At 39.6% G+C, this 72,089-nt stretch overlaps 3 protein-coding genes and 1 long non-coding RNA gene across 7 annotated transcripts in view; 2 read left to right on the top strand and 2 right to left on the bottom strand.

Annotated features, from left to right (window-relative positions):
- The window catches only part of LOC146482756 (ATP-binding cassette sub-family C member 4-like), a 20,280-nt gene extending 7,226 nt beyond the window's left edge, over window positions 1–13,054 (bottom strand). The window contains exons 1-2 of the mRNA XM_085106816.1: window positions 12,383–13,054; window positions 11,318–11,697 (exon numbers count right to left, since the gene is read on the bottom strand). Of these exons, the coding sequence (XP_084962942.1) occupies window positions 11,318–11,697; window positions 12,383–12,943 (941 nt within the window). The 5' untranslated portion in view covers window positions 12,944–13,054. The remainder of the gene's footprint in view (window positions 1–11,317; window positions 11,698–12,382) is intronic.
- Window positions 13,055–22,047: 8,993 nt separating this feature from the next.
- On the bottom strand, window positions 22,048–37,904 carry LOC146482755 (ATP-binding cassette sub-family C member 4-like). The gene is made up of 7 exons (XM_085106814.1): window positions 37,737–37,904; window positions 33,773–34,340; window positions 32,652–33,031; window positions 30,421–31,829; window positions 28,087–28,657; window positions 27,245–27,381; window positions 22,048–25,699 (listed from the first exon to the last, which is right to left on the bottom strand). The coding sequence occupies exons 2-7, from the start codon at window positions 34,331–34,333 to the stop codon at window positions 24,786–24,788; spliced, it is 3,972 nt and encodes a 1,323-aa protein (XP_084962940.1). The 5' UTR covers window positions 34,334–34,340; window positions 37,737–37,904; the 3' UTR covers window positions 22,048–24,785.
- A 99-nt stretch (window positions 37,905–38,003) lies between these two features.
- On the top strand, window positions 38,004–54,272 carry LOC146482754 (ATP-binding cassette sub-family C member 4-like). 2 transcript variants are annotated; one of them, XM_085106819.1, is made up of 7 exons: window positions 38,004–38,050; window positions 43,075–43,633; window positions 45,563–45,942; window positions 46,619–47,952; window positions 48,355–48,925; window positions 50,002–50,138; window positions 51,919–54,272. In XM_085106819.1, exons 2-7 carry the CDS (start codon window positions 43,079–43,081, stop codon window positions 52,830–52,832), a joined length of 3,891 nt encoding a protein of 1,296 aa, XP_084962945.1. In that variant the 5' UTR covers window positions 38,004–38,050; window positions 43,075–43,078; the 3' UTR covers window positions 52,833–54,272. The 2 variants fall into 2 exon arrangements, with proteins under 2 accessions (XP_084962945.1, XP_084962944.1); XM_085106818.1 differs by lacking the exon at window positions 38,004–38,050 and adding an exon at window positions 39,981–40,118.
- A 2,088-nt stretch (window positions 54,273–56,360) lies between these two features.
- Window positions 56,361–66,243, top strand: LOC146482753 (uncharacterized). Of its 3 annotated transcripts, XR_014864054.1 has the most exons (6): window positions 56,361–56,447; window positions 62,596–62,670; window positions 64,200–64,241; window positions 65,275–65,331; window positions 65,420–65,498; window positions 66,106–66,243. It is a non-coding gene; the product is annotated as an uncharacterized LOC146482753 (long non-coding RNA). The 3 variants fall into 3 exon arrangements; XR_014864056.1 differs by lacking the exons at window positions 56,361–56,447; window positions 64,200–64,241; window positions 65,275–65,331 and adding an exon at window positions 61,423–61,990; XR_014864055.1 differs by lacking the exons at window positions 56,361–56,447; window positions 64,200–64,241; window positions 65,275–65,331 and having other exon boundaries at window positions 61,423–62,670.
- Window positions 66,244–72,089: the final 5,846 nt, after the last annotated feature.

Genomic DNA, 72,089 nt, shown 5'->3' with positions numbered 1-72,089 from the left:
AGGATTGTGAAGTTACTTGTCAGGTCGCCAATTGTGTCGACTTGGTGATTATTCTTTAGGTGTTTCCCGATGGCCGAGAACCGATGTTCATCAATGCGTTGGTGAAGGTGACGGCTGGTATAGCCGACGTAATCTGCATCACACAGATCACATACAAAGTGATACACAACACACTGTTGATTGATCAAGGGTGGCTTAGGCTCCTGCACTTTAAGATCGTCACCAAGTTTACGGCTACTGAAAACTGGCTGAAGAATGTGGTCAATTTTGTTGCTTAAGTCAGAAAGATGTTTCTTTACTATGTCAGCGGACCTCTGGTCTTCCATTTCCTTCACCATGGATATCGCGACTAATGGTAAGCTGCCATTTGTCGGCATTGAAATTCTGTCGTTCCATTTTTTCGCTCATTTTTATAGTTAATTGTATTTCTAAATTTAATCTTATTAGAGTTCTTGAAAATGTTTGGAAAACGTACTGTGCTCCGATAAATTTGCTTCAAAACTAACTTCAAATCGCTTGCAAATCGCCTCGCGGCGGAAATTATACGCTTTCGCTTCTTATACCTATAACAAGACCTATCTGAATAAATTTTTTATTTAGGAAAGCTTTTTGTCTGTTTTTCTCTTTTTATTGATGAAGCGTGACAACTTGGCATAATCTTGTCTAAACAAATACATGCCCTCTCAACTAGCGGATGAAATTCGCCCAGACAGAAGCCGCAATAAAATTCATTCGGGGTCCAGTGTGAGCGATAACATCGATTCAACAGAACAAATGTAGACACTGAAAATTTAATTTTGCATAGCGACAATCATCGCAACACTTGATGTATTTCTATATTTACATTCACTTGGATAAAACCAAAACAGCAACTTTAGCAAGATTGAAAGCTTCTTCCGATGTTTTAAAACGAGGCCCTGGAGTATTTGCCCAGCTATTTCTGTTGGGTTTCTGTTGGGTTTACTAGGACAATGTTTACGACAATTATCTAAAAACGTGATTATAAAGTGAACGCTGTGTTTTTGATTGCCATGCCCTCATTAGTTTGAATTAATGAGTTTTAAAATGAATTCAGACATTCACAGTTCTCAGTTTTCTCCATTGCTCTCACAAGGAATAAAATAAAACATGCTAATGTGGCATTGGCAGCTACAGGTAACTCAAACTAAATCAAATAGGACCATTTGACAACAGAGGTATTTCGACAGTATCCTTTACAGTGCCAAACACTTGTGCTGAGTCTATCGGTCCTTACACTACTAGAAAATGAGACTTACCATAGGACTTTGGTAATTCGTTAGAAAACTTGAAAATTAAGATAAGTACTTAAGATAAATACCTAAAAGCAACTTTTTATTAATTTATACTTGCAAAATTTGAAAATTGTTATAAGAGTAATAATATTAAAAACAAATTCAGTTGACCTAAGAAGTGTCTAAAAAGCATCAATTAAAATACTTAAGGACAGAGCCAACTGAAATTAATAACCGACTAAAACTGAAACCGCGGGGAATTCTAGGAACGAGAGTGCTCACCTTCTAATTTCTTCAACTTTTTCACGGTAGTTTTCCTCCCACGCATGCGTCTTTAGAGCGCGAATGCCAGTCACCAGCTCGTTCATTAGCGAAATACGTCGGTCCGCCACTTCAGCGGTTTCCTGTCGCAGTCGAGCACAAACAGACGATATTTCGATGACACAAGGTATTAACGCCATTAGAAAGCCAACTCCTATTAATGCCTGCCAACCGATGAGGTACAACAGTAAGCATATCGCAGCCACGAACTCGAAACCAGACAAGGACGAAGAAAATATTACTCTGGGGGCCAGTTCCATTCTTTGGACGTCGTTTGATATTAGGGATATGATGTTCCCTTCTGTTGTTACCTGAATGCTTTGCTGACTGATCAGAGGAATCTGCGGACAAATGCAAAGATACAACAAAACCTGTTTAAGGTGCAAGTGATGCTTGCGATCATGAAGAACGTTCACAAAAGCAAAATATGTAATTAGAAGAATATATACAAGGTGAAATTGGCCTAATATTGTACTTTGAGTCAAATTTCTACGTGTAGACACCATGTGGTCATATATTCGATCATCCGCTAGCTCAGTCAGTCAGTTAACAAGCCAGAGTGCCAGTCACGCTTATCAATCAATTAGCCAGACAGCGTATTCGATAAGTGGTCTGTCAGTCAGTCAGCCACGGCCAGTCACTAGGTCAGACAGGCACTCTCTCACTCACTTTAGTTAGTCAGTCAGTCAGTCGGTTAGCGAGTCACACGGGGATCAGTCATTTAGTTAGTAAGTCACCGGTCAGTCAGTCAGACAGATCATTGCAAAGCCAACCGGACAGTTAGTCATTCTGTCGATGGGTTACTTTATTGATCTGCGTTCGGTCAGTCAGACACCACGCTAGTCGTTTATTCTGTCAATCAGTCCCGTAGCTATCCACTTCTCTACATTTCTTTGTCGACGTTGAGAGTAATTAAGATTTCAGCCAAGACCTGAAGAACGGTTGCTCGTTATAAAATGAAGTTTACAATGAAAATACCTGGCGCGTTCCTTGTGTTACTTCAAGAATAATATCCAATAATCACAAACGAATCGCGTTTTCCGTTTCAAACTTTCAAACATTCAACCGCAGCCTTATTTTAATAAATGTTGAATGTCGATAATGTCGACAATAATGTTGAATGTCGATAATGTCGTCAATAGAGCCTATTAAATGTGGAAGTGGAAACGTTCGACAGTGATGGCTGCCAGAACCAGGTAAAGCGTTTCTATCACTGTAAGAGAAGAGATTATAATTTACATAATTAAGGTTTCCAAACAAGTGAAATATCGCTTGAAATATCATGTTGAAAAAGGCAGACGAAGGGAAAGTTGCTGAACCAAAATTGCGACAACGAAACTTCCCACGTGAAGACCGCGTGAATTGAAACTTTCAAATGAGGCTACGGTTAAAAGGCTACAATAATCAATTCAACGTTGCAAGTTTCAAGCGAGTAATGCATTTTGTTCGAGACTTTTTAAAATTATTCTTGGATAAAAACGCAGAACGCACCAGGTATTTTCGCTGTAATACAAACTCTTGCCTTGAGATAAATGATTCCCCTTAGGGCACTACTCAGCCTCATACCAAGCAACTCAAATTTGTAAGCGGAGTAATGTACGCAGGCAGAGGACAATCCAGCCAATGCTAACAGCAAACAGCAAGTATATGTTAGTGTGCGATTCATCTCGGTTGCACTTAACAAACGGAGGAGCAAACCAAGAACAAGTGGCTGTGAAACTCGGCAGATGGATTCTATGAACCAAAAGCTCATAAGGTATAAAATCTCCTTCCAGTAAATCGTTCTGAGAACACATTTCCAAAGTTTGGGTTGTTTTCCCGCGGTGCTGTTACATTCTTGTACATGGTTGTTCCATTCTTTTTGAAGCCGCTCTGTCAGGTCGCGTGTTCTGTCGTCGTCATGAAGCGGAAGAAAATCTGATTGGTTCAATGGCCGCTTGTTTCCTATTTTGAAGATACCGTTCATCCAGTAGAAGGTCAGACGGGAGAGAAAATTTGCCGAAGACATTGGATGAGAGGACTTCTCTTGACGCGTTTCATCGTTTTCATCGTTTGCTAGGATCTCGTAGTCTTTGGATGGCATCGTGCTGTTAAATACGTTAACATTTAGATCAAAACACCATACAGATTGATAGATGTATTATTTCATTTAGTGACACAAGCATACTCGCGAAACTCTGAAATAAAATGCATCTATCATTTATTTACCAGGCTTACAACAGGGGAACAGGGTTGGCGCAGTGGTAGAGCATTCGCCTTCCACCAATGTGGCCCGGGTTCGATTCCCGGACTCGGCGTCATAAGTGGGCTGAGTTTGTTGGTTCTCTATTCTGCTCCGAGAGGTTTTTCTCCGGGTACTCCGGTTTTCCCCTCTCCTCAAAAACTAACATTTGAGTTGATTTCAATTGCTTTGATTTAAAAGGGGATACCCTCGATAGGGATAACCTCTGATATCTCCTGTTCATAGTACCGATGTTTACATTGATCAGATTGAATAAAGCCTTATCATTATTATTATTATTATTATTATTATTATTATTATTATTATTATTATTATTATTATTATTATTACTATTATAACATCACATTTCTTTCACACCATACAGATTGTAAAATTGACTGCGGGATACACGAAGATTCCTCCTTTATACACCGTCAGGCGGTGTGCGTCACCACCCACAAAGGGTGCTGGGTAAAAGTATGGAAATGGTTCATTTGCCTCTGGTCACGACCCGAACGTAAGACTTAGGTCGACTTACTGTCGCACTGAAACTGGGCATCCAAACTTTGCTTCCTTTTCCAAAAACTATCACTAAAGAAAGCAATTTGACAAATTTTTACGTCTAGTGGCAGCCGTAGATGCTTCTTGTTGGATACACAAGGCGATTTTGTTGCCGAGTTATTCCCGGCTCGAGAATAGCCAGCGTAGCAGTCGTTTCCGTTTCCTTTGAGCCAAGTGGGGCAAGCACGAAAGACGCCCCGCTTGGGTCAAAGGAAACGAAAACAACTGCTACGCAGGTTAGTTCGAAGACAATCAAAGGCGAGAATTTTTTATGCTGATTCCTAAACTAGTATTATGTGCCGTCACGTCTGCTTATAGACGCTTGTTATACATTTCTTTAGACCGCTAGCGGTCGAGCGGTCTCTTTCTCCTAAGTCATTCTGTAGCGCGCGATTTTGTGTAATTTGCATAATTTTACTGTCACCTCGCACGCGTGATCCAAGGAAAAAGTACGACTGCTCGCAGTCTATTTTTCATTGCTTTCGCTCATTTTTAGTTTGCTGTTTTACCTCAGGGTGGACGAGATCTACATTTCCTTCTTGGATTTCTTGGAGAGAAATAGCATTTGCCCGTTGGCTTTTCCGGTCGGTTTCCCGGGAGTTGGGCTACTTGGTTCACACGATCTCTTCATAGATTCTTTATTGGTTCAACGGCTTCCAACGGAAAAACCATCAGGGGTAGACCCGAGTAGACCCCAAAAATTCCAAAGTAGAAAGGATAAGCTAGCTTAACGTGAAAAAGTATTGGCCAAACCCGGCAAGAGTAAGAAATGCAGTAAATAAACGACCAAAGTAACATGGCGGCAGGTGCAAGGTCTTCACCTTTGAAATGGCTACAAACCCGAACAAATGCTTCAGCTTAAATGGTAACCTAACCAGCATTAAGTCAATTTGTTCCTCTGACTTTGAAACGAATTTCGACGGGGATAAAATGTCACAGACTTTGTTAATGGCGAGATTTTCAACAGGCTGACCTCTCCAGACTGATGTTCTTGGGCGCAAAGACTACTGATCAAATAACGCATTCTGGTTGGTCGAATTTCGTGACGCACACCGCTTCACAAATGGTGGGTGCGCGGGAAAAAAACTGGCACTAGGTATCAAAACGAGGCGTTTTGGGATGAACGAAAAGGAATTTTCCTGCGAGTGCAAGCTCACATGTACAGAGAGACTGTTCAGCGTATAAGCTCTTTAATAGCAAGTTTTCCGGATCGCTGGTTTTATTCCAAACGAGCGATCTCTAGTTTTTCTTGGTTTGTTTCTCTTAGCAATCTCAAATACAAAGTAAACACTCGCGGAAACAAATCGTTTAGATTTTTTGTTTCTGGAGGATTCAACCTTCGAGCGCAATGGCTACAGAATGTACGAATGGATGCAGATACTACAAAGGTTTGTTTGGTATGCTAAATGAGTTTGCGGAATGGCCTGTGGCATGGCGTGCGGAATGGCATAATTATACGAAATACGATTTACGCGGGGAATAAATTAACCGAAGAGCGCGTCATGTTTTCGCTCCAATCTTATAAGAGCAGCAGCTTTTTTGATGCTGCAGACTCTCGCCGAATATTTCGTATAATTATGCCATTCGGCATGCCATGCCACAGGCCATTCCGCAAACTCATTCCTTCTTTTACCCTCCCCGCAGCGAGGATTCGATAATATGAAACTCCCATGAAGATTTGTATACCTGATTAAATTATTTCGGCCAGCTCAATTTCAGCCTGTGGAATGCCTTGGTTTGGTACTCCCGTTTAATAGAATATTCATATTCATTCATGCTAAACAGCGGGTGTTGATGTATCAAGAAAGAACCCAAAATTTGCAAAGATTTAGTATCGCGATGAATCGATTTTGCAAAGTTTGCGATATTAGTGTAGCTGGGATGCAAAACCATACAAACATCCTCGTAAAATCAGTAAGATTACCAAATTCCCCTTCAAGCATTGCCGGACCATTTCTGCATGTTTCTGGTTATTTCTTGTTAGCGGTGCGTTCATTCAACCATGCCATGAATAAAGGCCTGCTTCACACTGGGGACATAATGACATATAACATCATGGCAAACAGAAAACTTCAGTTTTTTGTGGTTATGTCGTTACTGCTGATGTCATTATTTTTCTGCTTATTTTGTGTCCGACACACTTGTGGCATAAAACATGCATTGAGAAGGCGAAGTGAATTTCGGCGTTTGTCACTAGTGTAAACCATGATTAACGTTAGAAAACAATGCCAAGTTACAAAATTGTTGACATTTATTTTTTACGAATTCAGTAGTGAATATTGCTACTTCTGAACATGTGCTTGTTGTTTGAATAGACAGGGGGATACTATATAGCGAGTGTCTATACTTTCTTGTTCTTTAACGTTAAAAGGCGCCACTTGCGTGATCATTAATATGCTGAAACGATTCATGAGATTCTTCACGTGGAACGTCAATGTTGAAGTCAATGCCTTTCTCATTTTAACGCAAGAAAACGTATCTGTAATGTACATCTGTTCAAAATGGTCTTCTAACCCTTCGTCAATTTACAGCTTCGAGACTCATGTTTGCAACCTGAAATCATGTTTAAGTTGTAGTTGATGCTCGTCAGTGAGCAGGATTACTGGAAGTAGTTCGGTTGCGTGATCACTTTTAGAGGTCCGTTCATTGTTCAGGTTGCTGGGATTAATGATCATTATTATTAAGTCCCCAACACCTTAACGATTCTCATTCATAACACAAAAGCAAGAAAGCTCCTTACCTTTGGGACGGATCTCGGCACGAAAAGCAAATTATTGCGAACTGATCTAGATGGGCGATCTCCCTTCGTTCAATTTACTAAGAGAAATTTGCATTTAACAGTGTCAAAACAGATAACTAGAACAATAGCGTCAAGTTAAGTAAAGCAACCCACGGAATTTAAATTAACTATTAACTGAGACCACTTCACCACAAAACCTGTAGTTGCAGTTCATCGATCTTTTCTTAAGAAACTCAGCTGAGTACTTCACCCACCAGACCGCTGTCGAGCGGGTGAGAAGACTTGACTGATTTTTAACTAATTTAGACTTCAACTTCGTAAACAATACCTCTACAAATATTACGGTGCGTTTCCCCAGAACAAAAGGTCTTCATTTAAACGATGGAGAACTTACTTAATGGTGTAGTTTACTCGCCTGCCTTTGTAAAAAACGTCAACTGTGTTAGAACGTTTCTCGTCTAACCAAGGGGGTTACTAGCTCAGTGTACTCCTGTTGTTGGCTAAGTTCAATAGGCACACACAATTGTTGTTCAAGGCTTGTCTGTATTCTTACAAGTTCTCTTTACAGCTTCAATACAACATTCTCTAGTGAAGAACTTCTCGCGTTGCTTTTATGTTGGTTGGAGTATGATTGACAACCTACTGTCAAAAACTCATCAACTACTAACATAGGCTTACGTAAGCCCTTCTATGATTGGTTAGTCATGGAATTGGAAATGGGTACCTTCCCTTTACTTACTGTGAAAAATGTACCGTTCTTTCAAGATTTTCACTAGGTTCTTCGATATGTCCAACCAAAATAAAGCAACGGGAGAAATATAAAAATTACAATGAATATTTGTATCGATAAAAAACTACACATTCACAATCATGAGTTTGTAATATACTCGGATGAAGTTTCAAGCAGTGTTCAGTGTTCTTGTTGTAAAACAGCAACTTTCCAAGAAGAAAGGCGGTACTACAAGTCCACGCCTATTTCCATAAATTAAGGTGTACGTGTTAACAACTTTCAGCTACATTATTAAAAATACAGTGTTGACACTGACAGTCACCTTCAAATGAAAAGATCTAAAGATTATTGTTATTTAAAATAAATACAGTAAAACTAACTTAAATAACAAGATATCGGCTGGTATAGATTCGGTAAGAAACACTGAATATCTTTACTAGAAAACGATCAAAAACAAGAAGGATGGCCATTTCCAGGCAAATGCCAGCGAAAGGTTAACTTAAGGTCAGATACAATAAATTACGGCTTGATCTTATGTAAACAATGTGTATTGTTATTGAGGAAAAACTTATTTTAAACATATTTGGTAGAAGGATCAATTTCCTGGGAAACAATCCGAAACAGAACACCTGCTTATACCAAATCTATACCAGGAGAAAACAACATTTGATCAGAGCTAGATCAGCATTATACTAAAACATAAATAGAAGGACAAACCATTGAACTTTTTTAAATTTTTTTATCCCTTTGATTCGAATATTCCCGTCGTAATAGAAGTTAGCTATTGGCAAAACGCACTAAAATTTGGGTGTGACTCACTAAATGTGGAATCACTGAAAATATCCTCCAAAGTGTTTAAGTGCGCTGGTTTTTTAAATACCGATTTGTAAAAAATTACAGACCAAACTTTTGTCGAATAAATAAACAGTTTACTAATATTAATCTATTATACTAATATTATCACAATAAATAGTTGCTTCCAGGAGAGGGCACCGACCCCCATTGCAAACCTACTCAAAGTAATAGACACAAAATATAACTTAAGGGGCGCAAACATGCTCTCGTTGCCCCAAGTAAGAAGTACCAAGCATGGTCTTAGGTCTTTTTGGTACTTCGCTGCAAAGACATGGAATGCGCTGCCGGACTCGATTCGCACCATGGCCGGCACAAGGGAATTTTTAAGAACTACTCGTCATGCAGCATTTTAAAATTGTAGTTATACATGTATTGATTCCTGAATGATTAGATTTCCTAGATATTTTAGATTTTTAAATTTTTAGATTGTAGATTGTTAGCTAATTTTTATCTTTCTTTTTGTTTTTGTAATGTTTTTTGTTTATTGGTGGGCTTCCTGTAAAATGTAATTTCTGGCGATTGAGTCGCTTCGAATTAGCCTGAAATTAAATATTTCTGCGGCACGGGAGCAGCAAGCCGGGGGCCTGGGTCCTTTTAGTGTAGTTGCATCATGGTTTATGGCGTGTGAGTATTTAAGCTTGAGATTGCACGTGGGCAATCATTATAGGCCGACACCACTCACTATAATTTCTTATTTTTGTTAATCGCCTCGTAAGATGGGCTGCAGAGCTTGGGCCTGGTTCCCACTCAGATTTCCTGTCATATTTTTTTCCTACGGGGTTTATTTTCGGCAGGTTTTTTACTGGCCCCTGTCTAACCACAGTGTCTTGTTAGTGGTTGCCAGCTCTCATTATTTTCCTAGCAGCTATTGGAGGGATTTAGTGTTAGTTTTCCATGGTTTTTTTGTATTAGATTACTTATTGTACTCTGGTGCTCGGCCAAAACACGCAAAATAAACGTATAGGTTCATTATGTGCTCTGTCTGTTGCGTAGTGAAGCTGAAATGTACCTTTTAGCTAAGTGGAGTGCTACGTAAAATAAAGTTCCAAGTTCCAAGTTCCAAAAAGTTTACTATTTAATACTTACGTCCAAAAATTTTGGACAAGATTGAGAGATGAGGACGCCCTTCTGTCACCGTCCAGATTTGTCAAAGTTCAATTGCCAGCGATTAAAATGTTGGAGGACGTTTGCAGTTAACTCCATTGCAGTCGAATGATAAGTGTTTAGGCTTTGGGGGTTCTCACCTGTGGGTGAGAGAAAAGTAAGTTGGGGTAAACCCACCATGTATTATCATTCTCCCCGCATGGGTAATTAGTATTATTAAATTCCCAGCCTCGGATTGCATTTCTAGCGCTCTGATTGGTTCACTAAATCCCGGTTATCAGCTCATATACCGTAGTTTGACCTTATATGGAAAACGATTGCCCGAGGTGTCGCTAAGCTAAAAACTTTTTTCGGCGGGAAGCGAAAGTTTCTTCGGAAAATGGAGAAAAATAAAAGAAAAGAAAAGAAATACCAGACAATGACAACAATAAAAGCTACAAAGTTCGGCATGACACTATTTAATGGTACGTATCTCTTAAGTTTCTTTTAAAATCAGAAAAAATGCACGATTTTACGATTACATAACAACAAAAACAAAAACAACCGGTTACCTTCAAAAATTTCAGGATGGCTTGCAAATCCTGGCGGTAAGAGGTTAAAACCGATCGAAGAAATTTCTCAAGAAGAGCTTAATGCCTGCCTTTCCGTTTCTACGCATTTACGAGGACTCCAGTTACAAAAGTTCATCCATGAAATCCGTGCGAGCGGCGGCCATAATGTTCGTTTCCGTCGCTCGGCACCACTCAGCAAAACATTTGCACAAATGTGCACAGCTCTTACGCTTCTCGATAAGCTTGAAGTTTAAAAACTTGCAGTAAATGCTTGTCTCAGTGAGGTTGTACCTCGTACACTTGGACTCGGCTTCCCTTAAGTGTTTTAAAACGTCTGCGAGGAATTCAGTTCAGCATAAAAAAAGCCGTCCTTGATCCCTTCCTTCGCTCGGCACCACACAGCAAAACATTTACTCAAATGTGCTCAACTATTACGCTTCTCGATTAGCTGGAACTTCAAAGGCACTTAAATGCTTGTCTCAGAAAGGTTGTTACTTGTACACTTGAACGTATCTTGAATTTGAGATGTCCGGCTTTGTCCGATCCTGACTTCGCTTTCGATTTTTCATTCAACTCCGTTCGCAATGAGCTGCGCGTGTCATGTGATCATTAAGTTTCGCGCGCTTTGGTCGGAAGTTGTCTCAACAAGTCAACATCCGGTAGTTTAATTTAAAAGAAATTTTTACTTAAAATTAAATTCTTAAAACTTCAACATCAATATCCAAACGGGGAGAATTTAATAAAACAATTATTCCATTCGCGCTTGTTGGATATGAGATTGGTTATAGCCAACTCGGCGCTTCGCGCCTCGTTGGCTATTTACCATCTCATATCCAACGCGCGCTCAAAGAATAATTGTTAAACACTACTGTACAAACTGGAGCGGATATGGCCACCTGCCTCACAGCTGTTATTTAGGTTGCGAGACAAACTTGACCATCTGCCTGCATATCACGCATCATTAAACTTCTTTCAGCTCACCTTCTAACTTCTTCAACTTTTTCACGGTAGTTTTCCTCCCACGCATGCGTCTTCAGTGCGCGAATGCCAGTCACCAGCTCGTTCATTAGCGAAATACGTCGGTCCGTCACCTCAGCGGTTTGTTGTCGAAGTCGAGCACAAACAGACGATATTTCGATGACACAAGGTATTAACGCCATTAGAAAGCCAACTCCTATTAGTGCTTGCCAACCGATGAGGTACAACAGTAAGCATATTACAGCCACGAGCTCGAAAACCGCGTAGAGCGAACTAAATATCCATCTGGGGGCCAGCTCAATTCTTTGGACGTCGTTTGATATTAGGGATATGATGTTCCCTTCTGTTGTTTCCCGAATGCTTTGTTGACCGATGAGAGGAATCTGCAGACAAATTCAAAGATACAACAAAACCTGTTCAAGGTACAAGTGATGTTTTTGATCATGCAATTAAAAAGATCACTCAGACTTGTGATAACTTTTGTAATTTTTCCCTCATTCAGGACTATCCAAACACAAGAGGGGGAGGGTGGGGAGGCAGATGAGTGTTAGTTACTTTAACGGTCATCCATTCATTCAGTCAGTCAGTCAATCAGTCAACAGCCAGCAGGCCAGTCAGTAAACGTATCAATTAATTGATTTGCCAGACAGACTATTCGGCACGTCAGTCTTAATCAGTTTTATTAGTTAGTTAGTCAGCCAGCCAGTCAGTCAGTCGGTAAGTCAGTCAGTTAGTTCGCCAATCCTTCAATCAGTCACCCGGTCAGTCAATTAAACCCTCGCTCACTTTAGTGAGTAGGACAAGCAGCCGGCCAGTCAGTAAGTTACACGTCGATCGGTTATTCAGTCAGTTAGTAAATTGTCAGCCAGTGAGGCAAACCGATAGATCCAAAGCCAGCTGGCCAGCCAGTCAATCAGTCGATCGCCAGTCATGAGATACCATTCAACCAGTCCCAGATCTGTCCATGCACTTCCCTGTATTTCTTTGTGGCTGTTGAAAGTCACTAAGAATACAGCCAAGGACTGATTAAAGGAGATCTTCCTTTGGTAAATTAATACAAGCTGTTACCTTGGGATTAATGATTCCCCTGAGGGCACTACTCAACCTCATACCAAGCAACTCAAATCTGTAAGCGGAGTAATGTGTGCAGGCAGTGGACAATCCACCCAATGCTAACAGCAAACAGCACGTGTATGTCAGTGTGCGATCCATCTCAGTGGAACTTAACAAACGGAGGAGCAAACCAAGAATAAGTGGCTGTGAAACTCGGCAGATGGATTCTGTAAACCAAAAGGTCATAAGGTATAAAATTTCCTTCAAGGAGATAGTTCTCAGAACACATTTCCAAAGTTTGGGTTGTTTTCTCGCGGTGCTGTTATATTCTTGCACATGGTTGTTCCATTCTTTTTGAAGCTGCTCAGTCAGTTCACGTGTTCTGTCGTCGTCATGAAGCGGAAGAAAATCTGATTGGTTCAATGGCCGCTTGTTTCCTATTTTGAAGATGCCGTTCATCCAGCTTAAGGTCAGAAGGGAAAGAAAATTTGCCGAAGACATTGGATGAGAGTACTTCTCTTGACGCGTTTCATCGTTTTTATCGTTTGCTAGGATCTCGTAGTCTTTGGACGGCATCGCGCTGTTAAATACGTTAACATTTAGATCAAAACACCATACAGATTGATAAATGTATTATTTCATTTAGTGACACAAGCATACTCTCAAAACTCTGAAAACATCAATCATTTATTTACTAGGATTACAACATAACATCAATTTTCTTTCACACCATACAGATTGTTTCTTAAAAATGCAAAATTGCCTCCTTAAAACAGTAAGCACATTATAGTTCAGTAGCGTCTCCCGTTAACCCATACCGGTGGAGTGTTGTAGCGTTTTATAATGATTTTACACAAATAATCAGATAGATACGTATCACATTATAGTAGAGTTTGGCGACAGCATTATTTTCGCGTAAGTTTTCGGGATTTGTCATAAGCCGCGTGGTAATTTGATGTCGCGAACAAAAAGTAGCTTATTTATTGGGTTAAAGGGATCTTCTCGATATATCAACAGCAAAATGACAGACAACAAGACATCGTTATTTTTTCCATTCTTATCTTGTATTCTCCTTTTGTTAACGTTTTCTTAGAGACTAGAATTATTTCTTTAGGGCAGAGTTCACTGCTGGATTTTAATCCTTTGTTAAGTGATATGGTGATTGGCTTTTGACTGTGGAAGGCCTCTTTATATAATAGCAGATTCAAATTCCCGTCGGAATCTAACACCGTGGTGTTATTCTGAACTACATTGATTGCATATTTGTTGTTGCCGGTAATAGTTGGTGTAGTGATGTTATTTAAAGTATCCGGATAATTAAATAAATTATGGATAAGGATTAAAACTCTGCCTGTTCTCTTGAGTATACCTTGTGCAACCATTTAAGCTCCTAATTTTGTATGCATTTTAAGTCCGATGATGGTATAGTTTATACCGAAATATAACTGTCACTTGAGATCTTGGTTTTCTTCATTTGTTGTCAAAATTGAAAGACAAGATGAATCTACTCGGTCTACGTTTATCTTATATGTCCTTAAATTTCCCACATCACGAAAGTTCGAGGTGAAAATTCCCTTTAGAAAATTGTAGGGGATTAAGGGCCTTCCGAACAGATAATTTACCGAAACGATCCCTTGGGTGCCCGTGACTTTTAGAGGCCCCTTTTATCGTTCATCATGCTAGGATCTATGATCAATATTACTAAGTAAGTCCCCAAAACCTTAACGATTTTCATTTATAACACAAAAGCAGCAAAACTCCTTACCTTTGGGACTGATCTCGGCAAGAAAAGCAAATTATTGCGAACAGATCTAGATGGGCGATCTTCCTCCCTTCAATTTACTGAGGGAAATTTGCATGTAACAGTATCAGAACATATCCCGCCCTTTAGTTCTATTTATGAATAATCAATGACCTTCGTAGCACTTGGGTCAAGTTACCAAAACAACCCACGGAATCCGATTTAAGTTTTAACTGAGACTTCTTCACCACAAAACCTGTAGCTGCAGTTCTTCGATCTTTTCTTTAGTAACTCAAGTACTTCGCCCGCCAACCCACGGAATTTAATTTAACTATTAACTGAGACCACTTCACCACAAAACCTGTAGTTGCACTTCCTCGATCTACTCAACTGAGTACCTCACCCACTAGGCTGCTGTCGAGCGGGTGAGGAAGACTTGCCTGATTTTTAACTAATTAAGACATCAAGTTCGTAAATAATACCTCTACAAAATATTGCCGTGCGTTTCTCCAGAACAAAAGGTCTTCCTTTAAACAATGGAGAACTGACTTAATGATGTAGTTTACTCGCCCTACTTTGTAAAAGAAAACGTCAACTGTCTCTGTCAAGGGCGGCGCATTCGACATGCACCAGAAACAACTGTACCATGAATGACACTGGTCAGATAAAACCTCCTCCTTATTAGTATGCAGTGTTTAATCTTTTTCTCGTATCCTAATTTCCAACGTTCACAAAAGTATCATTGTTATGAACTCACTTGACACACGCTTTTCCAGGAATGTTTTTGAAGCCGTTCAAAAAGCTCGCAGCACGTGTTTAATCGGGTCTAAAACCCGATAAAAATCCCGATAAAACACTGCTGCTCGTGTTTAAACATGACATCGTTATTTTTTTCCATTCTTACGTTAATTTCTGCTTTTGTATTTGAACGTTTTATCAGCGGTAGCCATCGGGAGATCTTTTAAATTCGATCCGTTCATAGTATTGGCTAAAATGATTCCCTGACATCAAGAAAGACATTTACAGTTAATATTTAAGTAGTCTTGAAAGAAAATTTCCTCTCCTTAGAGCTAGCTACCTATAACAAAGACTTACGCCGGGTAGTTACCTGCTATGGAAAGTTTTGCTAAACCAATTTACTAGCCAGGAAATATATTAAAATCATTTTTTTTTTCAACGCCGTCCTCTTTTGGAGCCAGGGGATTACTCAACTTTTCATTTGTAGAACGAACACCGGAGACATATTAACCTAAATATCAGGCCCTCCGTTACTTTTTGTGTTCGTTGTTTTAGCTCTTTGTATGGTTCGTTCACTGTAACGCAAATTGGTGTCTGTTACCAAGACTGTTTTTATTCCTTATACATGAATAATTATAGTTAATGTTAAGTATAGTTTTTGTGAATCGTATTTGTAAAATTCAGTTGGTTTAATAAAATGTTGTTTATACAAAAAAAAATTAAAAAGTTCGCACCTGCAAACCACAATCTACCAGTACACCATTACTTACAATTTCGTAAGTTCCAGACAGCTCTTGAGATAGAAACTTCTACAGATTTTTATAAGTCTGGCTTGTTATGTATTAATATTAGGCCAGACACCTCAGACCAAGATGGCGGAAACCGCTGGCCAAAGAGCCTGAGGACTCTGAGTACGACATTGGTTCAATACCATAAAAGGTCATTAAGTGATAACAATACATACAGGAGACCCAAGGAAAATTTAACATGCCTAATGTGCGAACCAGCGAGCCTTGAGAGTTAGGAAGAACAATCCATGATACAGGCAAAGAAAACGCTGTTCAACGCTGGTGGTTCTGAACGTCTGCGAAAAAGTAAGTGGGCGACTTTACATTAGGTACTAAGTTAACTTGAGGAAAGGTCAAGTTATTAAGTAATATTCTTATTGCTAACTTAGCCAATCAGATGAAGACATGCGCTGAAATCGACATGACAAAGCAACGTCGGCAATTCAAGTAAGACGAAAACAACCTAACACCAGCCGTGGGTTGGACAAAAGTCTCCCAAGCAATTAACTGAACGCTTTGGTTACATATATTACTGTGAAAATTTTGCAAAAGGCGGAAAATTAGGATTGAGACCAGCGACAGAAAACTAAGTGAATCTTTTGTAACGTAAATTGCTGATGAGAGAATTGAATACAAAAATGCTGAATAGCTGCAGGTGATAGATTTCGTCGTGATGTAGCAAGGAGCAAAGACAAAATAAAACTACTTTATTCTTTCAACCTGGAAACCGGAAAATATTACAGCGTCAAAATTGTTAAGTGTTTATGTAGGCAGTTTTATAGCAAAACGATTGTCAGAAATGTTTAAACGTTTACCATTCACCTTGTGTAGTACATCAGTGGAATCGAAATTTGGCGTTTGGAAGAGGAGAACTTGAGTTATATTTAGCTTTGGCAGTCAAAAAAATGAAGCATATACCTCTTTATTAGTGTTCTTTTGTGCAAAATTTTTCACAAAATGCCCAGTTCTTTCTTGTTCTAAGTAAAGTTCTAGGTATTGTAATCATATTTCTGTTTTCTAAGGACATTCATATTATGTACAATGACATACGTTCGAGCATTTTCGCGGAACATTCTTAAAGTGCCTATGAAGCGAAAATTGTCTTTAGGTAGTTATAAAATTTACCCTTTCAAACACGGGATTTCAAAGTTTGAGATTGCTGGGGTAAAAATTGCCGATTTGTGAGCGTCCAAAGTTGGGCTATTTTGCCTTTACAAATGGTATTCGAATCGCGCGGCCAAAATGCCAGGTGACAATTACCGCTGACGTCACGTTGGTGCCAAGAATTGCAATAGGCCATTTTACAGTAGTGTGCTTAGGGACCTGGTCTTGGATTGGAAGCGAGGCTGGGGGTGACCTTGTTTTGATACAGACCTCAGTGCTTTTCATATGTAAATGCAAACTAGTTAGCATAAGAACTGCATGATCTACATATGAAAAGCAGTGAGGTTTGTATCAAAACAAGGTCACCCTCAGCCTCGCTTCCAATCCAAGGCCAGGTCACTAAGCACACAACTGTAAAATGGCCTATCCATCATGGCGGAAGAGAAGAAAGATAAGCGACAGCGAGGGCGATATTGCGTTGCTGGCGTTCGTAACAAAGAGAGTTGCTAGAATTGATCGTTCACAGAATCGCTAGACATGCTTTTCTCTTTCTACAATCCTTTTCGGCGGCAAGAACGGAATGAAAGTAAACAAACTTTTGGCACCAACATGACGTCACAACTTGAAATTCAGCATAAAACTCGACCCAGTCCTCTCACCATTTTTGAAAGCAAAATAGCCCAACTTTGAGCGTTTGTAAAATCTACAAGCTCTACCCCAGTACTCTAAAACTTCGGAATCGTATATGTTAAAGTGCAAATTTTATAACTACACAAAAACAATTTTTGCTTCATTGGCACTTTAACAACGAATCGAAACAATAAGTACCTACCAACAGCGATAGCAGAAATGTTTCGAGATGGATTTCATGAACGGATTAATTTTAGGAGCAACTATCAACGTCCAAGGAAGGAAATATCGTTTCAAAGTACTGAACGCTCGTGTTCAGTGGGCAAAGGAAATGGTTCGACCTGTTTTGCCTCTTAAAGTTGACAGCATAACAAAAATAACAAAGCACACAATATTTAACTATTCATAAATATTTAACGATTCATAAAGCGTGAAGTGATGTTTTATCCACTGAGTGCAGTTTGTCACGCAAATCAGAAGTTTTGATTTTTGTCCAGCCAGAAAGTGACGTATAAGTATCACAAATCCCAGCGAGGACGGTGAGCGTAAAAGGAAGAACTTTAAGTACTTTCTAACAGCGAGAGCAGAAATGTTCCGTGATGGATTTCATGAACAGATAAATTTCAGGAGCAATTTTTAACGCCCATCCACTCAATGAACTAACTGGAAATATCGGTTCAAAGTACTGAACGCTCGTGTTCAGCGCGCAAAGGAAATTGTTCGACCTGTTTTGCCGCTTAAATTAAAATTGATAGCATAACAAAAGATAACAAATACTTAACTATTCATAAAGCATGAAGTGATATTTTATCCAAGTGCAGTTTGTCACGCAAACCAGAAGTCTTGATTTATGTCCAGCCAGAAAATGACGTAATATATATATTTACCCAAGCCTAAAAGCGGAGCTCCACAATAGAAGTCTGCTTATTGTATGAACGTAATAACCTTATGAGTCTCTCATCAATTCTGCAGTTATATAGTACATTTTTAATGCATATGCAGCTAACTGGTCATCAACAATAACAATATAAAACAGAGAGCAAAATTACTGAATGCTGATTTGTTGTAACAGAGGGCAGTTTTTCGTAATTTTCTTTTCACCGAGGGCAAAATTACTTACTCCTGATTGGTCGAGCGGCGAAAATAGTCGCTCCTGATTGGCTGAGCACGACAGTTTTACATTTTGGTGTTCAACGGAGACTTAAGTCTAAGACTTAAGACTTAAGTTTTACATTTGGTTGGTTTTGTGTCCAAAAAAACAAGTTCTTTGAGGTTCTTTCGAAGTTCGACTCTTTAAGCCGGGTTCTCTGTACCAAAACTTCATGGAAATCAAGTGCTGTAGCTAGGAAGGAAATTCCTAAAGGTTAATTTTGGTGTCTCTCTCATGAAACAGCAAAAGATTATTTGTGTCAAAAGCTAAAGACTTGGATCGGATTGATTTTATTTTGTTTGGTTGAGAAACTGAAATCAGTCATGGCGTCCAAGTGCTTTCATCGAACGATAACCGAGCATGAAAGTGTCCTTTTGATGGGAGGAAGGAGCAAGAAGAAATTACTCCGCAAGTTCCTTCTTTGGATCCATCGTTTGCTATTTTCATCGATCTATGTTCGTGTGATTTCCAAGCGGTAGGAAGCTTCACAGCGCAGGTGAACAATTAATTGATGCCTAACATTTGATTTATCGTCGTTAGTTTGCTCCTGAATTAAACGTGTATTCACATATGTATAATGTGAACTGTTCTCGTCGGTTTTGTTTTGTTTTGTTTTTTTTTGTACGCTACGAAAAAATTAAATAATTTGTTGGTTTGCTTGCGCCTTCGATGAATGTTTTACTGACTGTTTTACGAAGTTCCTTGATAGTTTTAGGAACATTTTACCCTCTGTGTTAAAAAAGCGGAATTTAAATGGACTCAAAATGATATTTTCTGTTTTTATTATTCTTTTTAGTTTTTAAGACGATCGAGGCAAACCGGTTTGTGGACAGCCAACGCGCGCTAACAGCACTGTCACTGTCTAGTAAATTTTGCTTATCAAGAAGGCCGTACGCTATAAACCTTAGAGAAAATGGATGCACTAACCAAAAAACACACTTCAAATATATCTTTTGAGTAATAAATGAATAAAAGCACTGTGATAATTCATAGCAATAAGTACATAAATAAACTAAACAACGATCTTTGAAAAATTCACAAAAAACAAGCGAATGAATGTTTTGCGTAAACTTTGTTTTGATGAAAATGAAATCACACTTTAATTTTACATTTGCTTTTAACGTTCTTTGAAGAGACTCTCAGTGAAAATTACTCACACATCTTAATCTTTGCGGTAATACCCTACTGTTTTAAGTACTTTTGTTTGTTCTCTGTCAAGATTGTCAGAAGTAAATGCTAAAATTAGAAATATATGCGAGAAAAACTTGTCAGTAGTTTATGCCAACGATACAATGTTGGGAGACATTTGTTTGACCGACTATTTTAGCTCAGAATCAAATTTTTTAAATGAAGCAAAATGAGATGAGATTAGAAAATAAAACTCCAAGGGAAATAACGAACATGGACCGAAAAATGAGCTCAAAAGGCTGCTCTGAGGTTAAACAAGTTGCAGTGTCAACACTACAAGAAAAAAATATCTTGCAAAAACAGCAAAGTTTTGTCAACAAAATCACATGAATATACTCGCCTCTTTGGAGAATAACCAGTCCTTTTATTCGATTGCTGATTTTTTCGTTCGTTTACAACGTTAAGTTTCACTTCAAGAGGAAAAGTCCATCGCATCTTAATCTCATTTCATCGCGCCGGATTAGAGTAAAATAATTTCTCTTCAAGGTTCGGCCGCTGTTTATGAAGTGCCGCCTCTAAAAGCTGCTAAAAGAATCGATTTGTTTCTCCCGCCGCGATCCGCCTTGGTCTTTCTCCCGCTGTTTGACGGCAAAATTGGACGAGATCAGAAAATAAAACTCCAAGGGAAATAATCAACATGGACCGAAAAAATGAGCTCAAAATACTCTTCTGAAGTTAGCAGTATTAGCTTAAGCTTAAGTTAAACGGCGTATCAAAACTGCAAGAAAACAATATCTTGCAAACCAGCAAACTAGCAAAGTTTTGCATGAATGTACTCGCCTCTTCTGAGAATAACCAGTCCCTTTATTCCATTGCTGATTTTTCCGTTCGTTTTACAACGTTAAGTGAGCGAAACGTTTCACTTCAAGAGGAAAAATCCAACGTTTCGTGGCGCCGGATCGGAGTAGAATGATTTCACTTCCAGATTCTGATGATGTGCCAGTCGATTTGTTTCTCCCGCCGCTAGTTGCCTTGCTCTTTCTCCTGCTGTTGGTCACATATAAAAATTGACTTTGTATCTTGTCGTCTTCAAATTTTTTGTTTTTGTTTTGTATTTTTCTCAAACGCAGTTGGCGATGCAACTTCCCGCCAAACAAACGCGGCCGGCAGCGCAGTTGGCGATGCATTTTCCCGCCGAAAAACAACCCGGGTTACAGCACATACGCTCATTTATGTAAGCCAATGTGAAATGAGACACTCAAACCCTGTGCCGCAACACGGGGTTTTTTTCGGCACCCTCTCCTATTCTTTCTCTCTTTGTTCGTCACTCATGTTTCGCCTGTTTGCTACCGCTCTCAATCGCTCTCTTTGACGTCGAACTTTGCTTCGTCGTCGCCTGTTTTCTCGGTCTTTTTCTATCTCCCTTTGTTTGCTTTACATGTTTGTAGACTTATTCATAACTTGAGTTTGTGTTTTGTCGCACACGTCGTCTTCAAAATTTTTTTTTTTTTCTCAAACGCAGTTGGCGATGCAATTTCCCGCCAAACAAACGTGGCCGGCAGCGCAGTTGGCCATGCATTTTCCCACCGAAAAATACCTGATTTACAGCACAAGGTTTGAGTGTCTCATTTCATGTTGGCTTACATGGAGTAGCGTACGCACGGGCGGTCGGTCGGGCGGTCGGTCGGACGGAAGTCACGTCATAACCAAACCAAAATTTCTCGCACTGATGGGTTTACCAAAATCTCTTAGCTATGGGGCTACGGCGCGCGCGAGCTCCGATATAAGTAGCACAAATACCAGCGAGGATTCGAAAATAATGAAACTCCCATGAAGATTTGTATACCTGATTACATCCTTTCGGCCAGCTCAATGTCAGCCTGTAGAATGCCTTGGTTGGGCACCCCTGTTTAATGGAATATTCACATTCATTCATGCTAAACAGCGGTTGTAGATATATCGAGAAAGAGCTCAAAATTTGCAAAGATTTAATATCGGATGGATCGATTTTGCGAAGTTTGCGATATTATTGTAGCTGGGATGCAAAACCATGCAACCATCCCAACACATTTAACTCGTACAATCAGTAAGATTTAACCGCCTTCAAGCATATCCGGACCATTTCTGGTTATTCCCGTTAGCGGCACGTTCATTCAGCTATGCCATGAATAAAAGCCTGCCTCATACTAATGGCATAATGACATATAACATCACGGGCATAGGCATCAGTTTTTTTCCTTATGCCGTTACTGCCGATGTCATCATTTTCCTGCTTATTTTATGTCCTACACACTTGTGGCATAAAACATTGAAAGAAGGTGAAGTGAATTTGTGTGTCAATCACTGGCGTAAACCATGATTAACGTAAGAAAAAAATGCCAAATTACAAAACTGTATTTTTTTACTAATTCAGTAGTTAATATTGCTATCACTTAAAATGTACACGTTGTTTGAATGGACAAGGAGAATACTATATAGCTAGTGTCTATACTTTCTTGTTGTTACGTTAAAAGGTGCCACTTGGGTGATCATTAATATGCTGAGAAGATTCATGAGATTCTTCACGTGGAACGTCAATATTCAGGGGCACCCAACGGATCGTTTCGGTAAATTATCTGTTCGGAAGGCCCTTAATCCCCTGCAATTTTCTAAAGGGAATTTTTACCTCGAACTTTCGTGATATGGGAAATTTAAGGCCTAGTGTTTTCGGATTGATAAAAATGTCGTTTCGGGTGCCGAAAAAAGGTCAGCTAAGATTTTCGGAAAGGAAATAAGGCCTAAGGATTTCGGGAAATGGACAAAGATGCCCTACTAATTTCGAACAGACTAACGTTGCCCTAAAATGACCGAACAGATAAAAATATTATAGCACGGCCTAAAATGAACCTTCAGAGCTTAAAAGGCATTCTAGATAGCCTAAAATAACGTTTCAAAGGATCTGAGAGAAAACTGTCGTTGGGTGCCCGTGAATATTCAAGTTAATGTCTTTCTCATGTTAACGCCACAGAACCTATCTGCAATGTACTTGTACTCAAAATGTTCTTCTAACCCTTCGTCAACCTATACCTTGGAGACTCATGTTTGAAACCTGACATCATGGTCAAGTAGTAGTTGATGCTCGCCAGTAAGCAGTACCGGAAAAAATTCGGCTGCGTGATCACTTTCAGAGGCTCCTCTTATTTTTCATGATGCTCCGACTGATCTACAATCATTATTATTACAAAAAGTCCCCAACATCTTCACGATTTTCGTTTATAATACAAAAGCAAGAAAGCTCCTTACCTTCCGGACGGATCTCGGCACGAAAAGCAACTTACTGGGAACAGATCTACAAAGGCGACCTTCCTCTGTTCAATTTGCTGAGAGAAATTTGCATTGAACAGAAACATAACATAGTCTGATCCTGTTGTTCTATTTATGACTATAATTAATGACCATTGTATTCCTTAGGTCAAATTGAGTAAAACAGGCAACCGAATCTAATTTAAGTATTCACTGAGATCTCCCCACCACATAACATGTAGTTGCAGTTCCTCGATCTTTTCGAAGGTAATTCAAGTACTTGCAGCCCGCTACACCGCTGATTTTGTCAAGCTAAATATAATTTGACTGGCTAATTTTACGGTGCGCTTCCCCAAGACAAAAGTTCTTCATTTAAACAATGGAGGACTGGCTTAATGATGTATTTTACTCGCCTTTCTTTCTCTGTCAAAGTCACATTCGACATGCACCAGAAATAACTGTGCCGTGAATGACACTGGTCATTGTTGTGGGTTTGGTTTAGAATGCTAAAATGTTCCAAAACAAGCGTTAGGGTTACTATTACAATTCACTTTGAAACATTCATGTTAGCAACATTAGTGTAGACTTATAGAATCCTTGGAAACGCAATCGGAGAAAGAACGAGCAGGAGAGAAATTGAGTTGTTGTGGGTCATATCAACGGCTTTGAAATCCCGAAACGACGTTGTTAGTCAACCTATACATATTAAAAGCACATGGATGGGAGGACTGATGAGGACTTTCTTGAAGACTATTCGATCAAAACCAAAGTTTAAGGTCAATTCCACTGACTCTGGTCGCCGATCGGACGGCTTATAACTAAGCGGGAAAAAGAGATCTTAGCAAGGGCTATTGGAATCCAGAAAAAATACGGAGGTTAACCGCGTATTTTTCAGAGATAGTTAAGCTACATCAATTCAAAAGGCGTTGAAATACAAAACAATGAAACCCTACTTTCAATTACATAACAATGCAAACAATAACGAATTTACGGAATTATAATTTTGCCCTTTTAATCAATATACTCTTGTTTTTTTCTGAGGAGGAGTGCAGAAAAAAGTCTTATTGCAGACCGCACTTGTACCAATGTACCTTCTCTCTTTCTCTCTCTCTCTTTTTTTTTTTCTTTCGCAAACGATCAGCAACCCTGGACCTAAACCTGCATCATTCACCAATTTAAAATAAGATTAAGCTTGCCATTTAAAGCCATTCCTTCAAGCTGTATATGCCTCAAATCTCATATCGAATAGCAATGCTTTTGCCTCAAATCACGTTAACTGCAATTATGTTGATACGCTTACCACCAAAATGCTGAAAACCAAGAGGAATATCTAGTTCGTTTCCGTCTAATCCCAACCCGTAAACCCTTAAAAAGGAACAATAGAAAAATTTAGTTGTAGTATACAGTTGAACTTATCCTTGTATAAAAATTAATGATTATTTAAAACGCGGAACTGCAAATCAGAATTGCATGTAAGTTGGTCAATTGAGAACTGAATATATAAACAGAAATATCACTTGAAAACTTCTCTCTAGGGTTGCCTTGTTCCAGTTGCTTCAAGTTATCTCATAACTGATCTGTACCTTGATTATAGGATTTGGCCAAGATTTAGAAACTCAATTAAACAAAACTTGACACGTGTGCTTTTTTGGTTGCAGTATTTCTGTAGCGGTGATGATATTGTGGCAATTCCTGCTACGTTAAAAGAGAAGGCAAAGACGGAGATAGCTATCAGCCGTTTAACTCAATTTCCCAGGGGGGCCTTTCAAGGTAAGCTTGCAATGAAATGGACAATGATAAAAAAAAAAACATCCGCATAATTTAAGTGCAATAATTATCTGGAGTTCTGAAAAGGAATTAAAGGAATAAATTTTGGGAAGCGGCCATGTTGTAGAAAATCCCTCCCTCCCGACCCATCAGTGCTTCAATAGTGTCCAGCTCAGCCACCTGGCCTTCTCTTAACACTAATATTACGTCACAGTCTTTGACAGTGTTCAGTCTATGCGCTATGGTGATCACAGTGGAATTCTTTAGTTTCTCACGCACGGTGGTCCAGATGGTCGTCTCTGTATTGGGATCCACATTTGCTGTGGGTTCATCCAGAATGATGATTTTACTTTGTCGTAGTAACGTACGAGCCAAGCAGATCAACTGCCGTTCACCAACACTCAGGTTCTCTCCTCTCTCTAAAATGACGTAGTCAAGCTGTCCCTCCAGATTTTCCACCATGGTGTTTAGCTCCACTTCTTCAAGGACATTCCATAGCTCGTCATCTCTGTGTTTCTCCAGTGGATCGAGGTTCGCTCTAAGCGACCCGCTAAAAAGAACAGGTGATTGGCTGAGGACAGAAATACACTTTCGGGATTCCTGTAGTTGAATGCTTTTTATGGGAACGTCATCGATGTGTATCTCCCCGTCAGCTTCAGGCATGCGTAAGAGAGCAGCCACAATGGACGACTTTCCATCTCCAGTACGTCCGACAATTCCTACTTTCTTTTTTCCTGGAATCTTAAAGCTTAAATTTTTGAGCACTTGTGGTCCACCTGGATAATACCTCAGGGCAACATTCTTAAAACTCACGTGACCATCACGAGGCCAGTTTATTGGTGGACGTGTTTTGATTTTGTACCCCGGTTCAGGATCGAGGATCGTGTAGGCCATGACTCTCTCGACGGACGTCATAAGGTTCTCAACTTCTGAAAATTGTCGCACTGCATATTGGGACATGTTGGATGTCTCAACAACGTATGCAAGAGCAAGTCCAGCTAATGCTGCAAAAGAAGTAAAAGTGATGCAGTAAAAATATGCAAATAAATTTACCTCTTTCTTCCCAGAAGGTCGGTTCAAAAGTGGGGTCTTTCATTTAGTCAACCTACATTCCGTCTATATGTTGCACTTTCGTAACAAATGTTAGCTACTGGTAAAACTAACTGGGAGTGACTCGTTAACTGCCGAATCTTGTGGAGTTGAAATTCATTGAAAATATTCTCCAAAGTGGTAAAGTACGCTGGATCTTTCAAATACATACATACTTTACTGGCTTTAAAATATGGCTAAAAAAGCCATTCACTAATTTCCCCAGTTTGGCTGCTGGCTGTAACTCGTTCCGCAAAGAGATCGCTCTATACTCAAACGGCCACTTGCAGTTCGGAAAAATGGGATGTGAATTATAGTGAAGTATCTTTCTAAAATGATGGTGTTAAAGGCGTAATACGTCGAAGTTAGTTAATATGCATCAATTGTTAATAAAGGAAAGAATTCTAGTTGCCACTTTTCTACAAAATGAGTAAGAAAAGACACCACGCGTTGCAGGTAGGATTTCCGGACCACATCCTGGGCGACTGAATTCTTCACAAAACCTTGAACTTGGTCGTTTCACGTTCTTGTTTTTGCCAAGAACGGCAAAGAAATGTACTAAGGTTTTTAGCACAATGTGCTGAATTCCATTGTTTTGCTCACTAAAACTTTCGTTTTCTGACGTTTTTGCTAAAATTTTCATTTTCTTTCTTGATGTGAACGTCATTCCTACTAATTCAGTCACCCTTGCCACCTTCCACAAGATTTATGAGTTGCAAAATCGTGCATCAGTTCAAGTTAAGTTAATTCATATTAAAAAATAACAATAATAATAATAATAATAATAATAATAATAAAAAGGTCAATTCACATCCTCGAAAGACGTTTCTTGCTGTTACGCCATGTACGGCTGGCTGGTACAAAACTGCACGTTGCCGAGACAGGTTTCACCTGTCGGCAAATTTTAGTACTCGTTTCTAGGTTTAACAGTGAGTTTGTCATGATAGTCTAGCGACACGGCTTATCCGCGGCAAAATGGCGCCCGATTTGAATTCAACTTTGTTTTCAACAAAGGCCTGTGTCTCAATGAATGAAATTTCCCGAGAATGAATTGCTCAGAAAGTACCACCATCCCTCTTGGCATATGGTGAGGCGGGTAAGCGTTTGCTTTAGTTTCAAGTGAATTTTACCGAGGTTTTCGAAGTGCTCTCCTCAAATGACGGGTCAAACCATCTCAGTTTTATAGTACAGTGCTGCAAGCGGACCAGCCGCTGAGAGATAAACAGCTCAAAACGGCTTTTGGACGCCCTGAGAAGCCATGGAAACACAGCAAAACACTTCGAGGGAATATTTTTGCTTAATTTTCGATCGAATTTGAACGCCATACAAACTCATATATTACGTTTTGGTGACCTGTGCTCTGATTAACGTAATAAGTTGTTGTACCATGATGCCAAATGACTGAAACTCTGAAATGTAAACTTGATGTACTAAATTTCATGAGTTGTCTAAGTTCCTACCTGGATGTTGAGATAGAAGAACGGACAACAAGGCAACTCCGGCTATAAACACTGAACACAGGACATCAGCTCTTACTCCAAGCCACCGACTGCTCGCTAATACCATGGAAAACACCTGATTGTTTAGGTCTTGATGCCTAACGACAAATCAATGACAATGCATGTTATCTATAACAAGCTATGCCACTCTGTCCAGTTCAGGAAAACTAAAAATTCAACAAACTGACTACCACGCTAAAGAGGACACTGGTCATATCTTTGGATGAAATCCCACTGATAATACGTTTAATACCCATACGTTTTCATCCAAAGTGATCTAAATGGCTAAAAACTCTTCCCAGTTCATTTCATGTTTTATCTGGTTACAGTTGTCGCATCATAACAATACCAGAAGCACATGCCTAGAAGCCTGTTTATCTATTGATTCCTTGTGCCAACTCTTCCCCGACTAGATTTATGTTTAGAACAGTTTTTCCGCGAAGAGGAATAACGCCGTGTCACACTTTAGTTGTGATTCTTCTTCCTTGGTTGGGTTTTGTTGTTGTTGTTGTTTTTGTTGTTTTTGTTGTTGTTGTTGTTGTTGTTGTTGTTGTTGTTGCGTAGCTCTCGTCTCCAGACGTTTATTTGGAATGGCCCTATATCACAAAATGTTAGTCTTAGGGTCATTAGTGATGTGGACAAATTTCGTGCTTTTATCATCAAATTGAACAATTCAGTGTTTTTTGGTCGATAACAGCTGGACTAAAAGGTCCCTTGAGACCCATTCTAAGAATACGTCTAGTCGGGAAAGGGTTGAATCCAAGGATTAGTATGAACTCCGGGTCATGGGCTCCAGTACTTACTGATAGAATTTGTCAATGAAGTCCCTTTCCTTCTTCCGAGTGCGAATGGTTTGTAATCCAGCCATGGTCTCAGAGAAATGTGAAAACACAGGGCTGCGGCAGATTGACTCTAGCCTTTTCAAATCTCGTGAAGTCTTCAAGTAATACCGTGCTAGATACGCAAATATCATGAAAATGGGCAGTGTAACAAACACGAGCCAGAAATTCGTAAAAGAGGGCACCAACGCTGCAGTAAATACAAATAGGAGCAACTGGGTGGCTAACAGAAATATCTTGGGTAGAAGCTCATCAATTGCTCCAATGTCTTTGGAGAATCTGTTCAATATTCGACCTGCGGGGTTAGTGTCAAAAAATAATACTTGAGCTTGAAGAACGCAGGCGACCATTTTGTTATGAAGATTTTCAGCAGCTCTGAGAGAAACGTAGAAGAAAACGTAGGCACGGATGATGGCCAGAACAAAGGCAGTGGAGACAAGGCTGGCATAAATACCCAATGTTGTCTCACGTTGTTGGGTTTTCGCAGTCATCTTTGTCATATAAGAAAGCCAGACGTTAGGAGATACCATTACAGCTACAAAGAAGAAAAATAACATTCATTTGTGACTTTTTTTTTTGCTGGATTTATGTAATCTTGAGAACCTCCCGGGAATGTGCCATGCTTAGACTATCGCTGACTGCCTGACTGGAAGAAACGTGAATTTCTTTCCCCGGCAGATTCCCAATTTGTTACCACTGCGGCAACATACAAAACGTACTGAATAAAAAAGCGCACTGAATCGATCTCCACGTAGGTGAGTTCAAAGCTCAAACGACTTTTAAAGGGGATAAATAAGACTAATGGAAAGAAGCAACAACCACAAACCGCTCTTCTAATGTAATTGACGGGTTTTCAATTGACTATGCCAGAGAATTGACTTTGTCAGTGTTTGCTGGAGTTTTGCGTTAACTGGGATCTATCATTGGTCTAATCACTAATGCATACCCTGGCTGCAAACAAAAAAAAGCAATATTTTCTAACCCGTTTGGTCAGACGCAATACGACCTAGCAATTGTGTATTGTTACGCCCTTGACTTATTGCATGTTTTTGCTTTCGTGTTTGGATTGGTCAAGGCATTACTTGGGCTTAATTTTCGCAACTGCCGACGCGGATCACCTGATAGCGGCGGCTATCAGCAGCTATTGATGATAACATGGCATGGCATAGTCATATCGACAAACTATCCAAAAAGATTGCCTCCGGCATTGGTGCCATAAAGCGAATTAAGCCTTTTGTTTCGTTAGAAATACTGCATTACATCTACAATGCCTTGGTACAACCTCAATTCGATTATTGTAGTATTGTCTGCGGGAATTGCGGCAAAACCCTTTCAGAACAATTACAAAAACTGCAGAATCGTGCTGCTCGCATTTTGACCTCCTCCTCCCATGATGCTGACGCTAGGTAAAAACTTGGTTGGAAAGACCTGATTTTCCCAGCGTCAAATTCAAGTAGCTTTAATGGTGTCCAAAGCTCTTAATGACCTGGTTCCTGACTACTTATCCTCTATGTTTACTGAGCGCAGTACGCCAGCCTATGTCTCAAGGGACTCTACAAACAAATTAAATGTCCCTTTACCAAGAACTAACTACCTAAACATCAGCTTTAGTTATAGAGGTGCAACTCTCTGGAACAGTCTACTCTGCAGTCTTAGGCAAGTGAAATCTCTAAATCATTTCAAGCAATTGTTAAACCATCATTTTAGTTAATTAAGTTAGATACACGGCATTCATGGAAAACAGGTGAAGTTTAGTGTAATTATGAGTAAAACTTTTTAGATACGTATGTATTGTTATTAAATGTTGTTATGTAGTTGTATTTTATATTGTACCAAAACCTGATGGATTTTTACCGTGTTAAAATAAAGATTTTAGATTGAGATTGAGATTGAGTGGTTGGTAAAGCCGTTGAAATTCACATTGACATCTACTGCGTCACATCAGTTAACGAAATCTCAAAATCTTTATAATTACTAAATAAAACAACAAAAAAAAGAATGGAAAGACCAGATGAAATTTTGTAAAGTAACAGGAGGTCATATTGCTGTTGTGACAAGGTGATCATGAATTTTCCGATGAGCCAAGTTCACAGCATTTCCTGGTCAAATTCTAAGACAATTAAAAAACTGAAGATAAATGTGTTTCGACTATCAGTAGAAATCTGTAGGGTGTGCATTGGATTAGATCGTATTGGAATTTCACTGTGTCAACCTTGATGATAAGGTCCTCACATAACCATCTTAGAGAGGTATCTCATTTGGTGGTAATGCCTGAGGGCATACTGTCAACAAACTAACCTTGGGTAGCCAGGAAAAGAGTGAAAACGGTAATCATTGCAGTGGGATTCATTCCTGCTCTAAAATAATCCCAATACAACGCAGATGAAATATTTCCAGTGGCCTTGTCTTCTTCTGAGACCTCTAGATGCTCAATAAAGTTGTCATGGAATGACTCAGAATCCGACTGCGTTGTTTCACTTTCTTCTTTTGCTTGAGACATTCTCGTCTGCTCCTCGGTGGTTGTGGCAGATGGATCAATGGCGGCATCAAGAAACTTTCCTTCATTTTGTAATTCATAAAGACTGCCTTTTCCTTGCACAGAGCCTTTGTGAAGAATCACTACTTGATCAGCTGCCTTCATGTTCTTCTCTGCATATGTCGCCAAGATGACAATCTTTTCTTTAAGCAGCCTGCAGATACACTGTTTAAATATATGTTCACCTACTTTGGCATCCACAGCACTGAGAGGATCATCCAATAGATACACACCAGCATCTGCGTATACTGCGCGTGCCAGATTGACACGAGCCCTCTGACCTCCACTCAACGCTACGCCATGTTCTCCAACAAATGAAAGGTCGCCATTTGGAAACCTATCAATGTCTTCTTTCAGCGCACATGCTTCGACTACTTCAGAGTATTTCTTTTCGTCGTACGTCTCACCAAATAAGATGTTTTCTCTAAGAGTTCCAGGAAAAACCCAAGCCGTCTGGGGGACATAAGCTATAGTTCCAAAACAGAAAACGTTTCCACTCGACTTGCTTATCTCGCCAGCGATTGCAGCCAGGAGTGTCGATTTTCCACTGCCAACGTGACCAGTGATGACAGTAAGACCTTTATCAGTTGTTTCAAAACTGACATCTCGAAGAAGATACTTTTCTCCATTCCCGTTCTCTTTCAATTTACATGAGAGACTTGATACAGCCAAATACGTGTTCGCTTTATTAAGCAACTTACAATTAACATCGTTGACATCGTCATCTTCGTGATCAGAAGCGTAATGGACGGTATCTTGATTTTTACATATGCATTTTTGAACAGTGGGATCGTTTTTCCGTGTAGGGTTTCTGACCAATACTTGGGCAAATGTATTTCCTTCAGTTTTATTTTCTTGGCCAAAAGAAACTTGGTTGTATTGCAACTGGTCCAGGGGCATGTTTTCCAGTAGCAGAAATCTTTCAATCCTTGTGAAGGACACAAATAGCTCAAACGCTAAAGGAATGGCATTACCTAACCTGAGAGATAGTGTTACTCGAAGTAGGTTCATGAAAGACAGTACCACGAAGGCCATTGAAGGCGATAGGACTTTACCAGTGACCAGGAGAGTCAAAATCGCCAGGAACGCTGCCACGGTGCTTGAGCTAAACAGCAAACTCTCTACAATCGATAGCAGGGCACTCTTCTTAAGGAGAATCCAGATTTCATCCCTATTATGTAAGAAAGGCAAGACAACAAAGAACTGAATAAATGAAATACACACGAGCGCGCCTCAGGAACATTCTATGTGAAATGATGAGACTTCTAGTAGTTATCATGGGACTTTTGACATGTCAATGTCAATATCATATATCGATGTATGCTTTTTAAAATGTACAGGTTGACTCGTCCACGGCATTACTGCGAATATTGATCTTCTGGTTGGAAAAGAGATGTTTTTATTTGTTGGGGTCGAATTGGCTTCAATATTTTTAGAGTGGGCAACCTTTTAAATTGTAGCTTTCAAACTGGTGTTTTTTTGCAAGCGCATATGTTAAAAAAAACTAGTGAAATTGAAGGATGTTCATTGACTTTTTTTATGGGATTGCCTGCAAGCACAGTAAACAGTAACTGTGAAGGTTTTGACATGTGGGTGTTAACGAACAACCTGACCACAACATTGAGAAATGTTGACGTGCTTCTGTCACCGTCCAGATTTGTCAAAGTTTAAGTGCCAGCGATAAAATTGTTTTAGGAGGTTTGTAGTTAACTCCATTGCAGTCGAATGATGAGTGTTTTGGGGTTTTGGGTTGTGAGTATCCGCCACTGAGTAACGAACTTAAGCCTATGGGTGAAAAAAGTGTAGCACTCTTAAGAACTTAGTGGAGGTAAACCCACCATGTACTATCATTCTCTCCGCATGGGTAATTAGTAATACTACGGTAAAAACTGGAGCGGATACGGCCACCTCCCTCACAGTTGTCATTTAGGTTTGGGGACAAACTTGACCATTTTCCTAAATATCGCGGATCATTAAACTTCTCTCAGCTCACCTTCTAACTTCTTCAACTTTTTCACGGTAGTTTTCCTCCCACGCATGCGTCTTCAGTGCACGAACGCCAGTCACCAGCTCGTTCATTAGTGAGATACGTCGGTCCGTCACTTCAGCAGTTTCTTGTCGCAGTCGAGCACAAACAGACGATATTTTGATGACACAAGGTATTAACGCCATTAGAAAACCAACTCCTATTAATGCCTGCCAACCAATAAGGTACAACAGTAAGCATATTACAGCCACGAGCTCGAAAACAGCCCAGAACGAAGTAAATATCCATCTGGGGGCCAGTTCAATTCTTTGGACGTCGTTTGATATCAGGGATATGATGTTTCCTTCTGTCGTGTCCCGAATGCTTTGCTGACTGATGAGAGGAATCTGCAGACAAATGCAAAGATATAACAAAACCTGTTCAAGGTACAAGTGATGTTTGTGATCAGGCAATGAAAAAGATCAGTCAGGCTTTAGTATGAGCTGGAAGAGCCTTGTGATAACGTTTGTAATTTTCTCCTCATTCAGGACGATCCAAACACAAGAGGGGAGGGTGGGGAGGGGAGGCTCTCTTTGCCACAGCAGATGAGTGTCAGTTATTTAACGGTTATCCATTCATTCAGTCAGTCAGTCATTCAGTCAGTACAACAGCCGGGCCAGTCAGTATCAATTAATTAATTTGCCAGACAGCCTATTCGGCACGTCAGTCTTAATCATTCAGTTAGTTAGTCAGTCAGTCAGTCAGTCAGTCAGTCAGTCAGTCAGTCAGTCAGTCAGTCAGCCAGTTAGTTCAACAATCCTTCAGTCAGTCACCCGGTCGGTCAGTTAAACCCTCACTCACTTTAGTGAGTAGGACAAGCAGCCGGCCAGTCAGTAAGTCATATGTCGATCGGTTATTCAGTCAGTTAGTAAATTGTAAGCCAGTGAGGCAAACCGATAGATGCAAAGCCAGCTGGCCAGCCAGTCAATCAGTCGATCGCCAGTCATGAGACACCATTCAACCAGTCCCAAATCTGTCCATGTACTTCTCTGTATTTCTTTGTAGCTGTTGAAAGTCACTAAGAATTCAGCCAAGCTAGGACTGATCAAAGGAGATCATTATTTTGATAAATTAATACAAGCTGTTACCTTGAGATAAATGATTCCCCTGAGGGCACTACTCAACCTCATACCAAGCAACTCAAATCTGTAAGCGGAGTAATGTGTGCAGGCAGTGGACAATCCACCCAATGCTAACAGCAAACAGCACGTGTATGTCAGTGTGCGATCCATCTCAGTGGAACTTAACAAACGGAGGAGCAAACCAAGAACAAGTGGCTGTGAAACTCGGCAGATGGATTCGGTAAACCAAAAGGTCATAAGGTATAAAATTTCCTTCAAGGAGATAGTTCTCAGAACGCATTTCCAAAGTTTGGGTTGTTTTCCCGCGGTGCTGTTACATTCTTGTACATGGTTGTTCCATTCTTTTTGAAGCCGCTCTGTCAGGTCACGTGTTCTGTCGTCGTCATGAATAGGAAAGAAATCTGATTGTTTCAATGGCCGCTTGCTTCCTATTTTGAAGATGCCGTTCATCCATCCCAGAGTCAGCACTGAAAAGAAACTGGCAGACGTCACGATCGTAGGATGAGAAGACTGATCCACGTCATCATCTTCATCGGTTGCTACGGTTTCGTAACCTTTCTTTGACATCTCGCAGCTGAAAAAGAAGCAATCAACACAATCGTTACTTCCGAGAAATGTTTCTCATGTTCAGAAATGGTATCCTCTTTGACTTCAGCGTATTAATATTCAACTTCTTCGTAGCTAAAATGTCTTCACTATCAGGTAATACTCACTGGTGATTTTAAGAAATCTTTTTCACAAAATTTAGTTAATATTGCCAGTGTCTGGTAATGTTAACTAGAGAGAAAAGAACTGAAGTTTGACTGAACCAGCAAAAGGTCAAAATTGGAAATGTCAGCTGTCAATTTGCTGTTAACAGCCCGTACAAATGTTAGGCTTCTATGATGTGTTTAGAACTAAAAAAAGTCAGTATCGGGGTAATACCCATTACCAACGTGGCCATGCTGCCCTATTTATTAATTTAATGGCTATAGTTTCAGACCAGAGGACATTTAGCCGTTGTGTTCTGACCTGGTTGATAGTTGAAGGATCTATCATCTGAGATCGCTATTATAATACTCTCATCTACAGGCTATGAAGTCAGCAACCCAAAGAAAAACGAGGGAAAACAAGAGAAGAAAAGCAAAATTCCCAATTTTGAAAACGCAAGTTTTCCAAATGAGGTAATGGATAGTATAATAAGTCGTATGCATGGGACCAATCAGATTGCTGGATGCCGCAGTATCCTTATTTGTACATTACTGAAATTTTCAACTACATGCTGACATTAAAGGCAACGGTGTTATAGAGTTCCAGGAGAAAGTGAAATGTTCGTTGAGCCTTCTTCTCACTAGATACCAGGTACACACTCTACACTGGCACCCAACGGTTCTTTGCCGTAGAATATCAAGTTCGGAAGACCTTAGCTGTTTTAAAAAAATTCGGACTTGATTGTGATAAACTAGAGTTTTCTATGGCGAAATGTCACTTTAAATTTTCGAACAGTGTAAAATTACATCCTTTAGTTTTCTGAGGTGCAAATATCGGCGTTTAAAGTGCGAAACTATGAGGCCAGGTGGTATTTTGGGACAGCCAACGGCAGCTTGAAAATCAGGAAAAAAGATTCCGTTTCCTCAAACTTTCTGCGTCTTGAATTTTCAGCTAAAGAATCCAAAAGGATCAGTCTTTTCTATAGTACAAAAATATGCCTGTAGATAGGCCATGAAAAAATCAGTAAAAGTAACAGGGAACAGTTTTGATAGATGCCCCTGGCGCTAGCATAAGCGAAGTCAATCAACCCATTTTTCACCGCGGAATTTGGCTTGGCTCAAGCACAAAAAAATTAACTCTAGCGCTGTTAACGGTGTGTACCATAGTCTGAAAACGTCCAATTGTTAGCGAATAGTTTCCGCAAATATACCGATTTGTTCAGTTCCTAACATGCTTTTGATTAATACTCCAATTCTAGTTTTCTACTAAGATCGAAATAGCGAATGTGTTCATTTGAACATTTTTTGTGTTTTTAACGGGCAAATCACAACAATTTAGGGAGAAATCAGTGAAAAACATGACCGTCTATTTCCTATCGAAGGTATTTCATTTACAGTTTTATATGTAAATCTTTACGTACCGGTCAAAAATGACACTAAAACCTTCAGCAAAGCGAAGCACTGTTGTTGACGCTTTTGCCTGATCAAAAATGCGCAACAACGTTGCTAATTCTTGTAATTATGTCGCTAGCGGAAGACAGAACTTTTTTGAAAGGCAAAAAAGTAACTGTTGATTGTAGCGTCGTTCTCTGTTACAAAACAACATTGAACACTCAAATTCCACCTTAAAATCCAACCGATCGATTCGAACTCGAAGAAGTCAGGCCTGCTTCTGTTCAGCATTCCGGCATGCTGGTTCCCTCTTCTTTCCGCGTTTACATCCTGAGACCCGGTCCAGAATCTCATATCTCTACGAGGCACGCCGGTGCAAATTAACCGTTTCACCGGAGGGACATATATTCTCATTTCAGTACTGAAAAAAAGGTCATTCCGGTGTCATGGAAACGCAACATGGCTGTTCGCTCCATATTCTCAACTTTGTCGTTCCAGGCTGTAAATCATACCGGCCTGGAAGTGGTTTATGTGCACGCAAAGTAAATTGTTTATCTTTAACCGGAATAAGTCTAAACACGCTGTAACTGAACTACAATTAGTTTTATGAACTTAGTATCGTGATTTAATTAGCAGATTTGTTGCTTTGTAAGTTCTTTGTGTGCTCTGATGATAAACAGCGAGAGTCGTTTCTGAACCGGCCATTTCGTTGTGGCTGACTCGTTTCTGTTGTTTGAGCCAAACCCACTCCGGATCCTACTACAGCATCTGAGGAAGCATAGGAATTAATGTTAATTAATGTTTTCGTCCTTAATTTCAAGACCTGAAAGTCCTTAGCCCAAACTTATATTAATTATTGAGATCAGGGGCCCGTTTCTCGAAAGTGATCCCGGTAACTTACCGGGCCCGATAAGTGATTTTGGTGATAAATGTTTCTTAAAAGAAGTCCATTTTTGTTAGCTTTGAATACTAATTTTTAAAATCTTATAATTCTGTGAAAACATTGGCCCAGTACCATGTTTTTAATCATTGTGTAACCGGCGAAAAAACATTTAAAAATAAACTTATCGGGCTCGGGCTCGGCTCGGGCTCCTGATGCGTATAATTGCTGACAAATATTGCCAAAACAAACGAGGAATGGATGTCAAAAAATTCGCCGAGGATACAATTGCTATAAACAGCGCGAAGTGCAGATAAAGTAAATTGAGTTTGAAATATCGAGCTGTCCTTTTTTGTCAGCTTCAATAGCGGAAGAAATAAAATGTAAATTAATTATGGTAATTGGCCGGGAATTATTTCAACCGACATACAGAAATTTTTGAACATTTTGTTAAACTGACTTAAAGGGGTCATTTGTAACGATAAAAGATCTTCATAGATTGTGTCGCCAAAAATTTAGCATGCTTTAAGGCCCTTTTATGAGGAAATATTATTATTCGTGTTTACTAAAGTATCTGTGATTAAGACGACATAAATTAACACGCATTGAAGAGAACATTAGTACAGAATAAATGAAACAAGCGCGATTATTAAACAAATGCGAAATTGCAATTGTTAAGTGAAAGAATGATTTAAGCGCTTACTAGAGGTCTCGAAATCTCTTAAGAAAGAGTATATTGATTATTCCTAAGCCACTGAATAGTTTTATCTAAAATACAGTCTTGAACCATTGACAGTGACATTTCTGACACGTTCAAGTTAAGAGCGATAGCCTTGAGGTATTGTAAAAGATTTAAGAAAGTTGCCAAACTGACTTTTCCTCGTAAAATATTTTCATAAATAGTAGGGATATAATTGCCACGGCCTTAACTGAACACAATGTTTTGAAATTCGGCTTGATTTCATGGAAAATCAACTTTCTATAATAAGAAACTCAGAGGTTTACTTACAGCTATTGTGAACTGCCTGTCAGAGATGCCGAGATTTTCACCGACTCCCCGGTTTAAGGATTGGCGAGAACGGGTAACTGATACAATCCGAAAGCACGGAACAAACCCTAATTCCTTTGAGGATGTGTCCAGTTGTTTCATTCGCAGCACAACTGAATTAAAGTGTCTTTGTACTTTAATCAGTATATTTTCATGTTAGTTTTTCAAAAATTCCGACACTAAAATGCAAATATTAGAAGCCCCATTGAACAACGTGGCAAAACGCTAGTCAACTTATCCTGATCATGAGCGAAAGAAGCAGCGCTATAATTAAGGTAAAGATTTTAAAGATGAAAATAAGCGATTTTAAAATTCGACAACGTTTTAATTTCATCATTTAATCCTGACTTTCAAGTTCGAGTCTAACGTTGACGAACGGAAATGATTGTCAGATTATTATACACTGACAACACGAATGTGGAGCGAAATTTATGTGCATGTAATTATAACAATTTTTTGACATTCAATAATGTCAGTGTATTTGTCTAATTCGCATGATTTTACACTTGAGCACACTTTCATAAATATTGGTGCGTCTGGTTTTGGGTTTCTTAGTTTATCGTAGCAAAGACGGGCGAAAGACTTACTACACATCAATGCAAATGTTCTAATTTCAAGCTGAAATGCTTCTTCTAAATAGTCAGTCACAACATAACATAACTAAACGCCGGCATAAACAGTTACATAATCCCGCAAGACTCGCGGGTAGCTGAGGCTTTCTCGAAGCGGGTCGTACTCACACGTTATTCGTCGATGTGAAAAGAAATTGTTTACAGATGTAGACAATGCGATCACCGGAATACAATCAAATGACTAAATAAATAGGTCGATGACGAAAATAAATAATAAAATTATACAACCGACCAGGTAAATTTCAAATTGCTTATTAAAATTTTAGAGTTAATTTCTGCTAGTTAGCCGAGATATTTTGCCACTTTCGACTGAAAGAACAGTGAGTCCTTCAGCATCCCCATCCTCGGAATCAAAAATTGCAAAGAGCGTATCATCAATATTCCGTTTGAAGGCAGTTTTCGGCAGTTTACAAAGAATATAATTTAAAAGCAACAGAACGATGTTTAAATGTCTAAACTATAATTCGAGTTCAAACTGTAGAAACTCGGTTACGCTCGTTCATCTCGCACTAAAATTGATGATATTCCAGTGCCTCGAACGCGACTGACAACGTAATCATTTTAAAATAGTCTGTGAGTTTGCTCTGCACTGATACTTTCAATTTCAGAATATCAGACAATTTATACAATGCGCTGATAACCAGTGTCCGCAAAGCAAAGTTAGCTCTGTGAGAGAGCGTGTCAGGCGGGTCATGTTGACTTATTAGAGAAAATATATGAGCTTTTTGTCGGGACAACACAACTGTCCCTAAAGCCGGCGACACACCTGGCGATTTTATACGCTGATCGCGGAGAATTTGATCGCCAGCGAAAATCGCTTGCGATTAATGCGGACATACTTGGCGATTTTTTTCGCCGATCGCCACGATGTGGCAGTTTTGAAAACTCATGTGATAAAATCGCCCGACCTGATGGGTTGGCTTTACTGGCGATATGCAGCAATGGCCATAGAAGTCATAGAAAATCGCGGGAACGGTCACACTTGGCGAATGCCGGCGAATTTAATCGCCGATATTTGACATGCCAGGTATCGGCGATTTTATACGCCGATCGAGGCGACCGGCGAAAATCGCAATCGCTGCACCGGGCACACCTGGCGATTTTCGCCGATCACGGCGATCGGCGTATAAAATCGCCAAGTGTGTCGCTGGCTTAACAATCGGGTGTTGGTAAAGCGGGCCTCCACTCAGGTAGTTCTTAGCTTACCAGTGTGAAATAAATTGGATTTGACAAGTAGTTGCAGCTAGTCAAAGAAAGGCAGCAAACACCAGCCGCCAGAGATTGACTTATTCCGTTATCTAAAACCTCATTTTATTTTTCAATTTTTTTTTTTCTAGAGGTCAATTCTTTCTTGCCATGGTAGATGAGGTTTTCAAACCTGCTGTACAGTGAAAATGTCTTCGTTCAAAACTTGAACTACTTACACGTAATTTTATGCCACAGAAATATTAAGCAAGGATTGTGTAATTTATTCTCAACGGAGTGATGTGTGAAAAGTTATCAAATGCGAACTCAAGCTAATCAAACAAGAAAATAAGTACGCAGTAGTAGCGCCCATAGGCCATCATCGTGTTAAACTGATTGCCTTCTTATTTGGTCAGTACGGTTGACAGGAAAGAAATCGCGAAAGTTTCAAATGCTGTGACTGAATGCAGAATGCTTCTATGAGAAGAGAATGTTTCAGAGAGAGGACCATAAACTAAAATTCCAGGTACGAGTAGTCGACTCCCGATAACTCGAACCTTCAAGAGAAATTGAAAAAAAGTTCGAGTCATCGGGAGTTCGAGTTATCGAGGGTAAAATTATATAGAAAATGGCCTGAAGGGAAAGGAAAGTTGGTTCGAGTTAGCGGGAGGTTCGAGTTAGCGAGGGTTCGAGTTATCGGGAGTTGACGAATTATTCAAGGTAAAACCTTAATTTCACGGCATCATTTTATGTGGCTTTTTCCTTAAAGATCTCAAAGACTATCTTGGTCGCTTTAGAGAATTATCGCACTCTGCCGGTTTAGATTATTAGTAAAGCGCGATCGAACACTGAAGAGAATTGGTCAGAATAAAATAAATTCAGAGACGAACAAGAGGGTTAAAACTCTGGAACAGCAAACTGTTAGGAGTGAATGTGGAGGTCTTGTATTTTATCGAATTAGAGGAAGGTACCGCCTCGCTCAAAATACTCTAAACTGAATGTGACATCAGCCGGTTTCTGAGGGCGAGAATGATCTCTTAGGGATTTAAACCATGTACAGTCAATCCTCCGCTAACAAACACTACATTTTTAACCTCCCATAAGCGGACACCTCTCTCAAGCGAACACTTTTCTGGTCCCAAGGGTGAACACTTACGGGAAGTTTGACTGTATTTATTTAACTGAATTTCATTATGCTAAACAAGAAAAGCTTTTTGGAAAACAAATAATTGAAATAAACGTCAGCGAAGTTAACGCTGCATTGACAGGAAAAATGGTGCGAATTTTTTAATTAATTTTAGGACATTTACACTAAACGTTAGAACCTTTATTCCTTGCTGGGAAAGATTGTTAATTGGTACCTAGCCTCGATACCAGATACTTGAAGAACGCGCTGGCATATAGAGGTTCTGTCTTACTGAACACTAGGGTGTTTTAATGAACATGGCGTTCAACATTTGAAGCAGAAAGAACTGAACCGGTCAGGAACTGAAGATTATTTTAAAGCTTTAAATTTGACGTTGCCTCCGCCCGGCTCAACTGTGCGACATAGAGATGTCGATTTTATATATATATATTTGAACGTACGTTTTCGTTTTTCTTTAAAGCATGTAAATAATTGTACATTTTTACTTTTTATTTTTTAAGTCCACTTAGTGTGTTATATTGTACTGTTTCTTTTTTTTTTTTTCTTTTTTTAATACTCCTGGGCGGATCTTGGATTTATAGATACGGGGTTTGAATGAACGACCACCGAGGGCGGGAGTATCTAGAAATTTTGGTCCTATCTGAAATTTTAATCATCGGAAATGCGTTTTCCAGCATTCTGGGGAGCAAACGAAAGGGTATTTATTACTGAAATTGAAGCGAACTTTTTCGCCAAAACGAAAAAAAAATTGTTAAAAAGATCGACAAGTGTCGAGGAGCGTTCCAGTTTACATAAACAGATCTATGCATGTCGTGGGAGTTGAATTCATGCTAATGTTTTATAAAGTTGTGTTTCATAAAAAACTGGATCCACGAGTAGCATTCTCCACGGGAATTCAACATCATCCGGGATAACTGATAGAAAATATTCCGCGTACAGCTTATATGCAAATAAATGCGACGTTAAACGTGTGAAAAGTGTGAAATATGTGAAAAATGAGAAGTGTAAAATACAAATATGATCGTTTTATCCTTTATTTTATTCATACTTGTATTTTATATTTCTCATACATTTCACATATTTTACACTTTTCACACATTTAAAGCCAGCGACACACTTGGCGATTTTGTACGCCGATCGCTGCGATCGGCGAAAATCGCCAGGTGTGCCCGGTGCAGCGATTGCCGCGATTTTTCGCCGATATCTGACATGCAGGCGTTCCGCAAGTGTGCCCGTTCCGGCGATTTTCTACGCTCATCACTGCGAATCGCCAGTAAAGTCAACCCATCAGGTTGAGCAATTTTATCACATGACTTTTCGAAACTGCCACATCGCCGCGATCGGCGAAAAAAATCGCCAAGTGTGTCCGCATTAATCGACGGCGAAAATCGGTCACATTCGCCGCGATCGGCGTATAAAATCGCCAGGTGTGTCGCTGGCTTTACCGCACATTTATTTGTATATAAGCTATATGCGGAATATTTTCTGTTATCGCTGATGATGTCGTCCACGGGAATTGTTCTGCAAATCGCTGTACCACACCATCATAATCTACAGGCTTGTTATGATGGATATTTTTTTTAGTGCGAAGCTCGATTCAGGTCGTCATGGAGGTTCGTAGATATCCTAAAACATTTGAGGTTATAATGCTGAACAGCGACAAATACTTGAATAACAACGAACGTTTCCAACCGGTGAAATAAATGGCAAATGTTCAGTTGTGGCTTTATCAAATGACAAATGCTGTTTTATTTCTTTTGTAATTTATGTGGGAAGGACCGCGACTGTGCACAATCCTTGGTTTTAATGTTCACACTACAGTTGAATATTTTAACATGAACGTCTCCATTGGTCAGTTGCTCCAACACTTTTAAAATCTCTTGTGGCTTGTGCACGGTCAAGGCCAAAAATGCTAACAAAAACATATAACAAAGAAGTTTCTCAGGCTTCATAACCATTGCCTCATTGACTATGACGAGAATTACACGGTAGGCAGGCGGTAATTTATTTCCAAAACAAAGCATCTCATTTTCATTTTGGAAGTTCTTAATAATGAACGGCAACTGACAAAAATTCGGCTGTAGCTGCATTACTCGATAATATTACTGGTGTGAAGCCTCTTTAATATAGCCACCTGAACGACCACCAAACTCTGGATGTGTTAACTGGTGGCCGAACTAATCAGTGAATGTGTTTTTAAAACAATTGACTCCATTGCTTACAATGGCTAACCTTCTGTCTGACGTTTCAAAACTACAAAACTATAATTTAAGAAATGGACCTGTATTATTTGACTTCTGCTACACTTAGATACGTCGATTTGCCTTTTTGACAGCAAGATGACAAACAAACGCTATGAGACTATAGCAACCGATGGCGATGATAACACGGAAGAGTCTTCCCACCCTCTGTCGTCCGCCAATTTTATATCCCATCTGACATTTTGGTGGATGAACAACATCTTCAAAATAGGAAGCAAGCGGCCCCTGAATCAATCAGACTTCCTACCACTTCATGAGAAAGACAGAACACTTGACCTGACCGAGAGACTACAGACGATATGGAATGACCATGTGCAAGAGTGTAACATCAACGGCAAACGACAGCCCAAACTTTGGAAATGTGTGTACAAGACAATCTCTATTAGAGATATTCTATTGCCTATGTGCTTTTGGCTCACGGAGATGGTCTTCCGTGTTTCACAACCATTGGTGCTTGGATTTCTCCTTTTATTGTTAAGCTCAGATGAGATACACAGGTCGCTAGCATACGCTTGCTGTGTTGTTTTAACGCTGAGCGGGTTATCTACAGGTTGTACGCATTACTCCGCCTACATGTGTGACCTACTTGGAATGCGCCTTAGTAGTGCCATCAAGGGAATTATTTATATAAAGGTATGAGCTTTTTTCGTGAGGTGCCGGTCAGAATCCTTCACTTTTGTATTTTCTCATTCTAGTTATAGCTACAGATGTTTACTCCCCACTGCGATTACAAAATTTGAATTGGTCATTTTCGAGTTGTTTTGAACCTCATTATGAAAGCGAGGCTACCTGCAAAGCTTCTCATAATAAAAACTATTCACAATTCTCGCTTTCAAAATGAGGTTCAAAACAACTCGGAATGGGCTTATGATTCCAAAGGGAAAATAAAATGAATTCTGCTATTAACTGTAGTCATGAAAATAACCTATTTTTGTACAGGATAGTAGCGTTATTTTGAAGGCTAGCTTAGCCCTTTTAAATTATTGAAGGCCAAAACAGTCTGATACTAGGGCTCGTATAGCGGGGTAAAATGATTTTTGAAGGTTAGTTTAATGTCAGTAATAGCCAAAATAGTTTAAATTTTAAGGTCTAAAATGCATCCAAGGGTTAAAATGGGCAGCGAATCTCTCTCTCTCTCTCTCTCTCTCTCTCTCTCTCTCTCTCTCTCTCTCTCTCTCTCTCTCTCTCTCTCTCTCTCTCTCTCTCTCTCTCTCTCTCTCTCTCTCTCTCTCTCTCTCTCTCTCTCTCTCTCTCTCTCTCTCTCTCTCTCTCTCAACAGTGGTTATGCGCTACGTGGGAGTAAGAGTAGACTTCTCCTCCCCAAATATAACACCGAATTTGCTAAAAGCAGCAGTTTTTCTTTTATTGGGGCAAAGATATGGAACACCATCCCATATCATATTTTACAATAACTGTCCAAATTCCCGCGCGCTGATTGGCTCGTAGCTATTGTCTATAAGAGTACAGACAATAAAAATGACGTCAGATGTAACGCGCGCGCTTTCTCAACGAAAAAAAAAATAGCCAATTCCGCTCGTACTTTTTCCATGTTATTGTAAAAAACAAATCGACCGCAATTTTCTATGGTCTATACTCTTATAGACCATAAAATGACGCCATAAAATGTCCAAAACTTGGCAGTGAAACCACTCGCCTGCGGCTCGTGGTTTCACTTGAGTTTTGAACATTTTTTGACGTCATTTTATGGTCTATAAGAGTTTTTACAATAGCTGTCCAAATTCTCGCGCGCTGATTGGCTCGTAGCTATTGTCTATAAGAGTACAGACAATAAAAATGACGTCAGATGTAACGTGCGCGCTTTCTCAACGAAAAAATAGTCAATTCCGCTCGTACTTTTTCCATGTTATTGTAAAAAACAAATCGACGGCAGTTTTCTATGGTCTATACTCTTATAGACCATAAAATGACGCCATAAAATGTCCAAAACTTGGCAGTGAAACCACGAGCCTGCGGCTCGTGGTTCCACTTGAGTTTTGAACATTTTTTGACGTCATTTTATGGTCTATAAGAGTATAGACCATAGAAAACTGCCGTCGATTTGTTAATTAGAACTGCTCCCACTCTCTCTGCTTTTAAAAAACAAAATAAATAGCCTCGCTGTCATTTAAGTTCTGTATATATATAGTCTATCAGTGTCAGATAGTGTATTTTAACCTTTGAATAACCTCTCTCTCTCTCTCTCTCTCTCTCTCTCTCTCTCTCTCTCTCTCTCTCTCTCTCTCTCTCTCTCTCTCTCTCTCTCTCTCTCTCTCTCTCTCTCTCTCTCTCTCTCTCTCTCTCTCTCTCTCTCTCTCTCTCTCTCTCTCTCTCTCTCTCTGGATTTTATTTACGGTGACCAAATTACCTGATAAAATGAAATATTCGTTTCTACTCCCCCAACCCCCTTATTCCATATGCATATTGCCATGGTAACCTACATTGAAATAATGCAATGGCTGAAACTTGCTTTCGAGAGACTAATTAGTAGTCATACTCAAGTATGATTTCACTTGTTTGCAACTGCTGCTTTTCAAGTTATTCGTTAATAATTTCTCTTTATAGATTCCACTGATCAGTCAACAAAGCCTTCTTCAAACAACAACTGGAAATATCCTTGACCTGATTTCAAATGACGTTCAGAGAATTGAGCTGGCCCCCAGATGGATATGCACCGCCTTGTTACCTGTGATCGAGTTCATAGCGATAGTCTGCTTGCTGCTTATATTTATTGGCTGGCAAACAGTTATGGGAATATTGTTCATGATTTTGGTGGTACCCTGTGTCATGATCATATCATCTGTTTGTGCTGAACTGCGTCTGAAAACCGCTGAAGTGACGGACCGACGCATCTCACTAATGAACGAACTTGTATCCGGGATTCGCGTACTGAAGGCGCATGCGTGGGAGGAGAACTACCGAGAAAAAGTTGAAGAAGTAAGAAAGTGAGTAGAGTAATCTGAACATGAAATTGGGAACAGTATTTCAAATTTCTGTATTTATTGCACAAGTGCTTTTTCGGAGAATATTTAGTCAGAGGTAAGGTAAGAATGATAAGTTAGGTCTGCACAATTTATATGCTTTCAGATCAAGCAATTCTGAGAAGGTATCCTTTTTAAAATTTGTTCACTAATATTTTTACAACCACTATGAAAACATAATGAGCTTAGCAAAAATACACCTTGACACTAAACGAATTCAGTTTTGTGAGGTTCTCTTTTAAGTAATATAGAAATTATCAAATGTTCCAACCGCACGGCAAGAGTATATTTTAATTGAAATAATTTGTTTGTAGTTACTATAATGCCTGGTATAATGACATCACATAGCTGTAGGGGGATTCGAAGATTACAGGCGATGCCTTAGGAAATATTAAAGGTTTTTGCAGTGTTTCAACTATATTTTCCTTTTTTATCTCATTTCTGTATTAAAAATTATGTAACTCGATCACAAAAGCACTACGACTTTTTATCCCAGTCTCTACAAACTCCCTCCCTCTTTAATTCCTCGAAATCTGTTCCCTCCAAATAAGTTTAGTCAATACCAACAAGAGAAGATGATGTCACTTTTGTCAATACCATACTGATAACATATTTTTGTTTCCTTTCGTTTGTATCACAGGAACGAGGTTTGGATTATCCTGAAAAAGAGTGGCTTGCTATCAATAATAGAGTGTTTATCATTCACTTCGGGGACTACTGCGACTTTCTTAACGGTTTTAGCTCTCGTCTTTACTGGTCATATTCTTTCTGCTGCCACAGTTTTCATGCTCCTTGCCTTCATGAGCGTTCTTCGATTGTCGATATCTAACGTTCTTCCTGCGGTGTTCGAAATATTTGTCTCCCTGAGAAGGATCGAGAAATTTCTGCTGTTAGATAACATGCCTTTTGATCCTTTGCAATACGACCAATCCTCCTGTAACCACGGCAATACCAAAGTGTACCCACAACTTTTAGTGAGAGAGGCCATTAGACAAGAGATTCCTGAAAGTGACGCTGTAGACCATGTCGCGGCAGATGTCAAGTATCCTGTTCTCGACAGGAAAACTGATATGCGTCTATCAGTTTGTAGTCTCACACGTAATTTAAATGGCAACAGTGAAAAGTATCTTCTTCACGATGTCAGTTTCGAGGCGAATGAAAAAAGTCTAACTGTCGTCACAGGTCAGATTGGCAGTGGAAAGTCAACACTACTTGCTGCGATCGCAGGCGAGGCAATAAAATCAAGCGGCGACCTAATCTGTTCTGGAAGTGTTGCTTATGTTCCTCAGACGGCTTGGGTTTTCTCTGGAACTATTAGAGAAAACATCTTATTTGGTGAGACGTACGACGAAAAGAAATACACTGAAGTAGTTGAAACATGTGCTCTGAAAGAAGACATTGACAGGTTTCCAAATGGCGACCTTTCATTTGTTGGAGAACATGGAGTAGTTTTAAGCGGAGGTCAGCGGGCTCGTGTCAATCTGGCACGCGCAGTATACGCAGATGCTGGTGTGTATCTATTGGATGACCCTCTCAGTGCTGTGGATGCCAAAGTAGGTGAACATATATTTGAACAGTGTATCTGCAGGTTGCTAGGAGACAAGATTCGAATCTTGGTGTCATATGCAGAGAGTCACATGAAGGCAGCTGACCAAGTTGTGGTCCTCCACAAAGGTTCTGTACTTGGAAAAGGCAGCTTCTGTGAGCTGCAAGATGGCGGGAGAATTCTCGATACCATCATAAATGCATCAAATACCACAAGCAAAGAGAAGAAACGAGCTACAGCAGAGGGTAAAAAGGACACTTCTTTCAATTTCACACCAGTGCAAGGCGGTTTTGATGAGTATTTGGAAATCTCAGAGGAAGATAAGGCCACTGGCAAAATTTCAAGTGCATTATACTGGGAGTACTTCAGAGCTGGAGCTCATCCCATTGCAATGATTCCTTTAGTTTTTCTTTTCTTGGCTGCCCAAGGTGAGTACGCTGTGACGTCACATAGCCATGTCACGTGATATCTCGGCCGCCCGATGACCGGGACACATTCGAAGGTAAAGAGGCAGGTATTTCAAACGCCAAAAAAAGACCTTTAAGATGCCGTACCTCTAATGAGCAGTACCTCCTAAACACCTCCTATATTAATGCTTTAATGTTGTATTATACGGAACGTTCTGGTGCACGCATACCCTGACATTTTTGCTTTGCCTGATTGAAAATCGGTCGAAAAACATTGAATTTGTCGCCATACCACTGCCAAACAGATGCGACTTTGGAGGGCGCATGCGCCGACTGAACTAGACCTAACAGTTGGCCAAACAAACGGCCGTTTAAAGTAAACTTTACCATTTAGTAATCCGTCTTGTTTTGTCTCCTGTGCAGCTGTCCTAGTGTTACCAGATGTCTGGCTCTCTTACTTGACAAGAATGCCTTTGACATACCAACAGGATGTCACAACTTTAGGTATCTATGCCGGTCTTGTCGCCGCTGCCTTCGTTTTCGCCATCATGCGCGCCTGGGTGTTCTTCTGTGTATTTCTCAGATCCGCTGAAAATTTTCACGATAAAATGGTAACTCGCATTCTCAAAGCTCCGGTACTATTCTTCGACACAAATCCTGCCGGACGGATATTAAACAGATGCTCCAAAGATATTGGCAATATCGACGAACTTTTGCCCAGGACGTTTCTCTCGGCTACACAGTTGCTTTTGTTCGTGTTCACTGCAGCACTGTTGCCCTCGTTTTCCAATTTTTGGCTCTTTCTGGTGTTTCTACCAGTTTTCAGCGCTTTCGTTTACTTGGCATGGTACTACCTGAACAGTTCCCGTGAGCTGAAGAGATGGGAGTCAATATACCGCAGCCCTATCTTCTCACACTTTTCAGAGACCATGGCAGGATTGGACACCATTCGCACTCGAAAAAGGGAAAGAGATTTCATCGCTCAATTTTATCGGTGAGGCTCTCTTTGCGCGAATGCAATATTTATGTCAAACATGATTCGACGGCTTTAATTCGAAGTCATGAGTCGATCGACCAAGAGTGGCAATGAAATTGGCTGTGCGTTTGATTGCATTACAAGAAAAGTATACAGCGATTTTCAGTTGACTGTTGAAAGTAATATCGTGATTGTTTTAGTTTTGCTTTACTTCGCTCTGTGGTTGGCTAATTAGCAAAACTTGCGCCACTGTCTCAACTAATGAGAAACAAAACCAAAACCGATCGTAACTAGCTCGCGCGCACTTTCCCGCGCTTGACGCTGGTTACATGCATTTACTTCAAGCTTTGATTGTGTTTATTGCGCTGTTGACATATCTCATGATTGGCCAGAGGTTTTGGTTTTGCGAAACTCAAATGAAAATCGCTCTATGACTTAGATAAGTTATATGCTACTTATCACAGTTAGTGGATACAAGTTAGTCTGTCCTTGTAACAAGACATTTTACTTTCCATTTGGCAATGAACATTTAGCACATACAATGTAGTTCTTAGTGACTTCTCAATTGGATAATGACTGCAAATGCTGCATAAATCGTGAATCATTTCTGAAAAATTTTTACGGTCTGTGCGCTCGGCTGCAGAGCAATCGGTTGTGAAAAAAATTGCAACTTTTTCTTTTTTAATGAGTACTAGTTGTATCGAGGTCCTCCGTATTCTGTTGGCTGTAAACTCGGACTACTTTCACTGTACATTTGCGTTCAACATGCTCAGTTGATCGCAAATGGATAAGGGGGTTAGTTTCTAAATAAACTGTGGTGTGGTGTCGGTGGCGAATAGAAACGAATGATTGATTTATCAACAGAGTTGACAACTAAAGGTAAATTGACCAACGTAAAGAGATTCGAGTGCTGAAGTTTCGCGCGTTAGCCTTTCATTACATTGATATTCCTCATGGTGCTCCGCCTAATAATATGCTGTCCGATTGTTTTCCGACTTACGATCCAGCCTCTTGCAATTTTCCAAAACATTTTTTTGTACCCAGACCGTCTTACACGAATACTTTGTAACTGTTTTAATTTGGTTTGTTCATAGACATCAAGACCAACATAATCAATTGTTTTCTATGGTGGCGGCCAGTACTCGATGGCTTGCAGTAAGAGCCGATCTCCTTTGCTCAGTGCTAATCTCAGCAGTGGCTTTCACTTCCGTTCTTCTATCTCAACATCCAGGTAAAGAGACCACCAAGTTGCTCATAAGTTATTGTCTTTTCCACTTCCTGTCGCCTTTTGGTGTTTCATCTTTAGGTTTGTCCCGTATACCCGATAGCAAAAAGCCCCCCTAGTACTGATAACATCTCCTCCTCGAGATTTCGGACCAGTAAAGTGAAGCATAAACGAGCCCAACCTTGTTTCCAGGGTCTCTCCTCTTCTCGTCTTCCTGGAGGGGGTGGAATACGAGAGACCCTGGGAACGAATTTGAACTGAAAGAGCCAAATGGAATGGTACCGGAAACCTGAATATCTTTTATTAGAATACTGAGAAAAGTTCAGAGCCTCTTTCTTCCCATCCTTGATTTAAGTAATTGGCACTTATGGATAAATTCCTTTAGGTAAGAGGTGAGATGAATAGCTAATAGCAAGAACTATCTGCTTTGGCTTGGCGAAGGTCTCGTTTAGCAAAGATTGTAAAGCACGGCATATGAGTGAAGCTTAACACTCCCAACAGATCATTTAGCAGTTTTAACCTGTAAATGGTTTGAACCCAGGAGTCATGCCATAAGTACGTAAATTATGATCATCCGGTTGAGTGTAGTCCTGAGAAGGACTGTTTGGGGTGACACTGACTGACGTTTCGACAACCTGAGCGGAAGCCATCATCAGAGTCACCTGAGAGGCCCAAGGACAAATTGTCGGGACGGGACGAATTCGAAAATTTCACGGGCGAAATCGGGACATAGGGAAAATTTATCTTTACTGTTACCGCATGAAAAAATTCACGATTTGAAATTTACAGATTAGGTGTGATAGCTAATTCAATTGCAATTATTCCCTCAAATACTTTTGTTGAGATGTAATTTGCAGTTCAAAAATTAGAGGAACAAGATATAAATCCTTCCAAACAAAACAGTGTTATGTTTGAAAAATATGTACTTATAAAAGAAGGACTTCAGTAGCTAGAGAAGGAAGCGTGGCCAAGTGGTTGGTATAGGGCGCCGCCTCTTTAGCCATCTGGCCCGTACTTCCTGTCAGTTCGAAGTTTTATCCTGTTATAATATATTTGACTTTTTCGTCATTTGAGTGGTGTAAACTAGCGTTGAGATATATAGTTCAGTACAGTTTCTCTGTAAACGAGACACCTCCTTTGGTTTTGCCTTACTGCGCTCTGTGCTTGGGTTGCAAAATACGCGCCATTTTCTCAACCATTGGGAAGCTAACCTGAAACCAATAATGCCCTGCCCGCACGCGTTTCCCTGCCTGTTTGATCCTAGTTACATGTATTATATTTACTTCACAATTCTGATTGGTTATTAGGCTTTTGGTTCATTATTCTTCGTTGGTTCCCATTTGAAGTTTACAATTGGTCAACTTCAACAGGTTAAGTTTACCCACTCGAGGACGATTTCTTAGCTTGTCCTTTAAAGTGATTTTCGATTGAGTGTCGTAAAACCAAAATCAAGGTAATTACTCGGGCTCATTACAGCAAACGTATGCAGCGCAATGAACCAATCAGAAATAAATACAATGCATTTAACAGGGGTCAAGCGCGGGAAAACGTCCACGGGCAAGTCATTATTGGTTTTGATTTGGCTTCCCATTGGTTGAGAAAATGGCGCGAACTTTGCTACCCGATCATAGAGCGTATAAAAATCAAAATCAAAGCGAACGCGAAATTACTTTCGACACTCAATTAAAAACCGTCATTAACATTCTTCAGTCTTGATTACAAGCCCAAAAAAAGTAATCATATATTTTTCCTGACGTAATCTACATGAAGTGATTTCTTTTTACAGCATTAGCAGGTCTTGCCCTCGCCTATGTCATTGAAACTGCAAAACGCTCCCAGTATGCTGTACGACAATTTTCAGAAGTTGAGAACCTTATGACGTCAGTTGAGCGAGTTATGGCGTATACCAACCTCGAATCAGAGCCAGGGTATAATATGAAAACACTTCCACCAATAAACTGGCCTCATGATGGTCACGTGAGCTTTAAAGGCGTTGGTTTGAGGTATTACCCAGGCGGACCACAAGTGCTGAACAATTTAAACTTTGAGATTCCAGGAAAAAGGAAACTAGGAATTGTCGGACGAACTGGGGATGGAAAGTCGTCCATTGTAGCTGCTCTGTTACGCATGCCTGAAGCTGATGGAGAGATACACATTGATAACGTTTCTGTTAAGACTATACAGCTCCAGGAGTCTCGAAAATGTATTTCTGTTCTTAGTCAATCACCTGTACTCTTCAGTGAATCGCTCAGAACGAACCTCGATCCTCTACAAAAACACAGCGATGATGAGCTGTGGAATGCACTTGAAGAGGTGAAGCTTAAAAGTTTGGTTGAAAATCTCGAGGGGCAGCTAGACTACGAACTTTTAGAACGAGGCGAGAACCTGAGTGTCGGTGAACGGCAGTTGATCTGCTTGGCTCGTACGTTGCTACGACAAAGTAAGATCGTCATACTGGATGAACCCACAGCAAATGTGGATCCCAATACAGAGACGACCATCTGGACCACCGTGCACGAGAAACTAAAGAATTCCACTCTGATCACTATAGCGCATAGACTGAACACTGTTAAGGACTGTGACGTCATCTTAGTGTTAAGAGAAGGTCAGGTTGCTGAGCTTGACACCTTAGAAGCTCTCATGGGTCGGGAGGGAGGGATTTTCTACAACATGGCTGTTTCTCAAAATTTATTTATTTAAAGGAGAAGTATCACGCGAATTAAATGTCATTTCAAGACCCCAAAAATGTTTGTCTGTCAACAGAAACATAAAATAACTGTCTAGTGTTGTTATAAATTATCATCCTAGTGCAATAAAACTGTCGATTAGTACCTCTGGCTAGAGACAGAGTAGGTGGGAATGGATTGAAACTTGAAAAATGTTAAGCTAACGTTTTTCAAGGTCTCGCATTTTTGTTTTCAAAATGCGCTCGAACAGATCACCAGTTGTCCTTTTCAAGAATTGAGTTCATCTCTTTCCTCTCGTTCTAAAATTTTTCTGTAGCTATGTGAAGGTCTTATTTCATCATTTTTAACCAAACAGCTCAAAAACTCCATGAGACTTCCCCTTTAAGTACGACAGTACAATGTTAAGCGATCCTCGTCACCGAGTAACATATAAACATGCAAACGTTTAAAGCATAAGTCAGCATATGAAATTAGACAAAGAAGCAATTTTACAGGCGTGATACCTCAGGGTCTCTCAGGACTCCAAAGAGAAGTTGAAACCGGGGGATTCAGGTGAAACAAATGTCTGGTTCCATGGGAACCTCGTTCCTAGTGCTTTCCCGAGTTGTAAATCCTGGGAGCGAGGTTGGGTCACATGACTCTAAGACAAAACAGTAGGACCCCAAACGTTACAAACTTCATTTTCCACGTTGTTTTCTTAAAGATGCAAGAAACAAGACTATATTGATCTTAAAATTTAAGGGATTTTAGTTTAAAAATTTTGCAGAAGAAAGCGTGGGCTACATACAGCTTTTCATGTAATTTCGAATAAAGGAACTTAAGTGAGAAAAAAATGCAAACCCACGATTTTTCGCTTCGCCTTCAAATCCTAGGCATATCGTATTTTTCCAAAGACTCATATCTCATTGGAAACGCTGATGTTGTCATTAACACAGATTTTGAAGAGAACTTTCCGTGTAAATAAGTAGCCTTAGAAATTTATGAACAGTGTTCTATTGCTGTCATGTGGGAATGCGAAAACTTTATTTGAATTGCAGATAAATCATTGATTATTCATTTTTCGCTTGCACCTTCACTGCGGCGAAGGCGAAGGAGGCTGAAAGAGTGAAAACGAACTCGGTGGTTAATTTTCCGCTAAACCAATGTCTTCAATCGTGATTTACGCCAGTAGTATTGTGTAATGAATGGGGAAGATGGTCTACTGCTTCAGTCTCCAAGCTGAAAGTGATCGCATCTCTGAAGTAGAAAATTGCTAATACATGGCGAGCTAATAATGCTATAGTTTTCAAGTGTCTTCCACAACGATCAGGTAAATGACCACGGCCTTATGTTATACAGATTTTCGTGGTGTATTTTCAATTGCAGCGTTGAAGTTTGCTGTCAACGAAATAGCACTTTATTAGTTTAATATCGGTTAAGCTGGCACTTAGTCGTCGCTCATGACCTTCTAATAAGGTTGTAGGTCCATTAAAACATTTAGTTTTGAAGTTTGCTTCGAATTTTGACCTCATTTAATACCCGTTTTATTTATCGAATTAAGCAAAATACACCGGCACTGTAGTTGAGTGATAATAGAGAGATTTGGAATTGCGCTTACGCCAAACGGCAAACGACAGAACATGCCTGACCATGTTTATCCTTCATTTGCCGCTCGTTGTTTTCAATTTGTCGGTAAAATTGAGTAATTTGGGGTTACCATCAAAGGCCAGAGTTATTTTGCACTCTTAACATCTATGTACTTTTTTTTATCAAAAAAAGGAGCATCGAAACGCGCATCTTACGTAGCCGTTTCAGTTTCTGAAAACGCGATTCTAAGTCTCTCTATAATCATACTTTTGTTACGTTTTCTGACTGTGGTTGGCGCAGAGAGAGCAGTTCTTGAATTGTTCTGCGTGTACAAGATTATAATTAATAGAGGTGATGACTATAATATAAAATTAAATACTTATTTTTGTTTTGTCATGCACTGAAGGAGCGTTTCTAGTCATTCTCAGCACATCAACTGCCTGATCTTGTGATCACGTTTGACCAAGAAAACAAAAACACCACAATGATTGTTCATTTGGAAAGATTTCCACACACACACAAATCGGTATAATGATACAGTTAATGTATGGAACTGTGCGGACATCTTGTCCATTAATTATACCGGAATGCACCACTTTCATACTAACCCTCTTCTAAAAACGACGAGCTTAAATAGAGTTCAATCAGACAATGTATACATAATTGGGGTTGTGCGGAAATCTCGCCCTTCATTTTCGCTTGTGGAATTTATCACACCCGGATTTCGCGACGAATATCAACGATTCAAAATCGGGAATTTGATCAGTTTGCCACTTAGGAAAAAATTCTAACTGAAGAAAAGTTGCAATCATTTTCTCCTTTTTGGAAGCACGTTATTAATCTCGGCTTCTTTCTGGTTTTAAATCTGTAAGAGTACCATCAAACTAAAAGTGAACAGAGGTTGCATTTCATCTCCTTTGAAATTTTCGGGAATATTTGCTACATTAGAAAGATCAGAAAGAGAATCTACTCCCGAAACAGCTCCTGGATTTACAATAAACAAGGAAGATCTTAAACAAGTTTTCCGGTAAAGGAATTCAGTCATCCACCCTTCCACTAACCACTGTTTACCGAAATTGGGCATTCCTGGGCACCCCTTTTACGTACATAACAAAACGATTTACCACCACTTACACCTCAAGGAAAATTCAAACAAGCTCAAAGTCATGTGGTCCCGAAGCGCCTTTTTATGTGGTAAGCGTTATCCTTTTGTGGTAATTTCTTCCGGACCTCGAACTTGGTAAGTAGGAGGTATATATGCCATGGCTGCTAAGCCAATCATATCCCTGGAATTTCATTATAATTTTAAAAGTAGTGCTTATAGAGGGTATGCACTGTCACGCAGTGAAAAAATAAATCAAAAACCATCCAGTGGAAAAAGTGCAAGTCATTGTTTTCGCTCGTTAAACCTTTTGTTTTGCGGCGTTGTCGTTGCCGTTGCCGTTGCCGTCGTCGTTGCTTAAGCTCCCTAGTTATAAATGTACGGTCTCTTATGCCTGATGAGGATAAAAACTTTGGAGGCTCTTTAGTTTTGGATTTTAGAAAATTATGACGTCACATGAATACGCTCTTTATCCGGCATGTCTGAACATAGTTTTTCATCTCTCTCAGAGTAAATTTTAGGCCTGAAATGGGAAACCTAACAAATTAAAGGCACCATTAATGTAAACCAAGAGAGGACAAGACATTGTTAGAAGACAAGTTGATCAGTATGAATAGCTTTTTTTTTTCTATTTTTTTCAGTACGGACTTCGTTTTGGCAAACTAAGTGTGACCAGTGTGCAATTTTATTATATGCATACTCGAATGTTCGCCAACTGGTGTGTCATCTGATTCATCTGTGTCCTGGAGCTGGCCCAACCTCGTCTTCATCCTTGTCCGCGGACTGCCCTGGAGACGAGGACCGACACGCCTCAATTGGGAGAAAATGCGTGGTTACCAAGCCTGATTGGAGTAATCGCATGTCATGGCGCAATTTACGAATCAAGTGGAGTGTTTTACGAGCTTTCTCCAGGAAATGTATGGGGAGAAATGACCAGAAAAGACAAAGGACTACTTCATCGTAAGTAATGTTACTTTTGAAGGAATTCAATCAAATTTTATTGGGTGGAAATACACTTTTCGTGAAGACACGTCGTCCGCGCTGTTTCCGGAACCTTTAATTCGATGCGGCGTTTTGGAGTTTCGATTTTTTGCTACGGTATCGCAAAATTGTGAATAAACGCCTTGTCAAGATCAACTTAAATTGCTCTCCGCCGAGTGTAAATCTAAGAAAATCTCAAAATTATTTGAAATGTCCCCGGTCAGAGGGAGCTTGTTCTTACGTTTCAGTCATTCCAGCAGTGCCTATCCCCCGGGGATCCCCCCCGGCATATCATGGTTCCCCTTCCACATTGGTTTCCCCCCAACTGTATTTCTCAACCCAAGGAGCACCAGACACAGTACTGCAAAATTAATATCGTCAACTCCCATCCAACGTTAATGCCTAACTCATGTCCTTTTTCCCAAGAACCGTAAGGACAGGGAACCAGAACTTGCCTAGCAATATGGTGATGATGGATCCCATTATCCCCCCCCCCCCCCCCAACCGCTTCCTGCAGCTACATCCTTGCAGGCTCCTGGCCACCTGCACAGACTATAAAACCTGTTTCTGCATATACCTGAATTAGCTCAAGCTACGTAGGTTTAGTACTTAAGACTTTAAGGCATCTTTGAATTTCCACATTGTTATCACTTTTTATAGTATATCTACATTGCAATAATTAGTGTATTTAGTGCTCAGGGCTCCTATTGATATAGCAGGGTGCTTTTAAGCTCCTTAAGGGACTACCCTGAGCTCTATTACTAAATAAAGGTGTTTGTCTGTCTGTCATCTACCCTGGCACATTTGACAGCCTCTTTATTTTCATCACAACACTGTTGCCTCATTTCAATTTTAAGTTCATCAGCAAAGATAATAAATTCTTGATTGACAGCATCTGGGGAGGAGATAAATGAGACAGTAGTTCCACAGAACAAACAGTCGCTGCGACACTACTCGTAACTTACAGATGAGTCAAGACTGTGAACTTACACTTGAGCAGTACTGTTAGTAATAACTAGTCATTGCTTTTTTCCGAATTTAACTTTTTTCAAAATTTCACCATCTAAACTCAGGGGGTGGCTAAAAAAATAATTATATGTGAGCGCAGCTTCCCTGCCAGTGTTTATGGTAATGCTCAATAGCTTTTTTTTGAATTCTAATAGTAAAAAATTCATCTGCACAGATTCTAAAGACATTAAGCTCTTACTGCATCATTAAAAAACTGCACCACTGGATAGCAATGCTCAGTTGACAGTAGCCATTTTCCTTAGGATTTCATCCAGAGTCAAAAGTTGGAACAGCCTTGAACATGGTTGTAAACAGAACCACAGGACAGTGCTGCTCAGTAGCATTGGTATGAGTGATTTCATCTACATGTACAGAGTCAAAAAGAAACATACTGTTTGTGGTAACCTACTTTTTAATGTTCACACCCTAGTCGGTTTTCATCCACAGACTTGAAAAAGTCAAATTGCGCCTTGTACAGCACAATAAACAGCACCAAGGAACGTTCTGCTCAGTAACTTTTACATGTATTTCAGTGGTCACATGTTACAGTAGATTTCATCCAGAGACACAAGAAAATTAACCACTTTGACTGTACAGCTTGATAAACAGCGCCACAGAAAAAAAAATGGCTACTCAGTGACTGTCATTTGAATGGTCATTTTTAGGATTTCATCCACAGACTCAAAAGTTAGAACCACTGTTGTATAGCATGACTTAACAAACAGCACTGCTGGAAAATACCGCTCAAGCAAGAGCTTTCATTTGAATGGATACTCTTTATGATTCTCATCTACATACTCAAAAGGTAGGTTTAACCACATTCTACTAAGGAAACAAAATGTTGCGAGTGCATTGTTGAGTTACATGCAACTATGTAGGCATACAGTAATTTTTATCAACACCAGGGAAGTGCTTATACATGTAGATCTTAGAAGCATGAACTGTGGGCTAGTGCTTTTGCACTTCTTGACTGGTCTTAAAAATTCCTAATTGCTTAATATTTAACTCAACAATGTACAAGAGCAAGATTTTTTATTTCTTAAATAATAAATGCCCCAGGATAGGGAGGCACTTTCAACCTCACAGGCTTTTGATTCAACTTGGTGACACTTTTATCCCCAATTTTACTTTTTATTTTATTATAATTTACTCTATTTTATTCTTCATCTTTTGTAAAATGGCCTATGATTTGCACATACATGTAAGCACACGCTTGTGTCATAGCATGGCCATGCATTATAGACATGTATAACTCACATGCATGTGGGGTGCATTGCTTTATGGAAATATAATGAAATGAATCAGCCAATCATAGTGCACGCATTTCTCCAAACATTTCATAAAGCATAATAAACAGCACCACAGGAAATATTGACTTTTCAGTAACTTTGGTTTCACATAATACTTAAAATAAATCAACTATCCAGCACTTGACAAATCATGTTGTTTATCTATCTTTAGGTAAAAGTTAGCGCAGAATTGGAATATTTTACAGGCAATATACTATTCAAGCATTGTCATCATCATTTCCATTAATGTTTCAAGAGGTGAGTTGAAACTGATTTTTACACTTAATATTTGGTTTAATATTAATAACTAGTAATAATCAAAGATTAGGGAGTGTGTTTGATGATCTCAATCCCAGGCTGTCTCTCCTTTGTGATGTCATCTGCCCCTGCAAAAAAATCTGTGGGGGATGCCAGATGCGTGTCCCAAGATACATCCATTCACTGAGTCAACGTTGTCCCATACATTCTCAACTCGCTAATCCGTATTAGGAGTGCGTTCTTCCTACGTGGAACGCGATTATGGTGCCCAGTCATCTATCCATGTGTTGCAAAGTTTAAATGTTTTGTTATTCTATTATGAAACCAAAGCACTCATTGGGAGGAAAAAGCCTTTTTGCATAGACTTGCATCATCGTAAAGTCCTAGCAAGAGAAATACTGGATTTTGCTTGATTTTGAAAATGGTGCTGTCAAGGCTGCCGGGCCTGCACTCAAGTTTCTATTTCCATTTGTCTCTTAACTTCCTGCAAATTTCTTGCTAGTAAGGAGTCAAGAGATAGTTTGTTTGAATGTAAATATACATGTATCTATTATTAAAATAACCTCAAAACGTCCAATTCTTGGTTTTCGCATGACGTCATAGAAAACTGAAATTCATAACTAAAGACAATTTTGGGTTTTTATCTTAATCACATATAAGAAAATCTAAATTTCCATCGGCTTGCTTGTTTTCAGCACGATAGCATTCTTTGTTTTAAAAATAGAGCAGTTTGAATTTTAGATTTTTGCGCAGTGCGTGACAGAAGGATTGCTGCTTTAAACATGTCACGTACATGAAAACATCGATTCGCCTCGTGTTTTTTTTAGGTCTGATCAGCTAACATGTAATAGAAGTGTTAATGTCAATGTGTGAAAGTTCAGCAGAGAGAAGAAAGGCTTTGAAATAGCCAAGGTAAACTCCAGATGTTTTTGCTGGTTTCCGGCCGCCATGTTGGTGCCCATCAGACGGAGCACCAACATGGCGTCCCATACTAAACTCTGTAATTTTCCGTGGTACATTTTCTCGAATAACTCGATAAGGAGATATCGCACAGCCCTGTGGCTTTCACACGTTGTTTATGTATCGCTCTTCTACAACATATCAATATCTTGACTTTATGAGTTTATCTATTGAATGGTTGAGGATTTTATTTTTTCCACTTGCGAGACGATGTGTGAGGTGAAAACCACCTATAAAAAGCTGAAACGAATTGAAAAAAATGGATAATGAATTTCGGATTTATCATTTAAACTAACAACCCCTTTTAATAGTAACAAAATCTTTTCATTTAGATTTCAAGAGGAATTTTGTCGAAGCTGTGTGAAACATCAGACGGCGGAATGAATTCCTATCACGGGGGCGAAAGAATTTAAATGACTGCGTCGGAAAAGGGTCTCGCAGCTGTATCAAAACATGCCGCCTTTAATTCTATCTTTTATGGCCGGCGACAATTTACAGGTAACAAACTTAACTGCTGTTAAAACAAAGAGTCATGGATTGCGATGCTCAGGTATAGCGTGCATATCACATACTTTATGCTGAAATGATTCTAAGATTGTAATTAATGCATCCATCTTTAAGATAACATATACTGTAAGCCAAGTATTATTTGAGTGTACAAGCCTATAGCTTTAAAGCGATACCGATGAGTGCTTTGTGAGTGGGGCTTAAGGCAGACGCAGCTCTATTTCTTCATGCTCCAGGTATTCTTTCAATGGCGATGTCTACTTTTAGGGGGCACCCAACGGATCGTTTCGGTAAATTACCTGTTCGGAAGACCCTTGATCCCTACAATTTTCTAAAGGGAATTTTCACTTCGAACTTGCGCACGTGATATGGGAAATTTAAGGCCCTAGTGCTCTTGGATTAATAAAAATGTTGTTTCGGGTACCGAAAAAAGGTCAACTAAGATTTCCGGAAAGGAAATAAGACCCAAGGTTTTCGGGAAGTGGACAAAAATGCCCTATAATTTCGAAAAGACTCAAGTTCCGCTAGAATGACCAAACAGATATAAGTGTTATAGCGCGACCTTAAATAAACCAGCAGAGCTTTAAAGGCACTTCAGATAACCTAAGATCGTGTTTCAAAGGATCTGAGAGAAAACTGTCGTTGGGTGCCCCTGACTTTTATTCGTTCGGGTTCGTTTGGCGCACCTCGGGAGAAAGTAGAGTTTTTTAAGAGCGGTTGTTACGCCGCAAAATGTAATATTAAAGTATTTAACGCAAAATGTAAGAACTTTTCTGACGCATAATGTAATAATGCAAAGTGTAATAAGTCAGGAATGAGGTGAATAGTATTTCAAAATCAGTATCATGATTCAGTGTACGTTCACCTATGGATAAATTGATAACAGGGGTACAGGCTTTATTCTGAACTCTTAAAAGCTTCAAATTCGTATCTACTTATTGTGGCGCTTAAAAATGTAATTGTTTTGGCGACGCGCGTAATCAAAACAATCACTTTTGGATAAAAAAATAATGCATAATAGGAATAAAGAGACTCAGTTTAAAAACTCTGTAGATCAGAATCGGGTACAGTGCAACCTCTTCTTACGGACACGTCTCTATTACGGACAGTTCACTTGGTCCCTGAGAGACCGAAATCCATGTAAAGAATACGTCTCTAAAACGGACACCTCTATAATACGGACACTTATTCCTGTCCCCTTGGTGTCCGTAATAAAGAGGTTTGACTGTCGTTATATCAGGGTGAAACCCCCTTCGTAATCTTCTGCGCTAGAGTTCATGAACAGGACATCCTTGTTAACTGGACTTGAGTTTGTTTGAAGTATTTTATAAGCGAATGCTAAAGTATAAATGAATAAAGGTTATTATTGCGTTCCTTTATACTTTGAAGATATTGGATGGGTGTCATTGTTTCGTTTCCACTCACGCCTTGCGGACACTTTGTTATTACGGACACCTCGATAATATGGAGAGCAACGAAACCCCAGGCAATACCATTCACGTCATTCGTGAGTTATTACATTTTGCATTATTACATTATGCTTCAGAAAAGTTCTTACATTTTGCGTTGAATACTTTATTGCATTTTGCGTCGATTCTTATTACATTTTGCGTTAGTATTACATTTTGCAGCGATTCTTATTACATTTTGCGGCGTAACAAACGGTTCCTTCTAATACAAATGTATTTTGCGCACGATTTACGACTTCGTGGAAAGATGATCTTAGCAAGGATTATTGGAATCTGAAAAAGTAAATTGGGTGTAGCCACAGCCGGATTTACAGAGGTTATCTCGGTAGGCTTCAAGAAAGGTAGTATTTTATATTATGAAGCTTTTATAATTCTTGTTGTTTATTTGTCTCTGAAAAAATGCGGGGTTACCGCTCCCCAATTTTCTATTTGGCTGTGGATCATTTTTCCGCATAGTCGTAAATAACAACCACAGAAAAATACCTTTGTTTAAAGAGGCAAGGTATATAATTCATCGTTTCTTTATTACTTTGAAATTACAGGGTTATAAAAACAGCCCTCAGTTAATACTCAAGATGTTATGATGGTGTTGTTGATAGTATTTTGCTCAATCCTATATTGTCTTGCCCATTTCAGTTACTTCACCTGAACTGAAACTTTGTGATCAGCATGATGTGGATCTGCATGATATGCAGAACCTTATCAAGGAAGGTAATGGAAACACAGATCGGGTTTCTTTCATAAATGTTAAGAGCTCTACACTAAAAGCAAGATAGCCTTTTATTTTCCACTTGTTTCTGATGGGAGGGCGGCAGGGTTTTCATTTGAGGCCGGAGGCCGGACGTTTCGTCCGGTCGTTTGCCATTCCACGTCTGGTACTTTGAGATTAATATTGGCGATTTTTTTTTTTACTACTGTATTATAAATTTTTCTTACTAAGGTATCTCATGAACATACTGACAAGAGGATAACAAAACGGCCATATAACTCTTTTTTCTTTGCTAATTGAGCGACGGGATATTTTATTGGTTTCCCCTCTTCATTTAAACGGATTTGAAGTGACTAATTCGTTCTCATTCCTGCTCTCGATGAATGGACTACAACCCAAGTTACCAAACATTTTTGAAAATCAAATAAATTCGCAATGATAAGCCAATGAAAATTCTGTTGTTGCCATTCTCCCTCCCCCTTCCCCTACCAACTGACCATTTTCATTCAGTAATTTACTTTTTAAAGAGAATTTTAGTGAGCGCCAGCATTGCCTAGGAAACTGTTTCCTTGGTTCCAGAAACGCTGGAAATGGCGTTTCTGAGTATTCTAGTTTGAAAATTCTCTGGGGGAGCATGCCCCCAGATCCCCCTAGGTGCTTGCGCCTTCGGCGCTCGCGAGGCGCCTTACGGCGCCAAGAAAACATTCACATCCGGTGATTTCAGAAGTATGTCCGCTACTTTACAAAACAGTTGAAAACCCTGGGGGGGTGCTTTAACTATCAGTTATGAGTTAAAGTTTCGGCCATTTGGCAGATATTAGTTTAATTTTACGGGTTTCTGTACAAAAAACAATAACATTTTTATTACAAAAAGGTAGGGTAAGTTAGGGACACTTTATTTTGCCAGGATGGCCCATTCAGCAACGAGGCTGATATCCAGAGGGGCTCTGGACAAACAAACAGATTGATTACCTTGGAAGTGACCTGCTGGTAGCCATAATGATTGCTATTCTATCAAGTCAGCTGTCAGTTATCGATTACAAGAAGGCAGCATTATTCAACTGACAAGTGAAATTGTGGTCAAGAAAGCGCAGCTCTTAGTTTAACTCATCCAGAGCCTCTTCATTTATAAAGATATTTGCGATATCATTTCGTACTCGTTTAGACCAAAACAAACTCAAATGTCATGTTTTACCTTTTCCAGCCATCCCAAACAAACCAATTATTTGGTATGTCTGGGATGGCTGAAAAGGAAGGTAACCTCAAGTGATATTTTCTTTCCTTGGAATTATAAGGTGCAAAAAGGGCAGTTTTTCAATTACTTCATTTTTATTAATGATATGTGCGGCAAAAATTTCTACCCGATCAAACCGCAACCACCTCATTTTAATTTACCCTTTCAGTCATCCCAGAGCTCCCTCTTATTGTAACTGGTAAACTAATTTCAGTTTTATAAATGACGATACGTGCGGTATCTTTTTTTACTCCGCTTAACCGAATCAACTCTTCTTTCTTGTTTTACTCTTTTCAGTCATTCCAGATTTACAACCTCAAGCTGTTGCAATTGAGGAAGGTAAACTCAAGTAATATTCCACTATTATGTCATTTCACCAAATAAGGTCAAGAGAACGCGCAAAATATGGTACCGTAATACACTGTAGTGTCCCGGTTTGACCGGTTTACAACAGAGCGAATACGGACGGAAAAGGCAGAAAAAGGGAACAACGATGGCCGGACTGGACGAAGAATAGTTTTTGAAACAATGCAAGCTCAAACACAAGTTTTTAGCATATCAATCACTTGTCATTTATCTTTTCATTTTATCCAATCAAATTAAAGACATTTAACTGGCTTTCTGTGTTGTTTACGTCATTCGTACGCGTTATATACCGAAGGGCAGTTAATGCTGGGTGTATTTCAAAACTCTTACCAAAACAGAGAAGCCAAAATAACAAAATATTTTTGTAGTGGAATAATAAATCTCTTGTTCGTTGGTTTTACATATAATACTCGCGGACATTTTGCTCATTGCTCGTATTTTTCCTCGCCCCTTTGGAGCTCGGGAAAATACTACGCAACTCGCAAAATATCCGCGCGTATTATATGTAAAACCATCAAATAAGATATATTTACTGAACCAAGGCTAAGGGGCTGTTTACATGGAGGGAGGAAGATCCTAGCACTAGGAATATCCTAGAGAGCGGATCATCCTAGCACCATATGTTTTCTCTATTCAGTTAACATGCAAAACGTTGTACTTAGCCCTAGCACTAGGATCTTCCTAGAGATAGGATCTTCCTAGCTGAGGGATAGGAAGATCTTAGTAATAGGAAGATCCTAGCACCATGTAAACTACTTTCGCTCGGAAGATCCTAGCGCTAGGGACAAAAAGAACAAACGTGGCGACAGCCGGGCATTCAGCTGCTCAAGGCCGACAGTTATTCTTCTTTTCCTTCTCCACTTGGTAACCATTTCGGCCGAAATTTCTGCATGCATACAGCAAACGAAAAGTTTTTCCGCCTTCTCGGATCTTCCTAGTGCTAGGATCTTCCTCCCTCCATGTAACAGCCCTTAAAACTGACCAAAATCATGTTCTCATATTTCAGCCATACCAAACCCAACTAATCGCCGTATAAACTTGCCAGATAGTTTAGTTTATGTAGGTGAGCACAAAGGGCACATGCAATTTTCTTTTTATGCACGAATTAGAGAAAAGCCGAGTATTTGCTGATTTCATTTTCTTTATTATAGGATATCACGATAGAGGGTATCACGTATTTTTGGTATAGTCTGAAATTTACGTGCAAAATGGAGAAGAGAAGGACTCTCTGTAAGTTGAAACTTGTTAAGTTTTGTTCTTGGTTGAAAACTGTGATGTGAAGGAGATTCACAAATGACCTCCAACACGAAAGACCTGTTGCTGTGCATGCTTCAAATTCCCTCAAAATGGGCAAAGGTTACAAGGGTTACAGAAATCAATGATTCAACGGTTTTGAGAATAAAGCAGAATATGCGAGATCATTGTATAATGCAATCTAGGGATTTGATTGGCTTAGCGGCCATGGTATATGAGCCATTGACAAATGGCGACCATTAAATGGTCTTCTGGTTGTTCTTGCAAAGCGAAATCAGCAAGATCTGGCAATATTTTTTTTATTGTTCTTAATAAAACAATTATTCCACTCGTGCACTTTGGGTATGAGATGATTAAAGCCAACTCGACGCTACGCGTCTCGTTGGCTTTCTATCATCTCATTTCCAACGCGCGCTCGTGGAATAATTGTTAACTATACTATAGTTTGCAGTAGGCTTCTATGAGTTGAAATTGATATAATTTATGATGTAAATACCATTCCAAATGGAAACCGTGTTTAGCCACCACACATTAAGCAGCCCAATTAATTCATTTGGTTGATTGATCGTTCTCTGTCTTACAGTGCTATACAAGGGGCCACAAAAGAAACAATTAATGACAGTCCTTTTATATTAATATACCGCAACACGACAGAAGATCACAGTGCTGCTTATTTACCAGACGCACATGGTCGAAGGAATAATTTATTTCATGACCTTTGTATCCGTACACGCGCACTTTTTTTACTGAGTTGCTCTTTTCACCAGGAAAGAAGAGGCGCAGAAATGTCTTGATAATGGATAATGATTACATACGCAAATTAAGAGACGAAAATATGAATATCGAACATTTAGAGACTGCAAAAAATCTAAATTTGTCAATGATTTTGGTTTCTATTTTACTCAGATTTAAGAACCAACTATTGAGGGTAATATTTTACAAACCTTCGTGGTTTGTAAAATCCACCATGGAGAAGAATTCTCAATACTTTTTCAGGTACTTATCCTAAAGCATATTAGCATAACCCAGTACAGTGATCGACTGTACAATAGCGGAAACTCCCTACCTGATTGGCTACAGAGGGGTGTTCTCAATTTTTTAATAGTGCCGTGGAATGATACGACGAAAAATCGCCCAACCTATGATCCAATAGCGTAAAAATAATTGTTGTTGTTTTAATTAAGGTCTGGTTATTAGTTGTAGACGGCAAAGCTGAATCTTACAGTAGTAAAAGGAGGACGAAAATGACACAAATTGAAAAATATTTGTATAAATATGAAAAATGTTTATTTGATTAGTCACTGGGTTAGAAAAAAACTACTGGTGACACGATCTTGGTTTTCATCGGCTGTCATAGGTGGCTCGGAACAAGCATCAGCCGCTTAAGCCGTCATAGCAACCGTTTCCTTTGGGTTCTTGTATGTTTTTGCTTTTTGACCGCGCGGATATTGGGACGAGTACCTCTTCCTCCCTATTTTTCACTCTCGTCCCAATCTCCGCGCGTTCAAATGGCAAAAACCGCAAAAGACCCGACGGAAACGCTTTCCGTGCAGGCTAATTGGCCGCTAGAAACCTTAAAGTGCTGTCTTGCTGTTAAACTATATTATCTGCAATGTGATGTCACCGTTTTCTCGGTGAGTTGTTGCCATAATTGGCGTTACTTTAATCTCATGGAGTGTCTGGTTAAGAACAAGACTTCTCTTGGTTCATCCTCTCTTGGTTACGAATTGATAAAATTATCTAACAGGTTAATTCATCGGACTTAACTTTATCTCAATCTATGAATCAAAGGACGATCACAAACAGTGATAAAAGCAGACAGGTAAAGTAAAAAATGATGCTTAATTCTCTGAATAGCGTCTTTTTTAATATAATAAATCTAAATCTCCCCCTTAATGATGCAATATGAGTAGATATTATATATTGGATAAGGCCGGGATCGGAACTCCTTTCTTTTTTGAATCAATAGCAGAACATGTTTAGATCAAACGAGTTTGCTGTCTAACATGGTGATACTTAATCAAATTGCAACTTATTCAGGTTTTGTTCTTCTTCTTTCAGCTTTGCAACGATTTTAAAACTTAATATGACGGATGACATCATTCAGTATGGACGATTAACAGGTTATTATCATCTAAATCGTTTAATAATTCCATCACTTGTCCATTTTGTAGTCGTATCCTTAGTTCCTTAAACCCTGTTCAGAGTGGGTATCCTTACTGGGGTTCCCTGTGCCCGGGAGTTGTCCAGACTGACCAACAAGCAATCGTGTTCTCGTTCATCAATTTACCTTCCGCCATCTTGTTTACTGTATCAGCTTTTTGACCGCGCAGATATTGGGACGAGCACCTCTTCCTCCGTACTTTTCACTCTCGTCCCAATCTCCGCGCGTTCAAACAGCGAAAACCGCAAAAGACCTGATGGAAACGCTTTCCGTGCAGGCTAATTGGCCGCTACAAACCTTAAAGTGCTGTCTTGCTGTTAAAATATATTATCTGCAATGTGATGTCACCATTTTCTCGGTGGGTTGTTGCCATAATTGGCGTTACTTTAATCTCATAAAGTGTCTGGTTAAGAACAAGACCTCTCTTGGTTACGAATTGATAAAATCGTCTAACAGGTTAATTCATCGGACTTAAATTTATCCTAATCTATGAATCAAAGGACGGTCACAAACAGTGATAAAAGCAGACAGGTAAAGTAAAAAATGACTCTTGGCTCTCTGAATAGCGTCTTTTTTAATATAATAAATCCAAATCTCCCCTTAATGATGCAATATGAGTAGATATTATATATTGGATAAGGCTGGGATCGGAACTCCTTTCTTTGTTAAATCAATAGCAGAACAGGTTTAGATCAAACAAGTTTTGCTGCATAACATGGTGATACTTAATCAAATTGCAACTTATTCAGGTTTTCTTCTTCTTCTTTCGGCTTTGTAACGATTGTAAAGCTTGTAATGACGGATAACATCATTCATTATGGACGATTAACAGGTTATTATCATCTAAATCATTCAATAATTCCATCACTTGTCCATTGTTGGTCGTGTCGTTAGTTCCTTAAGCCCTGTTTAGACTGGGTATCCTTACTGGGTCCCCTGTGCCCGGAAGTTGTCCAGACAGACCAACAAGCAATCGTGTTCTCTTTCATCAATTTACCTTCCGCCATCTTGTTAACTGTATGAGAGCGTAAAAAGAACTGTTTGGTTTTATCGACAGAGTTCAGCAGGCAATTTAGAATTAATCCACTATGACGGAGCGCTAACTCATGAACGTCAGCACTTGAATATGTTCGGGCCTGGCGTGCGTTTCTCAAAACTCCCGAAAAGCTCCCCGTAAAGCCTCCGAAAACGATTTTTGGTGTTTCTCAAGGCGCACAAACTTTTTGGGCCCGAGAAAAGTCACGTCATTTCCCCCCGAAAATTTACGGGTGCTTGTGTGCTCCCGAATAAAACTTTTTTCATGTTAGAATCTTATCGAAAAAAAAATGGCCGCAGCTGTCGGGGCACTTTTGTTGCCAAATCTCGAAAAAGTAAATTACGATAAAAGAACTGTGTTGGACGGAATGCGAAGAAACGAGGTTGTGGAGCGCTACAGGTTGTCACCCGAGCGAATTATGTGGTTAATTAATAAGTTAGAGCCGGAATTAAGACGCAACACAAACAGAAACTTTCCACTGAGTGCGGAGACAAAGGTTAGTGAGTTTCTATTTATTTATTTATTTAGTGGTCATTATAACTTGTGAAAAAGCCGTGTCACAGTGATAATTTGTATTGACACCCGTTGTCAACTCTTTCAGGTGTTAACAGCCTTGCGTTATTACGCAACCGGAAGTTTTCTGAAAGTTATCGGAGACGCCATGGGTGTCTCAAAGGCCAGTGCAAGTCGTTGTGTACACACAATTTCCAATTGTTTGTGTACCTTCGCCAGGGAATGGATAAAGTTCCCCACGACATCGGAAGAGTTAAATGTAAATACATATTGATTTATTAATAGTTACTGTGAGAAAAAAAACATGTTAATTTATCGGACACCCGGTACTCCACATGCCCATTTCATACGAAATTTATAAAAATAAAAAATTGTACGCACAAAATAACTTCCTCGAAGACTAAGTAATTTTCACGGAGGTTGCAAAAGAAAGACAACGCTATAAAATCACGAAACTAAAGCGATTTGGTTTCCAAAATCCTGTTAAATCGCCAAAAGTGAATTCTCGCGAAATATCGTCTTTCGAAAATTTCAAGAAATAGAGTTTTGTTGAGTTGTTATTTTTCTCTGTTTATAGTCGGGAACAGCCATAATTCATGTTTATTTCCTAGAGGGTATGCGTTGTTACACAAAAAGACGGGCTAAAACAATTTACTATTGAAAATTTTTCAAGAAAAACAGACACTGAAATAGCACTCCTACGAAAAACGAACTGTTTTCTCGGCGGTCCGCATCTTGTTATGGATTTTGAATTATTGGTCGCTGTTGTGGGTCTGGCACGTTACATAACTTGCCGTTTACAAGCGTTTTAAAACTACTAATATATTGAATGCTCCCCAGGGCCCCAATTCTTCTGTTAGTCAAGGGCAAAGCCAAAAAATCTTTTCCATAGTGGCGTTAACTTTGTGGGTAAATACAGCCTTTAGAACGTCATGATCCAAACAGTAAAGTTGTAAAGGCAGCCCATAAATGTTTTTTTTTTAATAAATTTGTATGTCACTTGTTTACTTGCAGGAAACCATGAGAAATTTTTGCACCCTTGCTGGCTTTCCCAAGGTAATTGGGGCGATTGATGGCACCCTTTTTCCGATTCGAGCCCCATCAAAAGAGGAACATCTCTACGTGTGCCACAAAGGATACCACGCAATCAATGTCATGGCAGTCTGCAATGCAGACTGGGGGATTCACTAACCTTGTCGCCGAATGGCATGGCTCAGCCCACGACTCAGCCGTGTTCAATGCCAGTGCATTGCAACTGCATATGGAGACAAAAGAGAAGGAGGATGGCTGCTAGGGGATAGGGGGTATCCCCTCCAGTCCTACCTCATGACCCCTCTAAAACCAGAGAAGTGAACACCCCGTGTGAGCAGAATTACCAGCGAAGCCACACTAAGACACGGAATGTTGTTGAGAGGTCCTTTGGATGGTTGAAATAAAGGTTTCGTTGTTTGGATTTTTCTGGCAGGGCCATGCAATTTTCGCCAGATCGCTGTTGCAACATTATTGTTGCAACAGTTGTTCTCCATAATATGTGCATAGTGGACAACACCCAGCTACCAGCAGGCCTGGCAGTAATTGAAGTTGATTGCAGGATGAGGATGCCAATCCAACTACATCAAATGAATCGGGCACCGCAAAACGCCAAAAATTAATCCAAGATGTTTTCTTATAAATAATGCATGTATCATAAGACCCTGATTATAACCCCCCCCCCCCCCCCATTTATCATTTATATTAGTCAACCTTGGTTAAAGGGCATTCTTTTTGTAAACAAAAATTTGCGTTTTTTAGCTCCCTGCCCCAAGTTATAAGCACCTCCCTTCCGCTTATAGACCTATCTTTATGTATAAACACACTCTCCCTTAAAAATGTATGGTATTCCTTTATAAGTATCCCTGCTCATAAGCCCCCCACCCTTTGTTGACTTTCGCCAGAGTAAACTAAATTAACAGAACTGAGCCAGAACATAATTATAAGTAGAGAACAGTGACATTTTACTATCTCATCAAACACCATTGAAGAAAGGTCTTCATGTTTGACCACAGTTTTAAGTGTAGAGCAGGTTATAAGGTTGATGTTGTTCATCTCAGTACGCTCAGTTCATACTAAAAATTATCTTTACCTGGTCTACAGATTTTGGGTCCCCCGTATTAACTGCATTCACCCGCACAGTGATCTCTTCCCATGCATCAATCTTAGTAGTGCTTGTTATGGTATTTGAAAATTTTGATTTCAGGATAGTCTAAAAAATAGAGTATTACAAAAAATAAACACAATTACCTTTGCCCTGAAGCTGTTTAAATGCTGTAAGATACATGTATGATTAAAAATAAAGGGGTTTCTTTGTTTCAGATGGACTTAAACACAAATTATTTGAAACAAAGAAACCCCTTTATTTTTAAACATACATGTATCCTATGGCATTTGAACAGCTTGTTTGTTCCTGTCTTGATTCTATTGTAAATGAAACTAACTTGGATTATGAACTGAATGCCTTATATTTAGATAACTCTTATTTCTCATCATTGCTCCAATGACTTCATTTTGTGGATCCTGGTCATTTCATTTTATTTAATCATCCTGAGATGTTATTTATCACAATATATAATATGTCTTAACCAAAAATGTATGAACCACAAGGAAGTTAAATGCCCTGGGATGGACAATGTGAAAAAATATCTCACTACGATGTCCAAGGGAATTGGGGGGGGGGGGGGGGGCAGAATGGCTACTGCTGGAATTGACTGATGCACCACTGAAATACATCTGAACACTTAAAATTAGCGTTTCAAAAATAGTAAATAATGTTGCATTTGTACAATGTATGGCAAAAACAATAAACTGAACTAAACTG

This window comes from Pavona decussata, unplaced genomic scaffold, assembly GCF_977016875.1.
Source record: "Pavona decussata unplaced genomic scaffold, jaPavDecu1.1 SCAFFOLD_44, whole genome shotgun sequence".
Taxonomy (NCBI): Eukaryota; Metazoa; Cnidaria; class Anthozoa; order Scleractinia; family Agariciidae; genus Pavona; species Pavona decussata.
The sequence above is the reverse complement of the archived record's forward strand: the minus strand, read 5'-3'. Positions and strand labels throughout refer to the sequence as shown.

Bases quoted from the DNA above. Each gene is read 5' to 3' on its own strand.
- LOC146482755 (XM_085106814.1), bottom strand. From the start codon at position 34,333: ATGTCAAAGAAAGGTTACGAAACCGTAGCAACCGATGAAGATGATGAC. The intron at 28,658-30,420 runs GTTAGTTTGTTG...TCTTCTTTGTAG, and splicing joins TCTTTTCCTGGCTACCCAAG to CTGTAATGGTATCTCCTAAC. The intron at 27,382-28,086 runs GTAAGTACTGGA...ATTTGTCGTTAG, and splicing joins TTCATTGACAAATTCTATCA to GCATCAAGACCTAAACAATC.
- LOC146482754 (XM_085106819.1), top strand. From the start codon at position 43,079: ATGACAAACAAACGCTATGAGACTATAGCAACCGATGGCGATGATAAC. The intron at 45,943-46,618 runs GTGAGTAGAGTA...TTTGTATCACAG, and splicing joins AAAGTTGAAGAAGTAAGAAA to GAACGAGGTTTGGATTATCC. The intron at 48,926-50,001 runs GTGAGGCTCTCT...GTTTGTTCATAG, and splicing joins TTCATCGCTCAATTTTATCG to ACATCAAGACCAACATAATC.